This window comes from Pongo abelii, chromosome 2 (assembly GCF_028885655.2).
Source record: "Pongo abelii isolate AG06213 chromosome 2, NHGRI_mPonAbe1-v2.0_pri, whole genome shotgun sequence".
Taxonomy (NCBI): Eukaryota; Metazoa; Chordata; class Mammalia; order Primates; family Hominidae; genus Pongo; species Pongo abelii.
Window position 1 is genome coordinate 6,088,844 of NC_085928.1, and position 69,873 is coordinate 6,158,716.

The 69,873-nt window shown below is 51.2% G+C and overlaps 1 protein-coding gene, 1 long non-coding RNA gene and 1 pseudogene across 8 annotated transcripts; 1 reads left to right on the forward strand and 2 right to left on the reverse strand.

Moving 5' to 3' along the window:
• Window positions 1-8,564: 8,564 nt before the first annotated feature.
• LOC129058430 (uncharacterized) lies at window positions 8,565-31,285 on the reverse strand. Of its 3 annotated transcripts, none has more exons than XR_008523499.1 (4): window positions 28,172-31,272; window positions 22,295-22,745; window positions 21,444-22,150; window positions 8,565-9,513 (listed from the first exon to the last, which is right to left on the reverse strand). It is a non-coding gene; the product is annotated as an uncharacterized LOC129058430 (long non-coding RNA). The 3 variants fall into 3 exon arrangements; XR_008523498.1 differs by adding an exon at window positions 13,319-13,435 and having other exon boundaries at window positions 21,444-22,745; XR_008523497.1 differs by having other exon boundaries at window positions 21,444-22,745; window positions 28,172-31,285.
• On the reverse strand, window positions 9,520-13,086 carry LOC129058429 (proline-rich protein 3-like; annotated as a pseudogene).
• Window positions 31,286-31,364: 79 nt separating the features above from the next.
• Window positions 31,365-57,496, forward strand: HDAC11 (histone deacetylase 11). 5 transcript variants are annotated; one of them, XM_002813118.5, is made up of 10 exons: window positions 31,365-31,498; window positions 32,388-32,536; window positions 34,609-34,709; window positions 47,837-47,953; window positions 49,588-49,630; window positions 51,786-51,862; window positions 52,944-53,006; window positions 53,959-54,055; window positions 55,182-55,360; window positions 55,549-57,496. In XM_002813118.5, coding segments are annotated over exons 1-10 (1,044 nt in total). In that variant the 5' UTR covers window positions 31,365-31,496; the 3' UTR covers window positions 55,765-57,496. The 5 variants fall into 5 exon arrangements, with proteins under 5 accessions (XP_002813164.1, XP_024100849.1, XP_009236662.1 ...); XM_009238387.4 differs by having other exon boundaries at window positions 31,464-31,595; XM_009238388.4 differs by lacking the exon at window positions 31,365-31,498 and adding an exon at window positions 32,082-32,236.
• Window positions 57,497-69,873: the final 12,377 nt, after the last annotated feature.

Below are 69,873 nucleotides of genomic sequence, written 5' to 3' on the forward strand. Positions count from 1 at the left end.
TGCTTGAGCCCAGGACTAGGAGGCCAGTCTGGGCAACATGATGAGACTCTGTCTCTACCAAAAAAAAAAAAAAAATTTTAGCCAGGTGTAATGAATGGTGCATGTCTGTATTCCTAGCTACTTCTGAGGTTGAGGCGGGAGGATATCTTGAGCCCAGGAGGTCGAGGTTATAGTAAGCCAGGATCACACCATTGCACTCTAGACTGGGTGACAGAGGGAGACTCTGTCTCTAAAAAATAAAAATAAAAAAGTAAAAAATGAAAAATGCACAACAAATTTGAGCAGATATTCACTATGAAAATTACATGGGTGACATCCTGGCTAACACGGTGAAACCCTGTCTCTACTAAAAATAAAAAAATTATAAAATAAAAAAATTAGCCAGGTGTGGCGGGCACCTGTAGTTCCAGCCACTCAGGAGGCTGAGGCAGGAGAATGGTGTGAACCCGGGAGGCGGAGCTTGCAGTGAACCTAGATCACGCCACTGCACTCCAGACTGGGTGACAGAGCGAGATTCCATCTCAAAAAAAAAGAAAATCACATGGGTGACATGAAAAGATACTCAATATCATTAGTCATCATAGAAATGCAAATTAGGGCCAGATGTGGTGACTCACACCTGTAATCCCAGCACTTTGGGAGGCTGAGGCAGACAGATCACCTGAGGTCAGGAGTTTGAGACTGGCCTGACCAACATGGTGAAACCCCATCTCTACTAAAAATACAAAATTAGCTGGGCATGGTGACACATGCCTGTAATCCAGCTACTTGGGAGGCTGAGGCAGGAGAATCACTTGAACTCAGGAGGCAGAGGTTGCTGTGAGCCAAGATTGTGCCACTGCACTCCAGCCTGGGCAACAAGAATGGATCTCTGTCTCACAAAAAAAAAAAAAAAAAAGAAAAGAAAAGAAAATTAAACTCACTATGTGCTACTACTACATAGCAATTAAGATGGCTAAAATGGAAAAACGCAGGGCACAGTGGCTTATGCCTGAAATCCTAACACTTTGGGAGGTGGAAGCAGGAGGATTGCTTGAGCCCAGGAGTTTAAGACCAGCCTGGGCAACATGGGGAGACCCCGTCTCTACAAAAAATAAAAAAAATCGGTTGGGCGAGGTGGCTCACGCCTGTAATCCCAGCACTTTGTGAGGCTGAGGCGAGTGGATCACTTGAGGTCAGGAGTTCGAGACCAGCCTGGCTAACATGGTGAAACCCTGTCTCTACTAAAAAAATACAAAATTAGCCGGGCATGGTGGCACATGGTAATCCCAGCTTCTTGGGAGGCTGAGGCAGGGGAATTGCTTGAACCCGGGACGCAGAGGTTGCAGTGAGCTGAGATTGCGCCATTGCACTCCAGCTGAGCAATAAGAGCGAAATTCCGTCTCAAAAAAAAATTTTTAATTAAAAAAATTAAAATTAAAATAATTAGCTGGGCAGTGGAAGTGTGGGCCTGTGGTCCCAGCTACTTGGGAGGCTGAGGTGGGAGGACTGCTTCAGCCAGGGAGGTTGGGGCTGCAATGAGCCATGATCAGGCCACTGCTCTCCAGCCTGGGTGACAGAGCAGGACCCTGTCTCAAAAAAAAAAGGGTTAAAAATGAACAGACACTTCATAAAAGATCTACGAATGGCCATTAAGTACATGAAACTCACAATCATTAGTCATCAGAGAAATGCAAAGTAATACCACCATGAGACACCTTTGCTACCTATCAGCACCATCTCAAATGAAGAGTGGCATCAAATGCTGCCAAGGTTGTAGAACGACTGGAACTCCCATACACTGCAGGCGTGAGTTTGATCTCGAAGTCCTGACCTCAAGTGATCCTCCCACCTCGGCTTCCCAAAGTGCTGGGATTACAGGCGTGAGCCACTGAGCTTGGCCAGCAGGCGTGAGTTTGAAACTGTACAACTGCTTTGGAGAACTGTTCGGCAGTTTCTTAAAGTTAAACAAATTCTATGACTTAAGCAACTCTAGCTACTCACCCACGTAAAATGATACGTTACCAAAAAACACTGAGCACAAATATATGTTCATTGTGAGGTAGGAGGCAGCCAGGACCGGACTCCAGATCAGACTGAAGACTGGCGGAAACTGGGGAGAGGCGCTTAAAGCCCCTCTCCATAAGACATGCCCACCACCGCCATGACAGTTTACCATTGCCGTGGCAACACCCGGACGTTACTGCCCCTTGCCGGGGCAACACCGGAAGTTCCCGCCCACTTTCTAGCTAATTCTTAATGACCCGCCTCTTAATTAGCATGTCTTTTAAAGTGGACCTAAATACGCCTACAAAACTGCCCCTACGCTGCTACCCTCTGCACAGTTCCTGTGGGCGTAGTCTTGCTGTGCCAGAGCAGTCGTCATTGGAGCTGTAATACTGCCGCGCCGCCTCAGCAAAGCTATTTTCTTCTATCTCCGGCTGGCTCTTCAAGTCTTCCTGGGCAAGCCAAGAACCTGCCCTGCATCAGTAGGGCAGGTTCATTTAACTGGAAGTAACCCAAATCTCCGTCAACGGGAGAATGCGGCCGGGCATGGTGGCTCACGCCTGTAATCCCAGCTCTTTGGGAGCCCGAGGCGGACGGATCACGAGGTCAGGAGTTCAAGACCAGACTGGCCAACATGTTGAAACCCCGTCTCTACTAAAGATACAAAAATTAGCTGGGCGTGGTGGCGTATGCCTGTAGTCCCAGCTACTTGGGAGGCTGAGGCAGGAGAAGCGCTTGAACCCGGCCGGCGGAGGTTGCAGTGAGCCGAGACTGTACCACTGCACTCCAGCCTGGGCAACAGAGCAAGACTCCATCTCAAAAAAAAAATAACAACAACAACAAAACAAAACAAAAAAAAAGGAGAATGCATAAGTTGTGGTATATTCATAAAATGAATACTAGTCAGCAATAAAAAGGATTATGGAGTATCAGTAGTTACTAATAAACTTGAAGGCATGAACAAATCCCATAGGCATAATGGCTGTTTTGTTTTTTAGAGGCGGTCTTGCTCTGTCGCCCAGGCTGGAGTATGCAGTGGTGAGATTATAGCTCACTGCAGCCTCAGACTCCTGAGCTCAAGCGATGGTCCCAGGAGCCTCGGCCTCCCAAAGCACTGGGATTACAGGTTCACGCCACCAACCCCGGCCACTGTTGAATGAAAAATGCCAGACGCAAAGAGAATGTGGACTCTAAGATTCTATTATTTTAAGTTTAATAACAGGCAAAACTAGCCGATCACATTAGAAATAAGAGCAGTGCTGGCCTCTAGTGGGGAGGGAAATTCATTAAAAAGAATTTCTGCAGCGAAGGAAAGGTTCTATACCTTGATTTGGAGATTGAGCACATACATATATACTTAAGACCTGCGTATTATACCGTCACTAAAATATAATTCTTTTGGATTTGAAAATTTAATAATCAACTAAACACATTTGGACGTGGACACACCCATTATGTCCCAATTTATTGAGCTCATCCTGTGTGTGGCTATCTCTGAATCCTCCCAACACCTCCTTAAGTGGGTACTATTACTATTCCCATTGTTTAGATGAGAAAACACAAATGCAAAATACCTGAGCTACACTTGCCCAAGGTTTGCAGGATGGGAAGGTGAATGGGACTTATTCACCTTCGGGGGTTTGTGCTCCTGATCCCAGTGCTACCTGTTCTGGGCCCTGGGCTGAGTGCTAGGAGCCTTCATAGACCCCACAGGCCAGAGGAGGAGACAGTGTGTGGGGTGGTGATGACCACAGGGTATGCCTAGTCCTTGGGGGATGGATGGGGCAAGGTCCTAACTCCACGTGGGACGATAGGAGTGGGTATGGGAGAAACTCTGTTATGAGAGTGAGCTCAGGGCCACTGGGGGCAAGGGTAGGGGTCACCTTACAACATGGTCTCAGAACTGATCAGCTTAGCTTCAAAATGCACTTTAAAACCTTTTTTCTCCCTTTCTCCAGTCTTAGCCTTGAAACATTCAAACTTTGTTTCTTCCCTTTCCACTAGACACTCCCTGCACTGCACTGGGCTAGTTTATCTAATTATGGGCTTGCTTAGAAATTCCAGGGAATAGTCCGGGCGCAGTGGCTCACATCTGTAATCCCAGCACTTTGGGAGACCAAGGCAGGTGGATCACAAGGTCAGGAGTTTGAGACCAGCCTGGCCAATATGATGAAACCCTGTCTTTACTAAAAATACAAACGGCTGGGCGTGGTGGCGTGTGCCTGTAGTCCCAGCTACTCAGGAAGCTGAGGCTGGAGAATCGCTTGAACCCGGGAGGCGGAGGTTGTAGTGAGCCAAGATTGTGCCATTGACTCCAGCCTGGGCGACAGAGCAAGACTCCATCTAAAAAAAAAAAAAAAAAAAGAAAAGGCCAGGCGCGGTGGCTCACACCTGTAATCCCAACACTTTGGGAGGCCGAGGCGGGTGGATCACGAGGTCAGGAGATCGAGACCATCCTGGCTAACACGGTGAAACCCCGTCTCTACTAAAAATACAAAAAAAATTAGCCGGGCATGGTGGCAGGCACCTGTAGTCCCAGCTACTCAGGAGGCTGAGGCAGGAGAATGGCATAAACCCGGGAGACGGAGCTTGCAGTGAGCCGAGATCGCACCACTGCACTCCAGCCTGGGCGACAGAGCAAGACTCCATCTCAAAAAAAAAAAAGAAAAGAAAAGAAAAAAGAAATTCCAGGGGCTAATCTTGAAATGAACCAGGGGTGAAGACCCAGTTGCAGAATTCTTTCCATCTGGAGATGGCCTCAAGGCAGTTAATCTACAACCTGGCCAGTGTCAAGATGGCCCCAGCCTGTGCTCCAGGTGGACAATAACTCAAGATAGCCATCAGAACGAGACACACAGACCTTATATCCTGCACACTCCTGCATGCTTCTCATATCAAGTTTCCCTTCTTAAATACTGTACCAAGCCCAAAATATTAAATGGTCTTTTGCAGGCATGAGCCTGGCCATTTCCCAGATTCTAGCATTTGATTATTAAAACTGCTTTCCTTTCACCACATATTGCTTCCGTATCTGGCTTCCAATTGGCAAGCAGACAGACTTGTGTTTGGTGACAGTCTGACCAGGTGCCTCACCTGCTTGAACTTTTCACAACTCCCCCTGGCCTTCTGCCACAGTACCCAGACCTGACTGCACCTTGGACCCACCTGGGGAGCATATTGAAAGTAAAGATTCTGGCCGGGCGCGGTGGCTCACGCCTGTAATCCCAGCACTTTGGGAGGCTGAGGCAGGTGGATCTCTAAGTCAGGAGTTCAAGACCAGCCTGGCCAACATGGTGAAACCCCGTCTCTACTAAAACTACAAAAATTAGCTGGGCGCGGTTGCAGGCACCTGTAATCCCAGCTACTCGGGAGGCTGAGGCAGGAGAATCGCTTGAATCTTGGCGGCAGAGGTTGCAGTGAGCCGAGATCGTGCCACTGCACTCCAGCCTGGGTGACAGAGTGAGACTCTGTCTCAAAAAATAAAAATAAAAAAGAAAGAAAGTAAAGATTCCCAGATTTCCGTGTAGAAATTCTCAAAAATGGAAAGCAGAGGCCTCTGAGGGGAATGTGGCAGCCTTTTCTCCTTCTTCACTTTTATTCATCTTCTGGAAAGGGGCACACATAAGCTGCATGGACTTCAGTCACCTTGGTTAATTTCCATCTGCCTCCTAGGGAGGAAGGGGAGGTTGGAGTGTGATGGGGGTTGGAGGGTCTACAGGCCCACAGGAGGATTGGATTAAAGGTGTCCCATGAAAAGCAGTATTTAAGATTAGATTCAGGCTGGGCACAGTGGCTCACGCCTGTAATCCCAGCACTTTGGGAGGACGAGGAGGGCGGATCACGAGGTCAGGATATCGAGACCATCCTGGCTAACATGGTGAAACCCCGTCCCTACTAAAAATACAAAAAAATTAGCCGGGCATGGTGGCGGGTGTCTGTAGTCCCAGCTACTCGGGAGGCTGAGGCAGGAGAATGGCGTGAACCTGGGAGGCAGAGCTTGCAGTGAGCCGAGATCGCGCCACTGCACTCCAGCCTGGGTGATAGAGCAAGACTCTGTCTCAAAAAAAAAAAAAAAAAAAAGATTAGATTCTGAGAGAGTCATTCCACCTGTGTCCCACACACCAGGTAAGGGATTGCTCTAGTGGCTCTAGTGTCTTCCAGGAGTTAGGTGAGAGCTTTGCCTGCTTTGTCTCAGTTCAGAAGAGTCTGTCCATGGGATGTGGAAAAAAACCCTGGAGCAGGAGCTGGACACTGATGTATCATTTAGCAATTGTTGCATAACAAGCCACCACAAACTTTGTTGCTTTAAGAAAACAGTGACTTAGTATTGTTTAGGACTCTATGGATCCACTGAGCGGTTCTGCTCTGGGCCAGGTTTGGCTGACCCTGGCTGGGCTCCCCATTGCAGTCATCCAGAAGCTCAGCTGGACTGGCAGGTCTAGCACAGCCTCACACACCTCTGCCAGTTGGCTAGCTGATGTCTGGGGTGGTGCCGTGTCTCCCTCCCTCCAGCAGGCTAGCCCGGGCTTGATCCTGGGGCAGTGGATGACACTCTATTTCCCGTGAGAGTAGAGCATGCAGGGCCTCCCAAAGCCTAGGTTTGTAATGGGTACCATAAACCAAAAAGTATCTGTGACAGGTCTCAATCAATTTAGAAAGTTTATTTTGCCAAGGTTAAGGACATGCCTGCGACACAGCCTCAGGAGGTCCTGACGACATGTGCCTAAGATAGTCAGGGTGCAGCTTGGTTTCATATAGTTTAGGGAGACATGAGACATCAATCAATATATGTAACATGTACATTGGTTTGGCCCAGAAAGGCGGGACAACTCGAAACAGGGAAGAGGCCTTCAGGTCATAGATAGAAAAGAGACAAACAATTGCATTCTTTTGAGTTTCTGATTAGCCTTTCGCTGAATGCACAATTTACAGGAATAGTCACGTGCCTTAGTCTGTCTTAGTGAACCAACAGGGCAGAGGAAGCAATCAGATATGCATTTGTCTCACATGAGCAGAGGGATGACTTTGAGTATTGCCTGTTGTTTGTCCTCAAGGAATTTCCTTGTGGGTAAATTGTAAGGGCGGTATGTAGCTTTTTAAAATCTTGACAGGGTGCAGTAGCTCATGCCTGTAATCCCAGCACTTTGGGAGGCTGAGGCAAGTGGATCACTTGGGGTCAAGAGTTTGAGATCAGCCTCACCAACATGGTGAAAGCCTGTCTCTACTAAAAATACAAAGGCTGAGGTGGGTGGATCACTTGAGGTCAAGAGTTTGAGACCAGCCTCACCAACATGGTGAAACCCGGTCTCTACTAAAAATATAAAAATTAGCTGGGTGTGGTGGTGGGCGCCTGTAATCCCAGCTACTCAGGAGACTGAGGCAGGAGAATTGCTTGAACCCAGGAGGCGGAGGTTGCAGTGAGCTGAGATCACGCCACTGCACCCCAGCCTGGGTGACAGAGTGAGACTCTGTCTCAAAATAAATAAATAAAATAAAATAAATAAAATAAATAAAACATCTGTAGCTGTGTTATTTAGGAATAGAATGGGAGGCAGGTTTGCCCTATGCAGTTCCCAGCTTGACTTTTCCCTCTGGCTTAGTGATTTTTGGGAGACTTATTTTCCTTTCACAGTACAACCTCACTCCATCACATTCTAAAGACCAAAACAAGGCATGAAGCCACCACAGATGTCACTGCTTGATGGGAGGAGCTGCTATGTCACACTGGGAAAGGCATGGATATTAGGCAAAAGCAAATTAAAACCACAATGAGATACCATCTCACACTCACTAGCACGGATATTATCAAAAACACAGAACCCAACCAGTCTGTTGGCGAAGATGTGAAGAAACTGGAACACTTGCACACTATTGGTGTGAATGTAAATGGTGCAGTGCTGTGGAAACAGTATAGCGGTTCCTTAGAGAAACCTAGAATTACTGGCCGGGCATGGTGGCTCACACCTGTAATCCCAGCATTTTGGGAGGCTGAGGTGGGCGGATCATCTGAGGTCAGGAGTTCGAGGCCAGCCTTGCAAACATGGTGAAACCTCATCTATACTAAAAATACAAAATTAGCCAGGCGTGGTGGTGGGAGCCTGCAATCCCAGCTACTCAGGAGGCTGAGGCAGGAGAATCACTTGAACCTAGGAGGCGGAGGTTGCAGTGAGCCAAGATTGTGCCACTGGACTCCAGCCTGGGTGGCAAGAATGAAATTCGATCTCAAAAAAAAAAAAAAAAAAAATTACCATGCAATTAAGCACTTCAACTTCTGGGTATATACTCAAAAGAATGAAAAGCAAGGCCTCAGATATTCGAACCCCCATGTTTATAGCAGCATTATTCATGACAGCCAAGAGGTGTCTGCTACATCTATTAACAGATGAATGGATAAACTAAATGTGGTGTATACATACACTGGAATGTTATTCAGCCTTAGAAAGGAAATTCTGACCCATGTTACCACATGGATGAAACTTAAATACAAGCTCAGTGAAATAAACCAGTCATAAAAAGACAAATACTGTATGATTCCACTTTTTTTTTTTTTTTTTTTGAGATGGAATCTTGCTCCATTGCCCAGGCTGGAGTGCGGTGGTGTGATCTCGGCTCACTGCAACCTCTGCCTCCCAGGTTCAAGCAATTCTCCTGCCTCAGCCTCCCAAGTAGCTGGGATTACAGGCGTGTGCCACCATGCCTGGCTAATTTTTTGTATTTTCAGTAGAGGCGGGGTTTCACCATATTGGCCAGACTGGTCTTGAACTGCTGACCTCATGATCCACCCACCTTGGCCTCCCAAAGTGCTGGGATTACAGGCGTGAGCCACTGTGCCTGGCCGATTCCACTTTTACAAGGTCCCTAGAATAGTGAAACTCAAGAGACAGAAAGTGGAATGGTAGGTTCCAGGGGCTGGAGGAGTGAGGATGGGAGTTAGTGTTTTCGTGGGAACAGTTTCAGTTTGGGAAGATAAACACATTCTGAGATGGATGGTGGTGATGTTTGCACAACAATGTGAATGTACTTCACGCTGCTGAAGTGGACACAAAAATGCCTCAGGGAAAATGGGGACATGTTGGTTAAAGGGTACAAAGTTTCAGTTCAGTTAGATAGGATTACTTTTAAAATGTTTAAGATGGTAAACTAATGTTATACATATTTTACCAAAATGAAAAGAAAATTTAAAAACAGGCATGGATATAACTGGTGGAAGATTGGGACCATTTTTGCAAGTGATCCACCACAACTGGATCCTAAACTGTGGGACATTCCCCGTTTGCATTAGCCTCTTCGAGTATCAGTGACCTCAACTTTATTTTCATTTACTTGTTTATTAGAGACAGGGTCTCCTCTTGTCACCCAGGCTAAAGTGCAGTAGCGTGATCATGGCTCACTGTAGTCTTGACCTGCTGGGCTCAAGCGATCCTCTCACCTTGGCCTCCTGAGTAGCTGGGATTATGGCAAGCGCCACCACACCTGGCATCACCTTTAAATCGAGGATGAATTCATGCTCCTGTCTGCATGTTGAGGCTGGAAAAAAAATTGGAATTAATTATCTAAGATGTGTACCTGGCCAAGTCTATTCTTTTCATTTTAAATGGGAGACAATTAAACCTTATCCCGATAATCAGGCCCATGGCTTTGCAGTCACAGCCACAGGCTTGGGAGCAAACATGAAAAGGAAAAGAGAAGCCCCAGGTAGGCGCTGGGTCTAAAGGATGGGGCCTTCATTGAAAAGACAACAATGAAAAAATGAAGGGAAACTTGCTTGTGCTTTATTTAGCAGCTTGGGGGGATAGTCGAGCTCACCTCTAATTTTGCAAATTACAACAGGCCTGAGACTGCACATACTAGACAAGTGTTGTTTCTCTTCCCAAATTTTGGGACAGCTTTGGGGAATCACTCAGTCCAGCAATTCAAAGGAACTCTTTTTTATTTTTTAAAAGTTTTTACTAGAGACAGGGTCTCGCTCGGTCACCCAGGCTGGAGTGCAGTGTGGAACTCCTGGGCTCAAATGATCCTCCCACCTCAGCCTCCTGAGTAGCTGGGACTACAGGTGTGCACCATCATGCCCAGCTAACTTTTTTCTTATTTTATTTTATTGTAGAAAAGGGGTCTTGCTATGTTTGCCCAGGCTGGTCTTAAACTCCTGGCTTCAAGCAATCTTCCTGCCTCAGCCTCCCAAAGCACTGGGATTATAGGAGGGAGCCACTGTGCTCGGACCCGGAACTCCTTTTTTTGTTTGTTTTCACTGCATTTATTACTAATATATTAAAAAAGTTACACACACAAAAAAACTCATTCTCAGTTCTCCAACAGCTCTCATCCCTCCCTCTTGCCCATTCAACTCCTGCCCCATTTCCTGAGGGCCAGTTCGAAACTTAACCTGTTATCTGCCATTTTCACAGAAAACAATCAGTGCCAGGGATGTAGGGAAAGAGGATTGGAAGAGGGCAACAGTACTTTCCACATTCCACCCAAAGATAAGCAAGGTGGAGATTCACAGAATTCAAATGAAAGGACTGGTGGCCTCCCAATGACATAGTCTAACTAAAATGGGCTGGAAAGGATCTAGGTAGGGTAAAGCCATCTGAGGCTTTTTAAGACGTCTCATGGGCATGTGTCAGACCCAGAATGACCAACACCAAGAGAAGAATGGGAAGAATGGGGAGGACCAGGGAGGCAGTCGGATGGAGAGGTCACAATTCCCCCATGTTGGGAGGTGGAAAGTCTGGAGGGCACCAAGAGCCTTACTCATTTTGGCAGAAAAACTTACTCTATTGTTGGGAAGTCACAGACATGCTACAGACACTGAGAAAGGCTGTGAGGGGATGCAGAGTTTCACAAAGCACAGTGATCAAAGGCCGTAGCGGTGGGGATCGTGCTACCGACAGAGAAACTACGAAATCCAAAAGCAGGAAGAGCGGCCTTTTAGGAAGTAAGTCTGTATCAGTCACTCAAACTTGACCCCAGATTAAACAACCTGGCTGAGTTCCACGAGCAGCTGACAACACTGGGAGTAAGGGGTGTCACATGAAAAGGACTTAAAACAAGCAGCTAGAAGAAAGGAAGGGTAGGAAACTGCTCCAGGGCTCTCAGGAATGGAGGGCAATACTGGGAACAGGTGGACAGATGCACAAGAAACAGCCCCAAAGAGGTTTCCTGTTCAGCAGTCATTTGACAAGGGGAAGATCCAGGAGGCAGCTGAAGGGAGCAAGGATTGGTTCCAAAGGCAAGTCTCTAGAGGCTGTGTCAGAAGAAAGTGTGTGCACCTCGCCGCAGTGATGCAGCACAACTCTGGACCCCACACGGGAGAAGGGGTGGCTAGGGTGGGTGTGTCACTGGTTGGGAGTGCTGGAAGAGCCTCATAGTAGCCATCACAGGGCCACAGGGAAATACATGGCGGCTGGTCACAGACGGCTCCTTCCACCCTGGATGGGAGGACACAGTCTCACAGAGGAGGGCTATTGATGCCTGGGTGGTGGAAGGTACAGAGGTCATCATATCAACAGTGGCCCTTTTTGGCAAAATGTCCACAGACTGGGCGGTGGGATTTGTCTTCCATAACCTGGGGGTCATCCTAGTAGGCTGGTATTCTTGATAAGAGACCAGCTTTCGAGCCTTTGAGGGTTTCTCTGTTCTTTGTGAAGGCTTTGCCTGGCGGGACCCCCATGGCCTGGCCCCGGAAAAGGAGGTTCGGCATTGACTGCCCACCAACCACAATCATATGGGCTAGGCCTGGGGCCAAGGCCTCCTGGCATTGGGCCTCTACCCTGAGGAGGAGGTGGGAGGCTCAGGAGCGGTGGAATCAGCGGTCCCCTTGCTCTTGGAGGACCTCTGTGAGGAGCTGACTTAGGGTCATCAGGTTTTCCACTGGCCATGGGGGGTGGCTCAAGAAGGCTGGGTGATCCGATGGGACTCCCATCCTCGTCATCTCCAGTCTTTTCCCTCTCGGGCGGTAGGGGCTGCTGCTGTGGCGGGGGCTGGTGCTGATTCTGCTTCTTCCATTTCGGCATTGTGGTGGCAGCAAAGGCTGCAGTGGGATTTGGCCAGAGGAATTCTTAATGAAGGAACTGGACCAAGCCTCCAGCAGGGCACAGTTTCTGGCTGCAATGACTTATGTCCAGTCCCATGCAACCTGGGGCTGTGCTAATGCTCTCACTGGTTTGGACCCTTAGGTTGGCCACAGTGTTGCCCACACGGCTTCTGGCTTTGGTTTATAATCTCATGTTCAGCCATTGCCCCCAGATGGTGCACACCGTTTGAGGGTTACTAGTTTGAGCACAATGTATAGCTCACCTTTCCACATACATAGAGCTGGCATTGAGCATGAGTCTCTATGTCCCAAGGTGATTTCTCTCTTGGCGGCTTTAGAAGTCCATTCTCGCAAACACCCCAATCAGTCAGATAGGCTTACTATAGTGGAATCTCAAAGGAGAATGGGCTGAGATCTTGATTACTTTGTGTCCAAGAGGTAATTTGACCCCAGTGCAAAACTGCCAACTTTTCCCCAGCCACCAGCTCTGAGTAGCTAGCAGGTCCCATTACAATCTCCTTTTCCCAAGGCCATGGGTGCCCCTCCACACTTGCTTGTATTTACCTCGGAGGAGCCAGTTAATGACCCTTCGCAAAATCACAATTTGCTCTACAGTGACTTTTTTAGTTCACCTAGACAAAGAAGTAAAATACCACTTGTTTTACTTAAAACCAAACCATCAAGTCTCTCTAATTGTACACTTGCAACACCAAATAAATGATTACCCATCATCACAGCAGCCGTCACGGTAAACAATGAGGTTTGTTCCCCATGGGCCTTGACCACCACGTGCACACTTATCTTCCTAGAACTGTTCGGGCATCCCGCCAGGGGGAGTCACTTTAGCAGAGGAGGAAGGTCCCCCAGACTTCCCAGCGCCGGTGTTCTGCAGCGCCCTCTTGTGGCAGCAGCAAGGCCGTAGACTTTGAGCGTGGGCCTCTCCGCCTGGCTTTAGCAACCTGGACTGGCTGGCCCCTTTGCACTGAGTGAGCCCCCAGGGTCCTAAATCCAGTGTTTCGGAGGAGGAGGCTCAAGGAGATGTAAAGGGACTTCTGCCTTATGTGAAGTTTAGGTGCTAAAGCCTAAACCCAATTTACATTATAGTCAATTTGCCTGTGAAAATTCCTTAAACGGTCCTGAATTAATGGAATTTAGGGTCCTTGGGAGTTCAAAAGCTAAAAATAACTTTTTCTTCTTTTCAGCTTGGCTATGGTCTAGTTGCCCTGGGACAGTGAAGACCAAGGTCTAGTCTGAATGGAGGGAACAAGGGGAAGGCTAAGGGGTTCATAATAGTCGTACCTGCGCTGGGTGCGGTGGCTCACACCTGTAATCCCAGCAGTTTGGAAGGCCAAGGAGGGAGGATTGCTTGAGGCCAGGAGTTTGAGAACAGTCTCAAAAATGTAGCAAGACCCGTTTCTATGAAAAATAAAAAAATTTAGCTGGGCATGGTGGTGAGCACTTGTAGTCCTAACTACTTGGGAGGCTGGTGTGGGAGGATCACTTGAGCCCAGAGGTTGAGCCTGCAATGAGCCATGATTGCACCACTACTGCACTCCAGCATGTGCAACAGAGTGAGACTCTGTCTCAAAAGAAAAAAAAAAAAGCGCGGGCGCGGTGACTCACGGCTGTAATCCCAGAACTTTGGGAGGCTAAGGCAGGCGGATCACCTGAGTTTAGGAGTTCGAGACCAGCCTGACCAACACGGAGAAACCCCGTCTCTGCTAAAATTGCAAAATTAGTCGGGCATGGTGGCGCATGCCTGTAATCCCAGCTACACAGGAGGCTGAGGCAGGAGAATTGCTTGAATTCAGGAGGCAGAGGTTGCAGTGAGCCGAGATCGCACCATTGCATTCCTTCTGGGCAATGAGAGCAAAACTCTGTGTCACAAAAAAAAAAAAAAAAAAAAAGCCAATCCCCCTCCACCCTCAATGTCTGATTTGCTGCAAAGTTAATTGACCATATGATAATTCCAGCAAGTAACTGGTAATGTGGGACATAGTAGTCATGGATGTGTTATGCCAGTAGTATTCTTTCCTGCCTGCTATTTATAAATGTGGAAACTGAAGCTCAGAGAGAGCCTATATTTAGCTTTGAGTCGAGAATGGCCGCGTAGTGACCTCTTCCCAGCTCCGTTGGCTCATCAGATGCTCTGATCCCCAGGTGCAAACTCAGCTTAGACTCAGGCTGGGGCCCTCCCACCCAAGACATGGCAGAATGCCCTCCATTTGAGATTCAGACCAAGGGCTCTTGGAGGCTGTTGGAGTGGGATAAGCACCAATCAGGGGAGGGGAAACAGGGACATGGTTCTGAGGGACGACCAGGAGCTTTGTTCCTGTAGATCTTCAACAAATTCAAGATGGGGGTGAACAGCACAGAGAGGAGGTCAGGCAGATGTAACAGGAGGAGGCCAGGTGGGGAGGCTGGAAGCACCGCCTGTTTCTTGGGGATTAGAGAGTGTGGCTGATGTATATAGTGCTGGGGACGCTCTGGACTAGAGAGCTGGGTTGGGGGGTGCTAACTTAGGATGAGCCTGTAGTGCTATCGTGAGGGGTGAGCTTGGTGATGAGGGGAGGACACGGAAGATAGCACATCCACTAAAGCCCCACTCAGGTTGCCCAAAAAAGTGTGGCTTTTGGGTCCTAAACATAGGTGGAGACTGCCTGTCATCACCAAGAATAGGTGCTGATTGTGTGAAAATCACACGTGAATCCCTCGCAAACTTTGGGCTGAGCCCCTGGGTGGCTTTTCTCTCTGTTTGAAGCTTTCCCTGCATACTTTAACTCATGCGGTTTTCTCTCTTTGGGACTAGCCAAGCAGGGAGCATATTGAAGCAATGTGTCCATCAGTGGCAAGTGACAGAAAATCCAGCTCAAACTGATATAAAGAGAGTTTACTGACTCAGGGAACTGGCTTCAGGCCCAGCTCAAACAATACTGGGACCCTGTCTTCCTCACATGCCTGTCTCTGACTCACTGTGGTGGCCACATGTGGATTAAATGCCCACCCCTGGAGAACCTCCTGGACTGAGGGGAACAGCTGGTTCCCTGAGGACGGGTGCTGGGCTGGCAATTCCACTGACTCCCACCATTCTAGGGTTCTGAATGGTGGGAACCAAATGAAGTCTGCTCATCCCTGACCACAGAGGCATCTCCAAGGCCCAAGTCAAGATGAGAAAGATTCCACCTAAGCTGATGACTTTGATCACCCTAGATCAGCCAGGTCTCCTCCCAAATGTGATACTTGCCGGTGGGAACGTGAAAGTCCAGTTGGTCTAAGGGAATTGCTCCAGCTCTTTCTGGCGTCAAGCCCAGGCATGACTGTTTCCCAAGACTGCACAATTTTTTTTCCTGAAGCATCAAATTCCTTATCAGTTCGTAGCAGTCCAAATTCAGATTCTTGATGGGATTTCACTTTATGGAAGGATTCTGAGAAAAATAGATTGTCTTGGGCTTTTCTTACAAATGTCTTTCCAATTGCACTGTTATCTCTATTTCCCATATTTGGTAGAATGTGTTGTATAACCTGCTTATAGCAGGTTCTTAATAAATGTTCAAGTTTATTGCAAACTTTGCAGTCTATAAAGGGATTTTAATTATGTCCTTTCACTAATCTTTTTTTTGAGACAGGGTCTGGAGTGCAATGGCATGATCACGGCTCACTGCAGCCTTGACCTCCTGGGCTCAAGGGATCCTTCCACCTTGGCCTCCTGAGTATAGCTGGGACTACAGGCCTGTGCCACCATGCCTGGCTAATTTTTGTATTTTTAGGTAGAGACAGGTTATCCCCATGCTGTCCACGCTGGCCTCAAACTCCTAGGCTCAAGCAATCCTCCTGCCTCTGCCTCCCAAAGTGTTGGGATTACAGGTGTGAGCCACTGCCTCCGGTCTCTTTCGCTAGTCTTGAGAGAGAACTAATTAGTCTTGAGAGATGACCAGTCAGTGATTAATATATCCATTTTCTACTCTGGGCAACTGAGGTTCAGAGAGGTGAACTGACTTGCCCAAGATCACACAGGCTGGGTGGCAGTTCTGGGATTCACACTCAGGACTGCCTCACCCTCAAGCTGTGCTGTGTGTGCTTCATCAGGCTGCCTCCGCAGAGCATATGGAACAGAATTTTTCCATGGATTTTCCATGGATTTTCCATAGGATTGTCAGATAAAATACAGGATGCCTAGTTAAATTTGTATTTCAGATACCAAAGAAATTTTTTGGTATAAGTATATCTCAAATACACTTACTGCATGGGACACACTTATACTAAAAAATGGTGTTGCTTACTGAAATTCAAATGTAACTGAGTATCTTGCATTTTTATTTGCTAAGCCTAGTAACCCTAATTTAGAGGAGAAACTGTAATTTAATGGTCACTGAAGCCCCTGGAGTGACAGAGGTTTCCCAAGATCACATGGGGAGTTAGTGGCAAATCCAGGATTGGACCCAGTCTTCCTGTTCCCCAGTCCTGACCCTCTTGGGGTGGTTGTGAAGCCCTCTGAAGTCCCTGGAGCAGGGCGTGGTGGTAAGAACAGCTACTTTCTCTCTGCAGAGGCTGTCTGCATGGCCCATCCCCTCCCCAGCTGTCCCACTGGGCAAAACCAAGAAGTGAATCCCTGCATGGAAGAGATGAGAAGAGCGAGGTCACAGCAATTTAGAGAAGATGGTGTTGATTGAGATTTCCTGACAGGGAGCATGGGCTGCTCAGGAAGCAGCTAATTAAGCAGAAGACCCCAATTAAGAAGCAATTTGGGTCTTTGCAGCAAGCCCCAGCAGCCACCCAAGTGTAGCAGAGAAAACCACAGGCTCGGGTTCTTGCTCCCCACATTAGCTGACTGTGAGATCTCAGGACAGCTATTGAGCCTCCCTGGACATCTGTTTTTTTTGACTATGAAATGAGGGGTCATGCTGCTTAATATTGAAGGACCCTGCTGACTTCAAAGTGGACAATTCCAGGGAGTGGGAGGATTCTTTCCCTCCAATGCTGAAACATTTTCCACTGCATTCTAGTGTCTTTATAACCCTCTTTGCATTCCATTGAAGGCCAATTATTCTCTCAGTTGTAGTGGATTTGAATTCTAGTCTATAAACTCAGGTGTGCACAAATCGTACCTTTCTTTATTTTTTATATCCTATCTTAATTTCTCTTTCCAGATCCTATTCCTGTAGGGTGGCAACTCAATATTTCCCTTCTTCCTATTTCTAGGATGCATCTACACTCTCGAGGGATTAAATGTGGTGCTAAGTCATGGATGGGAGGGGTCAGTAGCCTCCACTGAGGTATCCTCGGTACCATCTGGGCCTCAGGAGTGGTCTTTGCTGGTTGTCAGGGAGATCACATTCCCATCTGCCGAGGATGCAGCCTGGCACAGTGGCTCATTCCAGCACTTTGGGAGGCTAAGGAGGGCAGATCACCTGAGGTCAGGAGTTCAAGTCCAGCCTGGCCAACATGGCGAAACTCCATCTCTACTAAAAATACAAAAATTAGCTGGGCATGGTGGCACGCACCTGTAGTCCCTGCTACTCAGGAGGCTGAGACAGGAGAATCGCTTAAACCCGGGAGGCAGAGGTTGCAGTGAGCCACTGCACTCCAGCCTGGGAAAGAGAGCAAGACTCTGTCTCAAAACAAACAAACAAACAAACTTCTTATTTTTATCCATTAGTGTAAGTATCAGCCTGGAGCCAGCCAGGAAAACACAAAGTTCTCTCATGGAATTTAATACAGGGAATTGGTTGCTCTGGTGGTGTAGGCAGTGGCAGTGAGGTTAGAGGGATTAGTTCAGCAGGAGGCCACTCCCATTCCTAGGAACAAAGAGAAGGTAATAGGTGTGACCCAAGAGTTGGGGTGCCCCATAGGAGCTAGAGCCATGGAAAGGGGCTTTCTGGTAGGCAATGGGACCACCGAAGTTCCCAGAGGAACCAGGCAGAGCTGAAGCCACAGAGGAGAAGGCCCTTCCTCTGCTGGAGATGTCAAGGGCACCCAGGGGAGAAATGCCCTGCTTTATCCTCTCTTCCCACCCTCCAGCGTTCCAGCACCAGTGGCCACTGACTGAGAAGCCAGAGGACAAGGGCAGGGCAGAAATGGACCCGAGTGCCCGTGGGCAGTTGACCAGCATGCTATGTATGGCTTTTATAAGTAACAAGAGTCAGTGTTTACTTTATAAGTAACAAGAGTCAGGCTCCGCTTAGTTTTGTTGGTTAAGATACACATTTCTCCATTTCCTTGGAGGCATCTGGGAACTTACTTCTCTTAACTGAAAAGTACTCTACTTGTTGGCTTAACTATTTCTCTATCCTTTGGCATTTGGGTCCATTCCAATTTTGTTGCTTCTACAAACAAAATAGATAGGAAGACCTTTTATATACAATGATTTAAGCTTTCTCTTACGTTCTTCCTTTCAGTTCAATTCTCCCTGGATGAGTCCTTATATGTCATCCATTAAAAAAATTTTTTTTCTGAGAGAAATAACTTCAATGTAGTGGAAACGGTTCTGCATTTAGAGCCATACTTGCTATGTGAGAATGCCTGTAAGCTTTATTTTTCTCAGCTTCAAAAAGAGCATCACACCTGGCCCATCTTCCTGGCAGCATTTGAGGAGATGGGCCTCATCACTGATACCAATATGATGCAAACCTGTGTGATGAGAGGCTGGTGACATCGAAGATGATAAGGACAATGAATATTGTAAGATGGGGACCAGTGGGCATGTCCTCGGGTGCTGGGAAGGAGCCCAGAGCCCACTAAACTTCATGAGCCCCATCATCTAACAACCTGAAGAGAACCATGTCTAGGCCTAACCTTGGCCGAGTCTGAGTCTCAGTGATTTCCCTGCAGCCTACAGACTGCTTGGCCAGGCAAAGTGTATTTAAATAATGAAAGCACACGCTAACACGGATGAAACACCTAAATGTAAGAGCTAAAACTATAAAACCCTTAGAAGAAAACACAGGGGAAAATCTTCATGACATTGGGTTTGGCAATAATTTCTTGGATAGGATACCAAAAGGATAGACAGCAAAAGCAATAATAGATAAATGGAATTACACCAAACTTAAACATTTCTTCACCTCAAAAGAACCAACAGAGTGAAAAGGCGACCTACAGAATAGGAGAAAATATTTACAAATCATATGTATGACAAGAGGCCAAAAACCAGAATATATAAAGAACTCCTACAACTTAACAACAACACAATAAAAAAATGAATAAGGGTCTTGAATAGACATTTCTCCAAAGAAGATATACAAATACCAACAAGCACACAAAAAGGTGCTCAGCAGCACTAACTAGTAGGGAAGTGCAAATCAAAACCACAATGAAGGCTGGGCGTGGTGGCTCATGCCTGTAATCTCAGTACATCGGGAGGCTGAGGCGGGCAGGTCACCTGAGGTCAGGAGTTAGAGATCAGCCGGGCCAACATGATGAAACCCCATCTCTACCAAAAAATACAAAAATTAGCTGGGAGTGGTGGCACACGCCTGTAATCCCAGCTACTGGGGAGGTGGGAGAATCACTTGAACCCGAGAGGTGGAGGTTGCGGTTAGCTGGGATACAGACACTGCGTTGCACTCCAGCCTGGGTGACAGAGTGAGACCCTGTCTCAAAAATATATTTATAATAATAAAAAATTTAAAAAAACCCACAGTGAAATGTCACTTCTATTAGGAAGTGAAATGTCACACCTATTAGGATGGCCACTATTGAAAAAAAAAAAAAGAAAATAACAGCTGTTGGCAAGAATGTGAAGAAATCAGAACCCTTGTTCTGATGTGGGAATGTAAAATGGTATAATCGCTGTGGAAAACAGTATGATGGTTCCTCAAAAAATTAAAGATAGACTTGCCATATGATCCAGCAATCCCACTTCTGGGTACATGTCCAAAAGAAGTGAAAGCAGAGACTCCAGTGGATATTTGCACATACATGTTCATAGCAGCATTATTCACAATAGCCAAGAGGTGGAAAGAACTTAAATGTCTATTGACAGATGAATGAATCCAGAAAATGTACTCTGTTCATATGATGGAATATTACTTATCCTTAAAAGGGAAAGGAATTCTGAGCCATGCTACGACATGGATGAACCTTGAGGACATTATGCTAAGTGAATAAGCCAGTCACAAAAGGAAAAATACTGTGTGATTCCACTTACATGAAGTACCTGGGGCAGTCAATTTCATAGACAGAAAACGGAATGGGGGGTGCCAGGGGCAAAGGGGAGGGGAAATAGCGAGTTAGTATATAAGAAGAGAGTTTCAGTTTTGCAAGATAAAAAAGTTCCAGAGGGCCAGGCGTGGTGGCTCAAGCCTGTAATCCTAGCACTTTGGGAGGCTGAGGTGGGCAGATCACCCAAGGTCAGAAGTTCAAGACCATCCTGACCAACATGGTGAAACCCTGTCTCTACTAAAAATATAAGAATTAGCCGGGGGTGGTGGCGGGTGCCTGTAATCCCAGCTATTCAGGAAGTTGAGGCAGAAGAATCACTTGAACTCAGGAGGTGGAGGTTGCAGTAAGCAGAGATTGTGCCATTGCACTCCAGCCTGGGCAAGAGAGTGAGACTCCATCTCAAAACAAAAAAAAAAAAACAAAAAAAAACAAAAAAAAGGGAAAAAAGAAAAGAAAAAGAAAAAGAAAAAATAGTTCTAGAGACTTGTTGCACAAGGATATTTAACACTACTGAACTGTATACTTACCCATGGTTAATATGGTAAAGTTAATGATTTTTGTTTTTTGTTTTTTTGGTTTTTTTTTTTTTTGAGATGGAGTTTCGCTCTTTTTTTGCCCAGGCTGGAGTGCACTGGCGTGATCTCGGCTCACTGCCCCCTGGGTTCAAGCAATTTTCCTGCCTCAGCCTCCCGAGCAGCTGGGATTGCAGGTGCCCGCCACCATGCCTGGCTAATTTTGTGTTTTTAGTAGAGATGAGGTTTCACCATGTTGGCCAGGCTGGTGTTGAACTCCTGACCTCGGGTGATGGGCCAACCTCAGCCTCCCAAAGTGCTGGGATTACAGGCATGAGCCACCGTGCTTGGCTGGTGGTTTGTGTGTGTGTGTGTGTGTGTGTGTGTGAGAGAGAGAGAGAAGTCTTGCTCTTGTGCCCCAGGCTTGAGGGCAATGGCTCAATCTCACCTCACTGCAACCTCCGCCTCCCAGGTTCAAATGATTCTCCTGCCTCTGCCTCCCAAGTAGCTGAGATTAAGGCTCCTGCCACCACGCCTGGCTAATTTTTGTATTTTTTAGCAGAGACGGAGTTTTACCATGTTGGCCAGGCTGGTCTCGAACTCCTGACCTCAGGTGATCTGCCTGCCTCGGCCTCCCAAAGTGCTGGGATTACAGACGTGAGCCACCGCGCCCAGCCTGGCTGGGTTTTACTACAGTTAAAACTCAGACACTGGTGGCCAAATCTTGTTAAATTTTCACATGCTTCCCTTACCTTCCCATGTTGCCAAATTCATTCCTACTTGTCACTGAAGCTGCAATGTCCAGTCCATAGATGGCTTATTTCACACAGCTTCTGGTGTAGGTTCCATCAGCTGGGAAAACTTTTCAGGTGGGAGTAACATGAAGCACATTTCTTTCTTTTTTGTGTGTGTGTTTTGTTTTTTTGTTTTTGTTTTTGTTTGAGATGGAGTCTTGCTCTGTCGCCCAGGCTGGAGTGCATGGCACAATCTCAGTTCACTGCAACCTCCACCTCCTGGGTTTAAATGATTCTCCTTCCTCAGCCTCCCCCGTAGCTGGAATTACAGGTACCTGCCACCACGCCTGGCTATTTTTTGTATTTTTAGTAGAGATGGGGTTTCACCATGTTGCCCAGGCTGGTCACTAACTCCTGACCTCAAGTGATCCACCCTCCTTGGGCTCCCAAAGTGTTGGGATTACAGGCATGAGCCACCGCACCCGGCCAGTCTTTAAGGTCTTGAGCTAGGTCTGGACCCATAGGCAGGTTGGATCTGGATCCTGGGCTCTGAAAGGTCACACTTAGTGGTGGAGACAGACATAAGAACAAATAATGAAGATGAAGCTATGCAGGCTGTGTTTATCCAGGCACGAGTGTTTAGTGGATGCAGATTGGTGCCAGGCACTGTGCTGGGTACATGCAGTGAACAGTGATGTCACCTCTGCCCTCTTTGAGCTTTCAACCTAGTGGAGGAAGTGAGTTAACAGGTGAGTAAACACGTATGTCTGTATACGCGTGGGTAATGGTACAAAGTTTGGTGAATGCTCTGAAGGGCATGAACAGGATGCAGCCATGGAGAACACCAGGTGTGGAGGGGTCCTGCTTACATTTGGTGGCCAGGGAAGACCTCTCCAGTCACGTAGCACAGTTATTGGCACGCAGTCCCCACCCTTCAGCATTCACTGTTGGTGGCTTCCGACTGCATGTCCCTGTGATTCAGCCTGTGGGCTTCCTCTGGCTTCAGGGGCGTGCCTGGCCAGTGTGAGGCAAATGAGAATTGTGGGGGTTTAACATCCCTGGCAGTAGCTCTCAGCAAATGATGGACAGGAGTTAGAGGATGAATATTCCAGCCACTGGAGCCCTGCACACCCACAGCTGTCTTCTGCTTGTTGATATACCTTGTACTGGCTCCCTTCTGTCCTTTTCTTACCCCCTCTCACTCGCTCACCAGTACTTCTGGAATCACCTTCCAAATGAACCGTTTGCATCACATCTGTGTCTCAGGACCTCATTGTTGGGGAGCTCACACTAAGACAGAGGTGACATTTACCCCAAGGCCTGAAGGATAAAAAGGAGCCGGTTAGCTAGGGTGTTGCAGGGACAGCTGTGGTGGCTGGAAGAGCATATGTGAAGACCCCATTTGAATCTACCATTTCCCAGAAACTGAGAAAGCTATTAAAACCTCCCCCCAAAAGTTCCAGGCCCACATAGTTTTGTGGGAGAATTCTTTCTAACTTCAAAGAGCAAAAAATGCAGATGTTATTTAAGCTTTTCCAGAACATTAAATGATTTAATTTATTTTTATAAATCCAATATTAACACTGATACCAAAATTCTACCAACATAGGATACAAATTAAAGGTAGAGACCTATCTCATATATATTGCCAAAATCCAAAATAAAATATTGGCAAATGGAATTCAGTAGTTCTTTAAAGGGCCTCATGGAGTTCACCCTAAGAATGTGAGGAGAGCTCACTAGATGACATCTATTACTATAATATGTCATATTAAATAATCAAAGGAAGAAAACTGTTATCTCAACAGATTAAAAAAAAGTTATTTGACAAAATCCAACATCCTTTCCTTGATTAAATAAAGTCCTTAGTAGAATCAGAATAGATGCATATTTCCTTAACATGAAGAAATATATGTGTATCAATATACACATATAAACATATTCATATATCTTTTTTGTCTGTTTTTGTTTTTTTTTTTCCTTTGTGTGGAGTACAGGATCTTGCTGTGTTGCCTGGGCAGATCTTGAACTTCTGGGCTTAAGCGATCTTCATACCTCTGCCTCCCTAAGTGCTGGGATTACAAGCGTGAACCACTGCGGCTGGCAAACATATTCATATTTATCTCAACTTGTGGGACTGGAAAGGTCTGTATGTGAATGAATTCCTGCTTTGAGGAGTGTGTGTCCACAGGTCATAAACTGCAGGCTCCAGGGTGCTCATTATCTTAAATGGCTACATGTCATCTTTTCACAAATGTCCTCTGGTATGGAAAGAGTAGTGATTAAAGATGAATTTCGGGATAGGTTATCTGAGATATGCTTCAGAATAGGGGCCAGAGGTGGGAGGGGAAGAAGATACAGATCAAACAGGTTTGCTGTGAGTTCGTTATTATTATTATTATTATTTTTTAGTTTGTTTTACTGACACGGAGTCTCGTTCTGTTGCCAGGCTGGAGTGCAGTGGCGCAATCTCAGCTCACTGCAACCTCCCCCTCCCAGGTTCAAGTGATTCTCCTGCCTCAGCCTCCCAAGTAGCTGGGATTACAGGTAGGCACCATCACGCCCAGCTAATTTTTTGTGTTTCTAATAGAGACGGGGCCTCACCATGTTGGCCAAGCTGGTTGTGAACTGCTGACCTCAAATGATCCACCTGCCTTGGCCTCCCAAAGTGCTGGGATTACAGGTGTGAGCCACCGTGCCCAGCCAAGCTGATCATTATTGAGCTGATCAATACTGAGCCCAGATGATGGGTACACAAGGCTCATTTATACTATTCTCTCTACATTTGCATATGTTTGGCATTTTCCATAATAAAAAGAAGGGGGAAAAAACCCTTAAAGTCATGCTAACCCTGCAGGACCAAGAAGCAGTGCCCAGTCACCCTGCTGGGACCCAGCTGAGGTTAGGGAAGATGACGTGGGACATAAAGTTAGCCCCATGCCCTCCCTCACAGCAGGCAAGCTTGGGCAGGCATTTGACCAGGAAGGTTGAATGGGGGTGGTGAGCTAGACATCAAGTTCTGCTCTGTGGGCCTTCTGTGCCCAATCGCATAGCAGTGTGTGAACCAGCAAGGCTCCAGGCACCGGGCGCTCCAACCACAGCAGCTCCTGTGCCCCTTTGCTCCCAGAAAAGGCCACATATTATACAATTGCATTTATGCGAAACGTCCAAAATAGGCACATCTATAGATGCAAAATGTGGATTAATGGCTTCCAGTGGATGCCGGGAGGGAGGAAATGGGGAGTGACTGCTAAAAGGTATAGGGTTTCTTTTGGGGGCAATCGAAATGCTCTAAAATTGATGGTGATAGTTGCACAACTCTATACTAAAAGCCATTGAATGGTGAATTGTATAGTATGTGAATCATATCACAATAAACCTGCTAAAAACCACTGAGCTGGGACTTTTCATGCCTTAGATTGGCAAAATTGATTAAAAGTCTAGGGACACAAATTCATATATTGTTGCTAAAAGTGTGAATGAATGCCATCTTTTTGAAGAGCATTTTGGCAATCTCTACTAGAATTTTTATTTATTTATTTTTTTTTAGACAGAGTTTTGCTCTTGTCGCCCAGGCTGGAGTGCAATGGCGTGATCTTAGCTCACTGCAACCTCCGCCTCATGGGTTCAAGCAATTCTACTGCCTCAGCCTCCCAAGTAGCTGGGACTACAGGCGCAGGCCATCATGCTTGGCTAACTTTTGCATTTTTAGTAGAGGTGGGGTTTCACCGTGTTGGCTAGACTGGTTTCGAACTCCTGATCTCATGTGATCTACCTGCCTCTGCCTCCTAAAGTGCTGGGGTTACAGACGTGAGCCAAGAGCCCCTCCAAGAATTAAAAATGCACAGACCCTTTTGACCCGGCGCCTCTGCTCGTGCCTAGCCCTGTGGAAATATTTGCAGTATATTCAGGTACCTCGGGGATCTGCTGGCACATTGTAAGAGCAAAGAAACTGGAAATACGGTAAATACACACCCACAGAAAACACAAGCATACAACAGAGTACAGCACAGCCGTTAGAAAGGAGGCGGATTAGCAGCGTGGATGTGAAAAGATCTGCCGAGATGTGTTTTAGGTGAAAAAAATGGCAAGGTCCAAAACAGTGGGCAGAGTGATTTTCTTTTTATAGGTAAAAAATGCTGGCATGCCAATGTCTTCAGGAAGGAAACAAAGAGGCATCGTTTCTGGGGAGAGTGACTGTGATGGAAAAAGTTTTAGTTTTCATTTTATAATCCTTTGGTATGGTTTGAATTTTGCAAACGTGGGCATTCATTAACTTTATTTTAAAAATACCACTGAGATTATCTGTGTGGCAGCATTACAGGCCATTTTCGTCTTCCTGCTTTTCCGTATTAAAAAAGAAAACCTTTTAAAATATCCTGTGGTCCAGAAAAATGTGTGTTGGTTCTGTATGTGCATGTGATGAGGTACTGCTGTCATCCCAGAGGACTCAAATTAGAGCTCATGCCCTCCCTCTCTGGGCCTGTTTCCCCTCCTCAGGAGAAGGCAGCATGAGGTGGGGGTGTGAGTGCAGGGGGGTGTTGCTGGCTCCAAGGTCCAGAGGCTGACTCCTCAGTGAGTGTTGGGCAGCTCCCCCTCCTCCTGCTCATCTTGTCCTGGGGCCAGAGGTGAAGGGTGAGAAAGCTGGAGTGGGGAGCAGGGTTGGCTCCTCTGAAACAGCAAAATGCAGGGTCTCAGAGGATGCCTGTGGCTGTAGAAGCAGCTGGGGGAAGCCTACGATCTAAGCCAGGGCTGCAGGGGCCTCTCTGAATGAAGGTTGGTGCACAGAGGCCTCCCAGACTGCCCTGAGAACGCCTGAGGCATGGAGCACGTGTGCGCGTGCATGCCTGTGTCTGTGCGTGTTAGTGTGTGTGGCTTGAAGAGCCTGGGGTGCCTGTGTTTGTGCTCCCACATGTATTTGTGGGGTTATCTCTCTGTTTCCTGCATGTGACAGAAGCTGATTTCTTGTTAAGCTCCGGGGCTCCTCTCTAGTTGGGCTCCTTCCCAGGTCTCTAGTTTTGTATTCGTAGTTTTAATATTTTTTTTTGAGACAGAGTTTTGCTCTTATCGCCCAGGCTGGAGTGCAATGGCACGATCTCGGCTTACTGCAACCTCCGCCTCCCAGGTTCAAGCGATTCTCCTGCCTCAGCCTCCTGAGTAGCTGGGATTACAGGCAGCCGCCACCATGCACAGCTAAATTTTTTTTTGTATTTTTAGTAGAGACGGGGTTTCACCATGTTGGCCAGGCTGGTCTTGAACTCCTGACCTCGGGTGATCCACCCACCTTGGCCTCCCAAAGTGCTGGGATTACAGGCATGTGCCACCACACCTGGCCTTTGTTTAAAAAGAACTGTCCCTCCCTCATTGTATGAACATCAGGCCTGACAAACCCTGACTCTGTCCTTGGCATATGTATATCTAGATTCACATCTATATCTGTGTCTTCCTTTCATATCTGTGCTCCAAGAACTTCCCTTTCTGGGGAGGGGACACAGCAGTGAAGACAGTGTTTTGGGGTGTCCCAGCTTTATCGTGGGACAATCAGGAAGACAGAGACTAGGAGATTGGCAGGGGTGGCCAGGCATGGGGCTGGGTGTGGCAGCACTCACTGCAGGGGTACATCTCTGTCTGTGCCTGTGTGTGTGCATCTGAATCTGGCACTGTGGGTGTGTGCCTGTAGCTGTGGGCTGTGTCTCCCTTCATCTGTGCAGCTGAGGTAACACCCCAGAATGTGTGTGCTGGGTTTGTCATTGGCAATGGTGTGGACTAATGAGTTCCCTTGGGGCCAGTCCCGGTAGTTGGAGCAAATCACTTGTTGCCAGGAGCCTAGAGCGGGGAGTGATGATTTCACCCACCCAGGGTGTCCAGATATCCCAGCTGGTCCCCAGAGGCCCTGCTCAACTCATCTGGTTGAGACCAAGACTGGGGCCTCTCACAGGGGCTCTAGCAGTGCAGTGATTTCTCATCCCCTTGGCCATCACCTGGTCACCAGTTTGGTACAGATGGTAGGCAGAGATAGCCAAGAGTGAGTATCAGGTTTCCATGGTGACAGGATATGTGAGTGTCCCAGGTCAGCAAGATCTTTGCAGGCAGTACTGGGGACAGGAGGCAGGGTTATTTTTCAAGCCGGCTCACTCCTGTTACAGAGCTGGCTCACAAGACTGGAGGAATCTCCAAGGTTGCTCAGAACATCAGTGGTCATTCTCTGCTTACCTGCAACCTGCAGACCCACCCACCAGGGTTTTCCACCCTGCTCCGTGCTCCCCGACGAAGCGGACCCCCATGGATGCCATCACAGAGGATTCCTTGATCTTGGGGTTCCAGTTGGATCCAGCCAATGGGAAGTGCCAGCAGGGCATCAGAGGCTGGGAGAAGAGCTAATTTGGGGTATTTTCCCCATGTACCCCTAGTTTTGGCAGTGACTGTGTGGCCTCAAACCTCCTCTCAGGCTTCCCCGTGGCCCATAGCTAGCTATTCTCACTGGTTCCAGGAAACCACTCCCTCTCCTGGACCCTTCAGGTTTAGGGGTGAGAGCTCCCTCCCCTCTGTTGCCAACCTCAGGTGCTGCACCATCTCCTGTTGTTCCCCTCAACCTTGCCCACATCTCAGGTAAATGGCCTGTTCATTAAACTTTTTTTCAGAAATCCCTGTGGAGTGAGACCTCTCTTTCTTGCTGGGGCTCTCCTGGTGCATAAAGTTACATAGAAATACAACTTATATTTCCTTGAGAAAATATATTTTCTTACACTTCGTTTTCTGTTTCTTGAATACAAGCTCCTTCTGGCCTCCAGGACTTTGAACCTGCTGTATCTTCTGGTTAAGAAATCATCTCTTCACCAATAAAACAAACAAAACATGTTTTACATATTTAGCTGAGCTTGGCACTCATTAAGGGCATAACAAATACTAGCTAGCATTACTGTTATTGTTACTGTTGTGTTAAATGTGTATAAAATCACAGGGTCTTAGAATGGAAATAGAGGTGCTCACTTGAATTGAAAGGGGCATGGTTTTAATGTAATAGGATATCTCAATCTAGTATTAGCTAATGTTTTGAAATATTGTATCTGTGCCAATAATTCATGTTTGGTGCATTTCTGTAATATCCTTTGTGTGCCTGTATTTTTCTTTTTTTTTTTGTGACAATCTTGCTCTTGTTGCCCAGGCTGGAGCGCAGTGGCGCGATCTCAGCTCACCGCAACTTCCGCCCCTGGATTCAAGCTCCTCCTGCCTTGGCCTCCTGAGTAGCTGGGATTACAGGTACCTGCCACCACCCCCGGCTAATTTTTGTACTTTTTAGTAGAGACGGGATTTCGCCTTGTTGGCCAGGCTAGTCTTGACCTCCTGACCTCAGGTGATCCGCCCATCTTGGCCTCCCAAAGTGCTGGGATTACAGGCGTGAGCCACCGCGCCTAGCCGTGCCTGTATTTTTCAAAAGAAGTGTTATATTTGGGACTTTCTTATTTGTTTTAAGTTGAAATATATTTCAATATTGCATGAAAGGCGAAAAACAGTAAGTATACAATGTTCATTCAATAAGTCAGTGTCTTGTTTCATTAAATGTCATTTAAAAATAAAATACATATGGTTAAAAAGTGAAAAAATATATTTCTTCAAAGGGGCCTTCCCTGACCACTGTCCAAATCAGGGACCCCATTATTCTCTCTCTGTCTCAGCCTATGCCTTTCACAGCAATTACCACATTTTGTAATCACAATTTTCCTTCCTAGGTTAAGGCTTGTCTCTCCCACTAAACTATTAGCTTGACAAAGGCTTTCTGAACTCATCTGCTGGTGTGCAGCTGTGTCCCCAGTGCTGTGTCTTAGTGAGCAGACACACTACGATACTGCAACAGAGGCCCCCAAACACAGCAGCGTGCATAACACTTATTTCTTCCCCACGTGATAATGCGGGCCTGTTGGCCAGGCTTTCATGGTGGTTTGAAGGTGTTCACAAGCTCCAGGGCCTCCGCAGACCACTTAACTCTTTAGCTACCAGGACACAACTTGGCCAGGCATTCTGACTCATGCCTGTAATCCCAACACTTTGGAAGGCCTAGGTGGGAGGATCGCTTGAGCCCAGGAGTTAGACACCAGCCTTAGCAATATAGTGAGGCTGTCTCTTAAAAAATAATTTAAAAATTAAAAAAATTTAAAAACCCTCTTATCCAGACCAATCCCACTCTCTTTGGCCTCAGCTTCAGGTCCAGGCTGCCCAGATCCTCATTCTCCCAACCAGAGGATCATCTGTGTGGCTTCCCAAACTACAGAGCAAGTTCCCTGAGAGGAAGTCGGTCTCTCACAAATGCCACAGGGCTACTGCATGCACTCTGTCACTTTATAAAATAGTACTTATTCCTTCTGTGGTTTACATCTGCCCACATCCCTGACCTTTGAGTGAGTTACTTCACCATTGTGCCTCAATTTCTTTATCTATAAAATGGGGATGACAATAGTTTGCCTCCTAGGACTGTTATAAGAGTTCAATGAGCAAAAAGAATTTGGACTTCAACTTAGCACATGACAGATGGTCTCTGAATAATAATCAACATTATTGTCTCTTGATTCTCTGGACTTGCCCATGAAATCCAGAGAGTGAAGTGCAACCAGAACTTCATTTTCTTCCTTTTTTTTTTTTTTGAGATGGAGTCTCACTCTTGTCGCCCAGGCTGGATTGCAATGGCACGGCCTCACTGCAACCTCCCCTCCCTGGTTCAAGCGATTCTCCTGCCCCAGCCTCCCGAGTAGCTGGGATTACAGGCGCCCTTCATCACGCCCAGCTAATTTTTTATATTTTTAGTAGAGTCGGGGTTTCACCATGTTGGTCAGGATGGTCTCGAACTCCTGACCTCAGGTGATTCACCCACCTCGGCCTCCCAAAGTGCTGGGATTACAGGCGTGAGCCACCGCACCCGGCCCAGTACTTCATTTTCAGATGCAGACATGAAGGACCAGAAGGCTGAAGCAACCTGCCCAAAGCCACCACTGTGCTGGCGGGTGGCCGAGTTTGGGTTTAATCCAGGCCCGAACCTCAGTTCCCTAAAGATAAAGTCGGGCTGATTATGGCACCTTTCTCAGGATTAGGTTGTGAGGCTCAGATGCCATCATGCAATCACGGCAGGCACACGGGGGCCCCTCTTCAAACGTCTGTGCGCTTCCCTTGTGCCCCGCCCTGGCACACAGCCGCCCCCGCGGAGCCCAGGGATCCCAGCCCGGCAGTCCTCCGTCAGCTGCTTCTGTTTGGATGGCGGGGACAGCTGGGCCGACAGAGAGGCCCATTGTCTCCGTCCTCTGGGGCTCTATTGTTGGGGCCTCCTCCTGGGTTGCAGCCCCACGGACACCCCCAGCTGTCGCTTGGGCCTGGCTCAGCTTACCCTGGCGGTGAGGGTGCGGGTCGGGAACGGAGACGCGTGCACCCTGAAGACAGTAACTAGGCCCGCTCTACAGAGGGAAACGCAGGCTCTGAGAGCCTACATGTCTTCGCCGGGAGTGCTTGTCTTGGAGCTGCTCGCAGACTGGGCCGGGGGTGGGCTCGGGTCGGAGAGGTCACGGGGCTCCTTAGGTCACAGGCGGCAGGGCCAGAGAAACTCCCCCGCCCCTACGTTTAACTCGCGGAAACAAGGGCCCAGAGACGCCAGCCCAAGGTCACACAGCGAAGCCCCGGTACAGCCCGCCGGGAACCTGGCGTTTCTGACCCCCAGCCTCTCGCCGTTTCTGCCCAGTTTGGGAAGCGCAGGAACAGGACCTACGGTGGTCGCGCCCCTTCCGCGACGCCGCGGTGAAACCCGCGCGGCCCTCCCGCCAGGGGGCGGAGCTTCGGAGCCAGGCGGGATTCCACCGGGTATTTGCCTGCGGAGGCGGGACTTCAGGCTTGATGGGCGTTGGGGGTGGCCTTCCTGCGGGCAGGCCCTCTGTGACGCAACACTGGTGGGGCGGGCCAAGTCGGCCAGAGCTCCGCCCCCAGAGGACGCGGCTAAGCCCGGGGGCGTGTCCTGGGCTGGCCCCACCCACGCCCCGCCCCGCCCCGCCCGGTCGCGGAGCTGCGGCCAGCGTTGGGAGGGCCGGCCCCGGGATGTGAGTGCCGAGGGACGAGGGCGGGGATGGGCTCCCAGGGGTCCCGGTGGGCGGGCGCGCTAGGGCGAGGGCGGGGACGGCCGGGCGGGCGCGCCAGGTAAGGGCCCAGGTTTGCGGGTGAGGGGTGAGGGACGCTTGGGACGGGTGTTTCCAGGCCCTCCCGGCGCGCCAGGCCAGCTCGGTGGCCCGAGGGACGCGCACCGGCCGCGGGCCCGGGCCCGGGCCTGGACCCGGAGCGGTCGGGCGATGTGCGCGGGTCTGACGTCTGCGCTGCCCAGCCTCCTGGCTGCGCGGACGCCCCCACGGAGGCAGCCACTGGGGCGGATTTCTGTCTCTGGGTGACGACTGCCAGGGTGTGATGGGAAGGGTTAGCCGCGCAGCGGGGCCAGAGGATCCCCGCCCCCCGCCCTGGCTCCGGTTGGGTCCCGACTTGCGTTTCTGAGTGCTTGCTGTGCTCAGCTCCTCAGTTGCATTCTCTGAGTCCTCACAACAGCCACACATTTTGCAGCCGAAGCCTTGTGCCACACAGCTGTGGGGGCATTTATTACAGTGCAGAGGTGATGCGCGGAGGCCTTGCAGCCAGACACTCCTGAGTGCACGCCTGCTTCTCCACAGACCTGCACTGTGACCTTGGGCACACCTGGTCTGCTCTCTGAGCCTCTGGTGCGATTGTGGTGCCTACCCCCAGAGCTGCTGTGAGGACCGGATTGGAATTGGGTTCGGGGAAAGACAGCCAGTGTAAGCAGCTGTTGTTGAGAGGCTCTTGTCTGTGGCTGAGGGGCTAGTGGTGCTGGGCAATGGCTGGTGGGTCAGTCCAGGCGGGCTCGGGAGGGAGCTGCTTTCTGCCGAGGCTGCCCCAGCTGTGCGTCTGTCCTTTTCCACACGGTAGGCTACACACAACCCAGCTGTACCAGCATGTGCCAGAGACACGCTGGCCAATCGTGTACTCGCCGCGCTACAACATCACCTTCATGGGCCTGGAGAAGCTGCATCCCTTTGATGCCGGAAAATGGGGCAAAGTGATCAATTTCCTAAAAGGTATGGAAGGCCCCCCTTGGACTCTCATCTGCTTCCTCCAACCCACCTGTCCTCTCCGTCCTCATCCCCAACATAAGCCTCAGGCTCTCTCCCATCTTCAGTTTCAGCCCTCCGACGGCCTTCTACCCAGGCTTCCGCCCAAAATGATTTTTCCAACACAGACTCCTAAGCACGATATGATGTCCCTGACTCAGACTCTCCCTGGCTCCCCATCCTGTGGACCTAAGTCCTGCCTCTGCCCAAGAGGCCTAGTGGAAAGATAGCTGATTACTAATGGGCACAGGGAAGGTGAAGCTTGGAGGAGTCCATTCCCTAAGGTTCAGAGAGTCAGGAGGTAGAGCACCTCCACCGCACCTCCTTTGATTACAGATGGGGGAAATCGTGTCCTAGAAAGATTAGGAAACATGCGCACCCAATTCCAATCCAGTCCTCACAGCAGCCCTGGGGGTAGGCACCACAATCGCACCAGAGGCTCAGGAGCTCACTGAAACCTCTGCCTCCCAGGTTCAAACAATTTTTCTGCCTCAGCCTCCCAAGTAGCTGGAATTACAGGCGTGAGTCACCACACCCGGCCCTGATTTCTTAATGTGGCACTCATTATAAGATTGTAAAAGCCCACCTGTAGACCGAACTGGGCACACTGGCTGCCTGCTTGTGACCTCTTCCCAGGGAAAGACACAGCTCCCGTTAGTGGCTGAAGTAACACAGTTACACAGTTACTAAGAGGCGGAGTTGGGTTTGGAACTCAGAGCTCCAGGTGCCCTACCTTTAGGGCTCATCCCCCTGAGCAAAATGATGCTTCGAAGAGCACATCGTTTTAACTGTGGTTTGTAATCAAGGGGCCTGATTTAGGTGGGAAATTCACTTAAACTTGTTTTAAAAGGAAGCATTATGTCATCAAAATGGGAAAGGGCAGTTTCACTTGCCATAAATAGGTCATGGTAAAAAAAAAAAAATGCAATGAAAACAACAGTATAATTCAATCCAGGCTGGTTACTATTGCCTGCAGGCTGTGAGACTGACTGGTGGTTTGAACGGAAGATGAGCAAAACACAGGCAGGTGTTGCGAGGCCATGCCACACTGAGCCTCCTGTGATATCATCAGAAGGTGGAGGGAGGCTGGGCGCAATGGCTCATGCCTGTAATCCCAGCACTCTGGGAGGCCAAGGCTAGGGGATCACTTGAGGCCAGGAGTTTGAGACCAGCTTGGGCAACATAGCAAGACCCTGTCTCTACAAAATAAAAATAAAAAACTTAGCTGGGGGTGGTGGTATGCACCTATAGTCCTAGCTACTTGAAATGCTGAGGCAGGAGGATCACTTGAGCCCAGAAGTTCGAGGGTGCAGTGAGCTATGGTTGTGCCACTGCACTCCAGCCTGGGCTACAGAGCAAGACCTTGTCTTACATTTATTTATTTGTTTATTTATTTATTGAGACAGGGTCTCACTCCCATCACCCAGGCTAGAGTGCAGTGGTGGAATCAAGGCTTATTGCCGCCTCAACCTCGCTGGCTTAAGTGATCCTCCCACCTCATTTTTTTGATATTCTGTAGAGATGCGGTCTCACTATATTGTCTAGGCTGGTCTTGAACTCCTGGGCTCAAGCAATCTACCTGCCTCAACCTCCCAAAGTGCTGGGATTACAGGCATGAGCCACCACACCTAGCCAAGACCCTGTCTCTTTAAAGGAATTTAAAAAAAGGGAAAAAAGGTGGAGGGAGAATTCCTAAGAAGAGTTTTTCTCACTCTGAGGGTCAACATCCCTGACCCTTGTGCCACCTGCTCCTGAAGGTTGTCTGGCACACCTGAGCTCTCCTTGTGACTATCAGTGGCTTGGGAAACATGGGGATCGCTGTGTGTACAATGTTCAGTGCTCCCTGGCCAGAGGGACTGGCCACTGTCCACAATGGCTGGGGAGGCTGCCCCTTCTCAGAAGGCCCACAGGCCAGCAGTGCCTACCTACCCCTGGGGCAGGGGCTGCCACAGGCCAAGTCTGCAGCCTGTGGGAGGGTCTGGGGCTGGCCCTGGCCTTGAGGTCAGTGGGGAAGCAGGGTACTCCCTCTGTGGTTTCAGAAGAGAAGCTTCTGTCTGACAGCATGCTGGTGGAGGCGCGGGAGGCCTCGGAGGAGGACCTGCTGGTGGTGCACACGAGGCGCTATCTTAATGAGCTCAAGGTACAGGATGTCGGGCCTGGGGGGCTGCGGGCCTGGGGCAGGTGGCTGCTGGCCAGGAGTGGCCAGAGGCAGGAGGTGGCTCAGCCTGGGGAAGCACAGTCTCACAGGGCACCCATTCATGTCCCTAGTGTTGGAGGAACATGGGAGTCTGTGGTCCCCAAGAGAAGGAAAGAGGTCATAAAAAGGCAGACCTCAGTTTGGGCCAGGCGACTCTGAGGGTGGTGTCTTCCCCTTCTCCAGGGCGTATGAAAGCCTTCATAGAATTTTAGGCTTCTACATTATGACTTTCAAGCTGTGCTCTTTCGACAGGCCTCAGAGACCCCAGCCCCTGTCCTCCTCCAACCATACATAGCTCTTCCACTTTGGTCTATTTTGTTTGTTTGTTTGTTTGTTTTTGTTTTTGAAATGGAGTCTCACTCTGTCGCCCAGGCTGGAGTGCAGTGATGTGATCTCGGCTCATTGCAACCTCTGCCTTCCGGGTTCAAGCAGTTATCCTGCCTCACCCTACTGAGTGAGTAGCCGGGTTTACAGGCGCGTGCCACCATGCCTGGCTAATTTTTTTTGTATTTTAGTAGAGACGTGGTTTCGCCGTGTTGGCCAAGCTGGTCTCGAACTCCTGACCTCAGGTGATCTGCCCACCTCGGCCTCCCAAAATGCTGGGATTACAGGTGTGAGCCACCACGCCTACCCTATTTTTTATATTGGGCTGAAGTTTAAGACTCTGGTCTAAGTATTTCTGCTGAAGTTTTGTTGAAAATTGTTGGTCTAAAAACTAATTTGAAACCCTCAGGGCTCAGCAGAGAAGAGAAACAAGTTGGAGGGCCGGTGGTAGGGTCTGGGGTGAACTCCTGCCCTTTCCCAAGGGGTTGCTACTCAGCTCCACTGTGGGCCCGGCATGGCCAGAGCACCTGGTCTTCAAAGAGAAGCCAGGAATCCAGATTATTAAGTGACATTTCCTGATTTTTTTTTTGAGACTGAGTCTCGCTCTTGCTGAGCAGGCTGGAGTGCAGTGGCACGATCTCAGCTCACTGTAACCTCTGCCTCCCGGGTTCAAACAATTTTTCTGCTTCAGCCTCCCAAGTAGCTGGAATTACAGGTGTGAGCCACCACACCCGGCCCTGATTTCTTAATGTGGCACTCGTTATAAGATTGTAAAAGCCCACCTGTAGGCTGAACTGGGCACACTGGCTGCCTGCTTGTGACCTCTTTCCAGGGAAGGACACAGCTCCTATTAGTGGCTGAAGTTCTGAGGGCTGAGGCATTCAGTTCAGTGCTCTTTGTGGGAACAGAGGGGAGGTTGGGGCAGGGGCTTGCATTGGAATCTGGTACTGCCAGCCTGCCTTGGTGGGGGTGGGGTCAGGGATGCCTCAGGTTATCTGCCCCAAGAGTGTGGGAGCCCCGACCCCCAGGCTTCTTGGCTGAGCTCACCTTAGACTCAGAGCCACAGTGGATGCCTGAGGTCAGCAGGCCCCTCTGCTCCACAGGTGGAAAAGCCTAGGTCCAGAAAGAGGCTGTGCTCAAGGTCACCTGGGAAGTTGGCCGGGCCTTGGGGAGACCCCTGGCAGGTCATCCAGTCCAGTCTTCTAGGTTCCCAGTCAGGACTGCTGCCTCCCTGCTCCCCAACCCCAGCCTGAGGTGTGAGAATTCTAGATAGGGCCAGGACAGTGTGAGCACATGAAAGATTACCAGGAAGAGGTTGAAACCTGGCTCCTGGGAGAGAGAGGGGTGTGAGGCCTTGGCAGGAAGCCCAGTGCTTGGCTGCCCTGGTTTCCTGGGGACCAGGCATGCGTGGTCACAGTCCACAGCCTAGGGCTGGGCCAGGAGGACATGCCTGCCAGACTCCTGAGGGTGAGGGGAAGGAAGGGACAGGAGGCGCTCAGCTGGGGCAGGGAGAAAGCAAAACAGAATGGTGTGAGTGAACCAGGCTGGGGGTGGGGGGCCTAGGTTCCAGGGCCCCACCCATTTGAGGGGCCTTCAGGGGAACTGTGTTGGGCAGGCTGCATGCCTGGCCTTGGTTCCCCAAAAGCCTGAAAGCAGCTTACTATGTGATACATAATAATACAAAATAGCTGGGTGTAGTGGCATGCACTTGTAGTCCTAGCTACTTGGGAGCCTGAGGCAGGAGACCTTGAGCCCAGGAGTTTGAAGCTGTAGTGAGCTATGATTGCACCACTGCACTCCAGCTGGTATGACAGAGTGAGACTGTCTCTTAAAAAAAAAATAATAAAAGTATTAACAGGTAGAGTCCCAAGTAGAAAACTGAGGTCGAGGGTAGGAGGAGAATTCAGATATGTCCACTGAAAAAGTTAACCAAGATGGTGATCCAGCTGCATATTTGACTTGGAGCTCCCTGGCAGTCAGAGCAAAAGGAGAAACATGATGGTTTCTACAGCACCTATTAAGATGAAGAAGTAGGCCCGGTGCGGTGACTCACGCCTGTAATCCCAGCACTTTGGGAGAACGAGGCGGGCGGATCACTTGAGGTTGGGAGTTTGAGATCAGCCTGGCCAACATGGAGAAACCTTGTCTCTACTAAAAATACAAAATTAGCCAGGCATGGTAGTGCATGCCTGTAATCCCAGCTACCCGGGAGGCTGAGGCAGGAAAATCACTTGAACCTGGGAGGTAGAGGTTGCAGTGAGCCGAGATTGCACCATTGCACTCCAGCTTGGGCAACAAGAGCGAAACTCCATCTCAAAAAAAAAAAAAAAAAAAAAAGATGAAGAAGTAGTCAGTCATTCAACACATCTGTATTGAATACCAACTATGTGCCGAGTACAGAGAGAATAAGACAGCAGGGCTCTCTGCCACCATGGATTTGCATTTGAGTTGTGGCAGATTAAAATTAAGGAAGCAACCACCCAAGAGCATTTTAGAGAGCACCAAGGGCTATGAAGAAAGTGAAAAATAGAGGGTAATTGGATGGTCAGGGAGGGCCTCACAGAGGAGGTGCTGTTTGAGCTGAGACTAAACAAAGGAGCAGGTGATACTCATGTAGAGTTTTTTTTTTTTTTTTTTTTTTTTTGAGAAGGAATCTTGCTTTGTTGCCCAGGCTCAAGTACAGTGGTGCAATCTCAGCTCACAGCAACCTCTGCCTCTTGGTTCAAGCGATTCTCCTGCCTCAGCCTCCCAAGTAGCTAGGATTACAGGCACCCACCACCACACCCGGCTAATTTTTGTATTTTTAGTAGAGACGGAGTTTTCACCATGTTGGCCAGGCTGGTCTTGAACTCCTGACCTCAAGCAATCCATCTGCCTCGGCCTCCCAAAGTGCTGGGATTACAGGCGTGAGCCACTGCTCCTGGCCCTCATGTATAGCTTTGAAGGAAGAATGTTTCAGAATCCCAGGCCTGGAGGGTGGAGGGGACTTGATCTTCCAAAGGGGAGAAGAATGCTTGGGAGGCCGGATGGAAGGGAATGAAACATTGTGGCTCGTACATGGTGCAGTCTGGGAGGCCAGAGCCCCAGGCCACACCAGGTCTTGCAGGCCGTGGGAGGAGTGTATATTTTGTTCCAGGGACCTTGGACAGTCACGAGAGGGTTTTCAGCAGGAGGGTGATATGGTGTGACATGCCCTTGCTGCTCAGGTGGGACCCAAGCCCGTTTCAAACATCATCTAGCACCTAGGGCTGCAGCTCAGGAACGTCTCCCACCTCCTTGCAGATGTCTGCAATGTTTCTTTTCTCCTTCCTCTGCTATGGGCACCCAGAGAGTGTCCTAGAGAGTCCTTCAGGTTTCTCAGGCTGCTTTTCCCTGGTCATTCTGTGTGTGCTGTGTAACATCCACCGTCTCCCCTGCCTCATCCCATTCTACCCGCAACCCCTGCCTGGGGCTCATGCCTGACTCTGCACTGGTGTGGCCTTTGATACTTAATAAACAGGGCACTGAAGGAGAAGCAGGAGCTTGACGTTTGCAAGATGTCAATTCAGGGAAACCCATGTTTATCAAGCTCCTGCTGTGTGCAAGGTCCAGGGTTGGCCCCTCTGAGGGTAGCTGTTGAGCTCCCCACCGCCCCAGCACTGGGCTCTTGCCTTTGGTTGATTCTCGGGTGCCATGGAGTGTGGGTTAGTCCTGGGCAGCATCTGACATCCTGCCCCTGTGCACTCTGCACTGGACAGTGCTCAGGACACGTGGATCCAGCAAGTGCTCAGAGGGCACCACTCTGTGATCTAGGTGCTGCGGGGATGGGATGGAGCAAGAGACCACATCCCTTTCCTGCTGGAGCTGGCATTTAGGTGGGAGAGTCAGACAATAAACGTAATAATTAAGTAATGAGATAATATGTTAGATGGTGCTGAGTGTCGTGAAGAAAGGAAGGGACAGCAGGAAAGGGGGTGGGGAGAGCTGGTGAGAGGACGGCAGTTTTAAATCAGGAGTCAGGAAAGGGCTTACTACCTGTGATCACAGGTGACATGTGGGAAGGGAGTGAGGGAGTGGGTGATGTGGTCATCTGGGGAAGGGCATTCCAAGCAGAAGAAACAGCAAGTGCAAAGATCCCAGGGCAGAACTATCTCTCTTGAGTTCCAGTACAGTGTGGAGAGAAGGAGACACAGACCATAGCTCCATGGAGCACCTGGAGGGACCCTGGAGGGTCTCTAGGGGAATGAGCTCCTCTTGGTCTCCAACTCTCTCTTCTCTTCCCTGAGGGGCTCCTCTCTCCTTTAAAAATATGTTTTTTTTTTAATTGTGGTAAAATTTACATAACAAAATTAGCCATTAACCACTTTAAACTGTACAGTTCAGTGGTCTTTAGTCCATTCACAAAGTGGGGCAACCATCATCTCTAGTTCCAAACATTTTCATCACTCCAAAAGGAAACCCCGTGTCTTTTAAACACTTGCTCCCCATTTATCCCCCCAAGTCCCCTTGGTAATCACTCACCTGCATTCTGTCTATGGATTTACCTATCCTGGATATTTCATATAAATGGAATCATACAATATGTGACCTTTTGTGTCTGGCTTATCTCACTAAGCACAGCTTAGTTCATCTGTGTTGTGTTGTAGCATGTATCAGTACTTCATTCCTTTTCACAGCAGAATGATATTCCATTGTAAAACACTACATTTTTTTAATCCATTCATTAGTTTATAGGCCTTTTGGCTATTGTGGGTAGTGTTGCTGTGGACATGTGCATACAAGTATTTATTAGAATACCTGTTTTCAGTTATTTGGGGTATACACCTAGGAGTAGAATTACTGGGTCACATGGTAATTCTGTTTAATTTTCTGAAGAACCATCAAGGTGATCTCCACAGGGGCTGCACCATTTCCACCAGTAATCTACCAGGGTCCCAATTTCTCTACATCCTTTTCAATGCTTGTTATTTTTTGGTGGGTTTTTTTTTCCCCCCAGTGTGGCCATCTTACTGGATGTGAAGTGGTATCTCATGGTTTTAATTTGCATTTCCCTAATGGCTAATTAACACTGAGGATCTTTTCATGTGCTGGTTGGCTATTTGTATATCTCATTTGGAGAAATGTTTATTCAAGTCCTCTGCCCATTTTTAAAATTGGCTTGTCTTTTTGTTGAGTTGTAGGGTTCTTTATATATTCTGGATATTATATAATTTGTAAATAACTCCTCCCATTTTGTGGGTTGTCTTTTTTTTTGATAGTGTCCTTTGATGCACAGAAATTTTAGTTTTGCTGAAGTCCAATTTATCTTTTTTTCATTTTCTTTAGGTGTCATATCTAAGAATCCATTGCCAAACCCAAGGTCATGAAGGTTTACTGCATGTGTTTTCTTCTAAGAGTTTTATAGTTTTCACTTATATTTAGGCCTTGACAAATTTTGAGTTAATTTTTGTATATGTGTGAGGCAAGTCCAACTTCATTGTTTTGTACTCAGATATCCAGTTCTCCCAGCACCATTTGTTAGGCTGTTTTTCCCCTGTTGAATGGTCTTGGTACCTTTGTAGAAAATCAACTGGCCATAGATGTGTGGATTTATTTCTAGACTCTCAATTCTATTCATTTTTTTGGTTTGTTTGTTTAAGAAAGGGTTGCATTCTTTCGACAGCCCAGGCTGGAGTACAGTGGCTCCATCTTGGCTCACTGCAACCTCCGCCTCCTGGGTTCAAGTGATTCTCCCATCTCAGCCTCCCGGGTAGCTGGGACTACAGGTGTGTACCACCATGCCTGGCTAATTTTTATGTTTCTTGGTAGAGATGGGGTTTCACCGTGTTGGCTAGGCTAGTCCCGAATTTGTGACCTCAAGTGATTTGCTCACCTCAGCCTCTCAAAGTACTGGGATTACAGGCATGTGTGAGCCACTGCGCCCAGCCAATTCTATTCATTTGATCTGTATGTCTGTTCTTATGTCAATACCACACTATTTTGGTATTGTTACTGTGGCTTACTGTGGTTATTGTGGCTTTGGAGCAAATTTTGAAATTCCGAATTGTGAGGCCTCCAACTTTGTTCTTTTTTTTTTTTGAGACACAGTCTCGCTTTGTTGCCTATGCTGGAGTGCAGTGGCGCAATCTCGGCTCACTGCAACCTCCACCTTCTGGTTTCAAGTGATTCTCCTGCCTCAGCCTCTCGAGTAGCTGGGATTACAGGTGCCCGGCACCATGCCCAGCTAATTTTTCTATTTTTAGTAGAGATGAGGTCTCACCATGTTGGTCAGGTTGGTCTCAAACTCCTGACCTCGTGATCTGCCCACCTCTGCCTCCCAAAGTGCTGGGATTACAGGTGTGAGCCACCATGCCCAGACAACTTTGTTCTTTTTCAAGATCGTTTTGGCTGTTTGAGGTCCCTTGAGATTCCATGTGAATTATAGCATCAACTTCCATTTTTTGCAAAAAAGGCCATTGGGATTTTGACAGGAATTGCATTGAGTAAATTGCTTTGAGGAGTTTTGCCATCTTAACAATATTCGGTCTTTCAATCCATGAACATGGGATGTCTTTCCATTTATTTATGTCTTTAATTTCTTTCAGCAATGTTTTGTAGCTTTCAATGGACAAATCTTGTACCTCTTGGTTAAATCTATTCCCATGCATTTTATTCTTTTTGATGTTATTATAAACGAAATTGTTTGAATTTCCTTTTAAGATTGTTCATTGCTGGTATATACAATAATCAGTTGTATAGAAATACAACTGATTTTTTTGTGTTGATCTTGTATCCTACAACTTTGCTGAATTTGTTTCTTAGCATTTTTTTTTTTTTTTTTAGACGGAGTCTCTCTCTGTCACCAGGCTGGAGTGCAGTGGCATGATCTTGGCTCACTGCAACCTCCACCTCCCCGGTTCAAGTGATTCTTCTGCCTCAGCCTCCCAAGTAGCTGGGACTGCAGGTGCATGCCACCATGCCCAGCAATTTTTGTATTTTTAGTAGAGATGGGGTTTCGCCATGTTGGCCAGGGTGGTCTCAATCTCTTGACCTCATGATCCGCCCACCTTGGCCTCCCAAAGTGCTGGTATTACAGGCATGAGACACTGCGCCTGGCCTGTTTCTTAGCTTTAATAGTTCTGTGTGTGTGTGTGTGTGTGTGTGTGTATTCTTTAGGATCCTCTATGTATAACATCATACCATCTGTGAAGAGAGGTAGCTTCCTTTCCAGTTTGGATGGCTTTTATTTATTTTTCTTGCCTAATTCCTCTGATTGGAACTTCCAGTACTATGTTAAATAGCAGTAGTGGAGCAGGCATCTTTGTCTTGTTCCTGATCTTAGACAGAGGGTTTTCAATCTTTTACGGTTGAGTATAATGTCAGCTTTGGGGTTAAATTTTTTAACGCCTTTTATCATGTTGAGGGAGTTCCCTTCTGTTCCTAGTTTGTTGAGTGATTTTATCACAAAAGGCTATTGAATTTTGTCAAAGGCTTTTTGTGCATCAACTGAGAGATCGTGTTTTCCCCTTCTCTGCTTTTGCTCCCCTTCTACTGGTAGAAAGGACCCACCTAAAGCAAGCAGTGGGGGCCCTAGAGGGGTTACAGCCTAGCTCTTCCCTGAGAGCAGTTCTTGGTTTGAACCTGAGGGCAGCGGGTCCACCTGAGGAAACCAGGTGTCTGGAAGGTGAAGGCTTGTGGAGCTGAGTGGATGGCGCAGTAGGTCCCAGAGATATGGCTAGCCCCAGTCATGTCCTGCTCTCTGTGGAGTCCCACAGAGGCTGACGAGGTATGGGGGCCCTGATAACTGGCTACATGCAGGCTATGCCCTTTGGCGGGTGGTGGCGTCAGTCTGGGGCAGACCTCCCATGCTCACATAGTGTGCTCATTCACCCAGCACTGCCTTAGGTTGGGTTCCCTAGAATGGTGGCTCTCAAACCTGAGCAAGTATCTGAAACACCTGGAGGGCTTGTTCCAGCAGATGGCTGGGCCCCTCCCAGAGTTTCTGATCCATGTTGTCTTGGGTAGAGACTGGGAATCTGCATTTCTAATACATTCTCAAGTGCTGTGGGTGCTGCTGGTCTGAGAACCACATCCCTAGAAGCAGAGTCTGAGATGGTGCAGGCGATTTCAGATGAAACCTGCAAGAGGCACAGGCAGTGGGGAGCGGGCAGTGAGCAGCTGGGCACAGATGTGGGTTTGGAAGTGTGGCCTCAGCCTGATTCCATGGAGATCTCTGGGGCGTGAATGTCACCACAGGGTTGCCCTGCCCAGAAGCATGTGGCCTGGCTGTTACAGGCCCTTGTCAGTCATGGCTTTCCCGGGATGGTGCAGGTGAAGTGGCTTCCGTCAGGAGAAGGGCTCTGGTGCACCAGCCAGAAAAGGGGATCAACGGCATGCATGGCCAGCACCTACTGGGTGCCAGGCATGGCCTCAGCACTGTCTGCACAGCAGTGAGCAGAAGCGTGCTGTCCTGGAGCTGGCATCCTTTTGAGGGAGATAGATGCTAATCGGGACAGTCTGTAGCCTCAGGGAGAGAAGTGCTATCTGGGAAGATGAAGCCAAGGTGTGGGCTCCAGGGGGCCCCTGGTGGGAGTATTTTATTTTATTTTTTTGAGACAGAGTTTCACGCTGTCACCCAGGCTAGAGTGCAGTGGTGCGATCTTGGCTCACTGCAACCTCCGCCCCTTGGGTTCAAGAGATTCTCCTGCCTTGCCTCCTGAGTAGCTGGGATTACAGGCACCTGCCACCATGCCCGGCTAATTTTTGTGTTTTTAATGGACACCAGATTTCACCCTGTTGGCCAGGCCGGTCGCAAACTCTGGACCTCAAGTAATCTGCCCACCTCAGCCTCCCAAACTTCTGGGATTACAGGCGTAAGCCACCAAGCCTGGCCGGGTGGGAGGATTTTAGATTAGATGGCGAGGACAAGCCTCTCTGACTGGTTTCCACCTCTAAGTCCTCATCCAAAGTCTTGTTTTATAGATGAGACAGAGGCACAGAGAAGTGAATTCTAAATTCACATAGCCAGTGGCAGAACTCAGACTTGGACCAGTTTGACTCTGGGGAACTTCTGAGCCTGTCCACCCCAGTCCTAGCCTCGCCCACAGTGCCCTTGCCCAGGGCGAGACTATCAGGGAGCCTGACCTGCTGGCAGATCTGGGCAGTCCCACCACGGCGTGCTGCGTGTCCCAGATAAGATATCTGTCAGCAGTGCAGCACCCCCCACCTGCCCCACCCACAGCTCCCTCGGGGGCTACCCCTGGAAGTGTTGGTCAGAAAGTGAATCTCCAGATGTCACCTGGTGGTGCCCTGAGCTCCTCCTACCTGCCACCTCCTCTGACCACATAGAGCCTGCTCTAGCCCAGGCCCTCTTCCCTCTCCTCCCCTCACCCAGGGCCCCGCCACTAGTCCGCCCCACCCGCTCTGTTTATTTCTCACCTTGGCCACTGATGGGTGGTTTTTCCTAGAGCGGTGCTGCCCTGTGGAACCTTCTGCAATGATGGAAATGCTCAGACCTGCTCCGTGCAGTCCAGTCGCCACTGGCCGCACATAGCTCTTGAAATATGGAGAGTGTAACTGAGGAACCAAACTTGAATTTTTAAGATTTTGATGAATTTACAATCATATGTAAGTAGCCACCTGTGGCTGGCAGCCACTGGATTGGATGGTGCTGGTCTAGGGTGTTGGCAACCGCGTCACTGCCTTGTGCAGAAACCACTGCTGCACCAGGAGAAGGCCCAAGTGCCAGCCTCCTCTTCACTGCCCGAAGCCTGCTGCTCCGCTGAGGGGCTCGTCTCGCCAACGTTGGCACAGCAAACACACATACTTTCTCCTATGGGGGCTGGTCCTGCTGGCCAAGTCCCGTGCATGCTCCTGGGTGGCCGCATCTGGCCCCTGGACCAGGTCAGGCCCAATCTGTGGAGGATACCAAGGAACCTCTTTGAGGTTCCCAAGTGTGTCCCATGCCACTGCAGTTTTGCAGGTTAGTGTGTGTGACTTAAAAAGCAAAGAGGGCAGGCAGATCTTCTGACATCTTGGGGGAGAAAAGTTAGAATGGATTATTTGCTGCAGAACTTCTCAGAGCCTTTAGCATGCTAGGGTGTGCTGCGAATCTCCAGGAGGCAGGGGGCATAAGCCGTGCTTCCCAAATGACTTGCCGGTGGAAGCCTCCTCGAGGAGCGCTGTGCGAGACCCGTACCTGTGGAGCACATGAGAGAATGCCTTTCTCGTGGTTTGTGTCCATGCTGGGCTCTCGGCTGCATTGTCTTCCAGTCTGTGTCCCCTGCTGGCTTCCCAGGGAGGGAGGGAGGCTGTGACTCCATGTGCTCCTTCAGCGGCTCATTTGTTTGCTCATTCGTTCATGGAAAACCATGGTTCCATTCCGGCCACACGCGGGGCCTGTGCTGGGCAGTGGGATGAGTGTGGTGAACAAGAGGAGCTGATGACCTCAGGCAGGGACCTTCCTTTCTCTGGGTCTGTCCTGCAACATACACACATGCACACACACACACACGGACATACCTGTGCACACATGTATACACAACACACATGCACACACATACAGTCATGGGTGTGTCCTGCAGCCGTCTGGCTGTGCCGGTCCCAGCTCTTACACTCCCACCCCTTCCCAGGCCCTGTGATGCCTTCATGTTACCACCAGAGGGCCTGGGCTCGTGGAAGTGGTGCCCCATGGGCACCTCTCCTTCCCAACCACGAGTGGGACCCTGCTCACTGGCTTCTCTACCAGAGTGAGGGAGTGACGCCAGCTTCCCCCGCCTTCAGCCGCCCTTGCTGGCCTGGGCCGGTGGCCACGGGCATTCCCCAGCAGTGTGGGCAGGCTGGGTGCCTGGCACCCCCAGGACTATGACAGAAGCCTCCCCTGGTGGCCAGGGCCTAAGCCATGAGGCCCCTCCTGGGGCCTGACTTAGGGTGTGTCCTGCCTTTTGTCCGGCCCCGAGTGGCCTGGCTACAGCACCTCCTGGCCCTCTGAGGTTCATCCCCCCTCTGCCATCACACCCATCCCTGGCCACCCTCTCCCTGCCTGCTGCCTGCTGTCTGTCATTGAACATGCTCATGTTTCTCCCATCCTAAAACTCCTCTTCCTGGTTGGTGAATGCAATGGCCACACTTCCCACTTTCCTCTCATGGAATGTCTCTGCAGCTTGGTGCCTCCCTCCACCTGCTCCTTCCAGCCAACCTCTCTCCACCTGGCCTCCTGAGCACTGCACCTTAGGTCTTTCCACACCTCACCGTGTCCCAGGGAAGCCCTTGATTGTCCCCAGGGGTTCTCTGTCTGGGCCTTGCCCTTCAGCATGGGAAGCCTGCAGTCCCAACCCAGCCCTTCACCTCCCACTCTCCCACCCCTGTTCTGAGCTCCAGCCTCACTTAAACCTCAGCTGTCTCACCTGGCTGCCCCAGGGGCTGACTTGGCCCATGGAGAGCAGAACCTAGTGCCGCCTCTGTACCCTGCTTCAGGTTCACCTCCAAGTGCCATTACCCTCACAGGCCTCAGACCTGACACCTGGGCCCTCTACCCCTTGTCCCTGCATGCTGCCTGCTAATACCTGCTCCTCTTACCACCCCAGACCCTTCTTAGCTCACGCTTCCTCCCTAGGGCTGCTGCTTCTCTATTCTTGTTCCCCTAATTGGTTCTCCTTGCTGCAGCTAGAGCAGCTTGGGACAGCACCATCTATGGCTCCCTACTGCTCTGACGACAATGTGTGAGCCTGTGCTAGCAGACCAGGCCCTGTGTGATGAGCTCAGCCTGCCCTGTTCCAGCTGCACCCACCTTCTGTGGATCATGGACTCACTTCTCTGCCCACAGATACCTTTTTCCCTTGACCTCTGCATCTGGATAACTCCTATTCACTCTTCACCTCCCGCAAATGCCACCACCTCCAGAAAGCCTCTCTAATAACCCCCACCCAGTTCTCCTCTTCATCACCACTCATCACACTGCAAATAAGTGTCTGCAAGTGTCCTGGCATGAGAATGGGCCCTCCAGTGCCCACCTGGGGCACCTAGCAGGCACTTAGTAAATATTTACAAAGTGAGTGGCTCTGCCTCACGTGGGTGGGGAGCAGGGATGCGTTTTCAGCCAGGAGATGGGTTGGGGTTTGGGTGCAGCTGGGCAGCCAGTGCCATGGATGTTTACCTGGTGGACTTGGAGGTCACAGGGCACACTCTGTCCTGATCTTAGTGCAGATACCTTTCAGGTACCCTAGACCCCCCAGCCTCAGCAGCTGGAGATGAGGGCAGTGCATCCCTTTTGCCAGGAAGGTCCGATTCCCAATGGACGAAGAGGCAGTGCAGTTCGAGGGAGCAAGAGGCCAGGGCTCCCGTCCCAGCTCTGTCAGTGACTCATTGTGTGGCCTTGGGAAGATCCTCACTGCCTAGGCCTCAGTGTCCCCTTCTATACAGTGGGTGGTCTAGACCAATTTGTTATCGCAAAGCAGTCCTAGACCTGCACTGCTGACTTGGAGCCCTCTGCACCTCCTGTTCTGGGCACAAGAGGGCAGCCAAGGGCCTCAGAATGCTGAGGAACCCTGGCCAACTAGCTTTAAGAAATGCATTGTGTAAACTGCTCTTTACTGAGCCCAGAGCTTGTCAGGAGCCTGGTAGGGTTGTGGCTCTGGCTGTCATTTCTACCAAAGGAAGTGTGCTTGACCAGGGAGTTCATCCAAGGGCACCTGGAAACTGTCCTCAAGGCATTTCCCGGGGAACCGATTTCTCACGGGTTGCCTCGGGGTAGGGCAGCGGAGGCCAACAGCCCGTGTCTTTTTCCGCAGTGGTCCTTTGCTGTTGCTACCATCACAGAAATCCCCCCCGTTATCTTCCTCCCCAACTTCCTTGTGCAGAGGAAGGTGCTGAGGCCCCTTCGGACCCAGACAGGAGGAACCATAATGGTAGGTGGGGTAGGGGGGCATGGCTGGGCTGGGGGCCCCCACACCCCAGGGTCCTTCTCACCTCCTTTGCCCTGGAATGCCCTCCTCCCACTTAGTAGTTGAACAGAATCCTAAATATTCCTCAAGGCTCAGCAACAATGACCCTTTCTCCAAAAGCCTTTTTTCCCCATCTTGGGACATTAGAATTCTCATTGTTCCTTCTCCTATGACCTCCTATTTGTTACCGTAATTGCTAGTATATAATATATCTCTCCACCCACCAAAGCGGATATCCTAGCACTATGGCTCTAATGCATACCCACTCACCAGTTTTTTTTTTTTTTGTTTTTGTTTTTTGAGTAGAGTCTCGCTCTGTCGCCCAGGCTGGAGTGCAGTGGTGTGATCTTGGCTCACTGCAACCTCTGCCTCCTAGGTTCAAGCGATTCTCTTGCCTCAGGCTCTTGAGTAGCTGGGACTACAGGTGTTCGCCACCATGCCTGGCTAATTTTTGTATTTTTAGTAGAGACGGGGTTTCACCATGTTGGCCAGGCTGGTCTCGAACTCCTGACCTCAAATGATCCACTCGCCTTGGCCTCCCAAAGTACTGGGATTACAGGCTTTGAGCCACCACGCCCAGCCCTAATGTACCCAAAATTAAGATGGAGAACTGATCCTCCGTGACTTCAGTGATGAATAAGCCTCCACCTCTCCCCCACTGTGGGTGTGGCAACAAAGAATCCCCACAGCAAAATTAGGTTTCACATTGTGTGTGTGGTTTTTTAAAAAAAATGTGCCACAGACTGCCTAGTTATTTGGAGATAGAGGAATGTTTCACATTCAAATGTGTGAGGATCTAACCCAGCCCTGGATCACTACCTACTGATCCCCTACAGTTCTGTTATGTTTGTAAATTTGTACTTTTTTTTTTTAGCTTAGTAGAATATTACTGCCCATCCCCAAAACTATGATTTCCTGGAAGATTTCAGTATTTAGTCTACTATATTTCTTTTTTTGCTTGTTTGTTTTTTTCGAGACAGAGTCTCGTTCTGTCCTCCAGGCTAGAGTGCAGTGGTGTGACCTTGGCTCACTGCAACCTTTGCCTCCTAGGTTCAAGTGATTCTCCTGCCTCAGCCTCCGGAGTAGCTGGGATTACAGGCACACGCCACCCTGCCTGGCTAATTTTTGTATTTTTAGTAGAGACGGGGTTTCACCATGTTGGCCAGGCTGGTCTTGAACTCCTGACCTCAAGTGATCTGCCTGCCTCAGCCTCCCAAAGTGCTGGGATTACAGGCATGAGCCACTGCGCCAGGCCCAGTCTACTGTATTTCTATGAGCAAAACTTTGCCTATTTTCCTTTGAAAGCCATATCAAAATTATTGTCAGCTCATATGTGATGGATGATAAGTACTTTTATTTTTTCCAATTTCCTTGCACAATTACAAAGGTGCTTATGCACTGTACATCTTATATGCCAGCCAAGCTGACACTTACTTCCTGGACTGTTGCTTGGAGTAGGGACCCCTACCTTGTAGCTCAGCTCATCCTTCCCCCAGAGCTGGCTAGAAGCAGTGTTTATGGAATGAGTGCATGAATCAGTGAATGAATGACTGGTGGATCGGCTGCCTGCGCCCCTCACCCTCTGCTTGTCTCCAAAGGCGGGGAAGCTGGCCGTGGAGCGAGGCTGGGCCATCAACGTGGGTGAGTGCTGAGAATGTCCTCGGGAATGTCCAGCCTGGCTTGGTGGAACTGTCCTGAAAGGGGGCTGGGGGAGGGCGGGAGGATCCTGGAGGTGGCAGCTGTGAATTCAGAAGCTCTGGTTTTCTCAAGTCACCCTAGCCTCCTTGTGGAGTGGCCTGGAGGTTGATGTGTAGCCTCCTAGTACCTGGGAGAGACTGACCAGTGCCTCCATCTAACGTGAGATCCTTGTCTAAGGAGGTCCCCGGGTGGTTCCCCAGCCCCTCCTTTGCACACTTCCAGTGGCAGGGAGCTTCCTCCCTTCCAGAGAGCCTGTGCCATCCCTGGGCAGCTCAGCATGGTCTGAAGCCTGCCTTGTGTCTTCCCTGAAGGACTCCCCTGTGTCCTGGGGCCCAGGACAGCCCACAGAGGCTTGGTCACATTGGGTTGGGTGGGGACATCCAAGGTCAATACCACCACCTTATCAAGGGTCCAGAGAGCCTGTGCTCCCCAGCCCCCTTGAATCTCCCTCAAGATTGGCTCATGGGAGGGCTGCACGCGAGTCTCCCTTGTCCCTCTCATTGTCCCTCCTGGAGGCACAGCACTTGACAGTTTACAAAGCTCTTTTTCACCAGGCTCTTTTTTTTTTTTTTTTTTGAGACGTAGTTTCCCTCTTGTTGCCCAGGCTGGAGGGCAATGGCGCGATCTCGGCTCACTGCAACCTCTGCCTCCGAGGTTCAAACAATTCTCCTGCCTCAGCCTCCTGAGTAGCTGAGATTACAGGCATGCACCACCATGCCTGGCTAATTTTGTATTTTTAGTAGAGACAGGGTTTCTCCATGTTGGTCAGGCTGGGTCTTGAACTCCCGACCTCAGGTGATACGCCCGCCTCGGCCTCCCAAAGTGCTAAGATTACAGGCATGAGCCACCATGCCCGGCCTTCACCCAGACTCTTATTTGAGCTGGGCATAATTGTCAGGCTTGTCTCACTGATGAGGAAATGGTCATGGAAAGATGCGTACTGGCTTGTGTAGAGCCCTAAAGCAGGGTCCCCCAGCCTTTGGCTCTGAACTCTGCAAGGGAGAGTCCACCTTGGGCCACTGCACAGTTGAGGGAAGCCCCACTCTGCAGGGGCTGGGTCTCTTCCATCTTGGTGTTACCAGGTGCCTAGCATTCGGTCTGGCATAGTAATGATGTTATGGTACTCTGCTGCACAAACCTGGGAGTGATCTGTGCCCTGCGTGTCTACAGCAGGGTTCCGAGGAGGGCCTGGATGGCCCTCCCCATGGCAGGTGTTACTGCCTGGTAGAGGTTAAGAGCCTGGATCCTGATCCACCCTGGGTTTGATCCTGGTTCTGCCATTACCTGGCTGTGTGACCCTGGGCCAGTTGCTGACCTCCTCTGTGGCTCGGTCTCCTCATCTGTAAAATGGGGATGGTGGTATTAATGCCCCTCCTTGGGCTGGAGGGGGTCTTCAGCAAGCTCAGTTGCTCAGTCAGGTGTTCACTGTGGCTGTCGTCTCATCGTTAGGAGCCAACAGCAGCCTCCTGGGGGGTGGGAGAGGCAAGTTCCTGGTATCCATGGGGCCAGCTGCACACTGTCTGACGGAGCAATTGTTGGGCTCAATTTCAGAGGGCCCCTGCAATTCAGGCCATCCCACGGGCTGCAGGGGAAGGGGTCTCTATGGGACCCAGGGCTCTGAGGCTGTGTCTCAGGGTTGAGGGGTGATGGATCCCAGGCTCTAGGGCCCTCCTCGTGGCTGTAGGCAGTCATGACCAGCAGAGGGTGCCATTCCTGACCAGCCCCTTTGGCCTCTGGCAGAATCCACGTGGCCGCCATACCACCACTTCTTCCTGGTGTGGGGAGCCACATGGAGGCAGGCCCAGCTTGGTGGGGGCAAGGAGCAGCTTTCTGCCTCTGGAATGATGAGCTCTCTGTTGCTTAGGGGTGTGAGTGGCACTGAGGACTTGCTGGGGACACCCTGAAGATGCGGCTGCCTTCTGGCCTGGGGATGGTGACATGCCCCAGCACTCAGCTTAGTTTGCCAACCCAGAGTCCGAGGCACAGGTCCCTGAGAGCTGAGCAGGGAGGATGCTGGGGGAGGTGAAGGGATGGAGTAGCTCCTGGACTGAGCCTGGGAGCCTGGCTCTGAGCAGCACCGCTCTCTGCCCTTCCGCAGGGGGTGGCTTCCACCACTGCTCCAGCGACCGTGGCGGGGGCTTCTGTGCCTATGCGGACATCACGCTCGCCATCCAGGTGTGTCTATGAGCAAGTGGGGTCTCCCCTCCAAGAGCCCTCCTGGAATCCTCCCCATAGCTCCAAATTAACTGTTCTCACCCTGAATTATAGACAAGGGGCCTATGCTGGAGCAGGGAGGGGGCTTGTCTGGGTTGCTCAGCCAGGCTGGAACTGAATCCAGATCTGACACTTGCTCCTCTTCCATGTTGCTTAGAAGGGTTGCCTGTGGTGGAAGGGAGTTATTCCAGCCTCCCACAGAGCCAGGGGACTAGAGAGGGTCAGGATCTGCTGTATAGCCACATATTAAGCTGTAGGAAGAAGGGCATGGCTGGCAAAGGGAGTAGGGAGTGGAAAGAATGATGGTGCTGATAGTACCTGGCACTTCTGCATGCTCCAACCCACGCTGTGCTCCAGGACTTACTCCCTGAATCCTCGCAGACAGACAGGGGCCCACAGAGGTGAGAGCATGCAAATAGCAGGGGCAGAATTGGTGCTGGCCTCTGGTCTGTGGGGCCCTGCAACTCCCCTGCCACTCTGTGCCTGGCCTCATGCTGGGCATCAGGAACAGACTGACGTGTTCCTATGTGTCCCTGCTCTCATGGGGCACATACACTGATGGGGGGAGGCAGGCCATTAGGAGAAGGGGGAAGCACAGGAGTCCTTCCTTGGGAGGAGGGAATGAAGGCTTCCTAGAAGAGGGGGCATTTAGGACTTGGCCTTGTAGGATGAGGCAGAGGTTGGGGACTGAAGTCCCAGGGCTGTGGGGATTCTCTCCTTAACCCCTACACATTTCCTAGGGAATCTGGGAAAATCCAGGGCCTGAGTGACCCACTTACCTCCTGACCTATGACCCTTCAGGGCACAGGACATGCCCCCTCCTCCAGGGAGCCTTCCCTGACCACCTCCTGCATGCACACGTGGAGCCCCACAGCTGGAGCTGCACAGCTCTCCCTGGCAAGTGACATCTTTGCTGGGTGGCCTGATTACCCACAAGCATTAGGCACCCCTCCCTGCCCCTCGCCAGCCAGCTGGGAGTTGCTGTAGGGCTGGGTCCTCTGGCCGCCCCAGGTCCTCATGTCTACCCTCTCCTCCCTGGCAGTTTCTGTTTGAGCGTGTGGAGGGCATCTCCAGGGCTACCATCATTGATCTTGATGCCCATCAGGTGAGTGCCCTGCAGGGGCTGAACTCTTGGGGGACCTGCCAACCCCAGTTCCAGAATCTCCCTGGGGCAGGAGAGTCTCCCTCCTCATGTCCCCACGGCTCTCACGGCTTCTGTCTTCTGTCTCTCGGGCTACAAATGCAGGGTCTGTCTTTGTCGCTCTGTCCAGGACAGCGGGTTGTCCTCATTGCTCCCGAGGGTCCTCCCTCCCTCCTCCTGACTGCCCCCACATGAGGCTCTTCCTGAAGCCCACTCTGATGGGACTGCTCTCGTGTGCAGAGCTCTGCTGTGGGCGCCATTGCTTACGAATAATTTGGGGCACTGCACCCTGCCCAGAGCTGCTGAGCACTGGCCACCTGCCTCTCAGGTGGATGCCCACACACATGGCTTGGCTCAGGCACCTGGGGTCACCATTTAAGAACTCGGCGCCTAGGGAGTAAAGTGTCAAAGCAGAGGGTTACCTCCTCCTCAAGACCCCTAATGAGGCCAGTGCCTCTGGTCAGACAGGGAGGGGACCCGGTGGGCTCCGGAAGGCACCCCCCACACCATTACTGCTGTGGCTTTGTGCTAGTTGGGGCCCTGCCTTGGGTTCTTGTGACCCCGAAATCCTGAGCCAGGTCACATGTGGACAGTCCTTTACAGTTTGCTTTTCACATCCCTGATCCCAACCAGTCCCACCACAGACTTGAGAGGGCGGCAGAGCGGGATTTTTTCCTCTGATAGGGAACCCAAGAGGGCTGGGCTTGCTCAAACCCATGCTAGAAGGTGCCGGGGCCTGGTTTTAAGGTTGAATCCCAGCTCTGCCCCTTAACAGCCATGAGACCTGCTGCCCCCGAGAGCAGGCCATGCTGCCCTGGCAAATGGGGAGTTTCCTGAGGCGGGGGTGGGTGGGTGGCGGAGCCCCAGCCTTGCCTAGGGCACCTACCCAAGAGCAGCTACTGTGACCTCCCCACAGGGCAATGGGCATGAGCGAGACTTCATGGACGACAAGCGTGTGTACATCATGGATGTCTACAACCGCCACATCTACCCCGGGGACCGCTTTGCCAAGCGTAAGCTGCTGCCCCTACCCTCGTCTTGGGTGTGTCCTTGTGGATGAGGCTCTCACCTGAGTGTCTCCTGCCTGCTAGGCCCTGCAGAAGCCACTGCAGTGGTTCATAGCATCCCTGCGAGGTGATCCTTCCCACTTTACAGATGAGGAAGCCGAGACCTGGAGAAGTCACTCGACCCACCCAAGATCACATAACCTTTCCAATAAACATGCATCTGTCTGGCAAAATACAGGAAAGGATGAAAGAAGAAAAAGAAAAACAGGATAAATTTGAAAATACGAAATAAGAAATAAATTCACGTAGGCTGGGCGTGGTGGCTCATGCCTGTAATCCCAGCACTTTGGGAGGCTGAAGTGGGCGGATCACCTGAGGTCAGGAGTTTGAGACCAGCCTGACCAACATGGAGAAACCCCATCTCTACTAAAAATACAAAATTAGCCGGGTGTGGTGGCGCATGCCTGTAATCCCAGCTACTCGGGAGGCTGAGACAGGAGAATTGCTTGAACCTGGGAGGCGGAGGTTGTGGTGAGCCAAGATCGCACCATTGCACTCCAGCCTGGGCAACAAGAGCGAAACTCCATCTCAAAAAAAAAAAAAAAAAAAAAAAAAGAAATTCATTTATAATTGTTAAAATGAAAATGCATTAAACTCATCAATCAAAAGGCAGAGACTCTCAGATGAGATTTAAAAACAGGGCTGCCACCTTTGCAGGTAGGGGACATTTTTGCACCAGTTGCGATGAGTCTGGTGTGGATAAGTCAGCAGCTAGTATGGCCCAAGGAACCAGTTTCTGAACAGAACCTCACATGTGCTGAGCCTGGGCTTAAGGGCAGGACAGGGTGTCCATGTGTGTAGGCAAGACCCGGAGGAGGCAGTGAAATCTGACATTGCCAACACAGATCTCCACACCCCCAGGGCAGTGTCTCAGCTTCAGTGCCACTTCTCTCCTTTGAGTCCCCCTTTTTGGAGCTCTTGGTGCTCTTTTCACCTTAGTTTTGGGTGGAATGAGGCCGAGCAGTGCTGAATCTGACAGACCAGTTTCCAGTCTTGCCTGGTGTCCACAGTCTTGTCCTGAGCCTCAGTTTCCCTTCTCTATAAATTGAGGCCATCCATGTCTCTCTCCCAGAGGCCATCAGGCGGAAGGTGGAGCTGGAGTGGGGCACAGAGGATGATGAGTACCTGGATAAAGTAGAGAGGAACATCAAGAAATCCCTCCAGGAGCACTTGCCCGACGTGGTGGTATACAATGCAGGCACCGACATCCTCGAGGGGGACCGCCTTGGGGGGCTGTCCATCAGCCCAGCGGTACGTCCTGACCCTTGGGGCCGCGGGAGGGTCTGCTCTATGGACCAGCAGGAAAGGTGGGCGGCCTCATGTCAGGGAGGAGATGGGCTGAAGCAACAGCAGTTTGGAGCAGGGCTAGCCCTGCAGCAGGACTTCCTGACACCATGGGGGTCTGGCCTGCCTGAGTCACCCTCCTCTTCCCCTAACAGGGCATCGTGAAGCGGGATGAGCTGGTGTTCCGGATGGTCCGTGGCCGCCGGGTGCCCATCCTTATGGTGACCTCAGGCGGGTACCAGAAGCGCACAGCCCGCATCATTGCTGACTCCATCCTTAATCTGTTTGGCCTGGGGCTCATTGGGCCTGAGTCACCCAGCGTCTCCGCACAGAACTCAGACACACCGCTGCTTCCCCCTGCAGTGCCCTGACCCTCGCTGCCCTGCCTGTCACTTGGCCCCGCCTATCCGCCCCTTAGTGCTTTTTGTTTTCTAACTCATGGGGTGGTGGAGGCAGCCTTCAGTGAGCATGGAGGGGCAGGGCCATCCCTGGCTGGGGCCTGGAGCTGGCCCTTCCTCTACTTTTCCCTGCTGGAAGCCAGAAGGGCTTGAGGCCTCTATGGGTGGGGGCAGAAGGCAGAGCCTGTGTCCCAGGGGGACCCACACGAAGTCACTGGCCCATGGGTCCAGGGAGGCAGGCAGTTAACTGAGAATCGGAGAGGACAGCCTAGGTCCCAGGCACAGCGAGGGCCCTGGGCTTGGGGTGTTCTGGTTTTGAGAACGTCAGACCCAGGTCAGAGTGAGGAAGCTTCCACCTCCATCCTGACTAGGCCTGCATCCTGACTGGGTCTCCCTCCCTCCCCTTGGTCATGGGATTTGCTGCCCTCTTTGCCCCAGAGCTGAAGAGCTATAGGCACTGGTGTGGATGGCCCGGGAGGTGCTGGAGCTAGGCCTCCAGGTGGGCCTGGTTCCCAGGCAGCAGGTGGGAACTCTGGACCCGGATGTGAGGGACGGTCAGGAAGGGGTACAGGTGGGTTCCCTCATCTGGAGTTCCCCCTCAATAAAGCAAGGTCTGGAGCTGCCTTCCCAGGCCCTTCTGTGGGGGTGAAGGTGGGGAAGGCCTGCGGCCCCCAGATCACTGCCTTAGCGGTAGTGTTGCCTGTTCAGTGCACTTGGGCAGGTTTTGGGGGAGGAATTCTTAGCTCAAGGACAGGCCTCAGCCCTGTGGCCTCCAGGGGACCGCTGACCCAGGCGGGGAGGGGACAGAAAAAGGGTGGGGGACATGGGCATGCCAGGCTCACCGGTGGAAATCAGGGATGCAGGGTGGTGCCCAAGCCAGGTCCTGCAGGAATCCAGGCTCAGGAAGGGACCCAGACACTGGTGAGGCGGGGCAGGGCTTCCTGGAGAGAGGGCAGCAAGGATCTCTATCTTGGCCTGGGGATTGTGAACATAGGTAGCCGGGGCAGGGCCCTGGGTGGGACTGTGGCCTCCACTGGCCTCACCAAAGTGCCTGGGCCCCAATCCTTCTCCGTGCCCAGGGACCCCAGGTGGGCCAGATCTCTGGCCTGTTCATCAGCCCTACTCATGGGGACATTCAGGGACCTCCAGGAAGTGGGCGGGGGACCATCCACCCCTGCTAGCCAGCAGCTGTGGCCCTGATCAAATCAGGGGCTGGGGAGGGAAAGTGGGTCCATTGAGGTGGCCCTGCTCCATCAGCCCCCTACGGGACTTGTGTTCATTACAGTGGGGGGGTGCTCCCACTGTCTCCCGGCCTCCCTCATGCTCCCTCTGCTGCAGGGAGAAGGGTTCCAAGATCACAAAATGTCAACAATGCTGGCCTCCTGGACCAGACCCCGAGGCTCTAACAATGCACTCTGAGATCCCTACCTTTGCCGTTGGTGTCTGTTGCTGACTCGAGGCACCTAACATCCGTTCACACCCAACACAGGCCAGCGACTTCTGGGGCTCAGCCACAGACACGGTTTGTCACTGTTGAGCTTCTGTTCCTGGAGAATCCTAGAGGCTTGATTGGCCCAGCCTGCTGTGTGTGCTGGAGGTGAAGAATCCCTACCTCTTAGGGGTGAAAGGAAATGAAAATGGAAAGTTCTTGTAGCGCAAGGCCTGACATGGGTAGCTGCTCAATAAATGCTAGTATGTTATTCCATCTTCTGAGTCCTGTGGAGTTGGTAATGATTCCCATTTCACAGATGGGGAAACTGAGGCTTGGCAGGGGTGAGAAATTTGCCCCAGGCCACACCTCTCAGCAGATCTCAACAGTGGTAGAGCCAGGCTTGAATCCAGCTCTGCCAGATCCCAAAGTAAAAGTTTTCAGCTGCCTCACACTTGGCAAGGGGGTGGGGGTGGAGGGAGTTACTCTGGACAGAGAAGGGTCTAGGATCCCGGGGTGATAAGGTCACTGGGCTGGGGTCTGGGACAGCCTGGGAATGGGTGGGCAGGCACAGCTGGGCTGTGATGGTGGTCCTGCTGCACAGTGGGAGGGGGCCCTGGTAGGGCAGTTGGTGAATGGGGTGTCTTCCAGGCCTGGGGTGCTTTTGGAGCGCTTATGGGGATGGGCTGCCCCGAGATGAGGCTGGGCTGGGGTCGGGGGTGGGGTATCCAGGCAGGGGGAAAGGCAGAGCCTTCGCCGGGCAGAGTGACCAGAGCATCCCCAGTATCAGTGGCACAGCCTGGGTGGGGGGCAGGGTGGCCCCTTGAGGGTCAGACAGGGTGCCAGGGACAAGGACATGGGGTAGCAGGCAGGGGTCCCGCTAGGCCTTGTGCTGGGTGGGAGGAGACTGATAAAGGCTGATGCTGACTAGGTGGTACTAAGGGCCAGGCCCTATCCAGACTCTAGCTGGGAACTGCATATGGAACTTCATGGCGCTCTGAAGTAAGAACTGTTTCCATGCCTACTTCACAGGTGTAGAAGCAGAGGCAGGAAAGGGGTTAGTTACTTGCTGAGCACCCGCAGCCCCTAAGTGGAGGAGTAAGGACTGGAGCCCAGGCCCCAGCTCCAGAACCTGTGAGCTGTTTCTTCCTTAAAGATGCTCGTGGAAGAGGTTGTCCTGGGAATAAGAGCCTCAGTACCTGGAAGGCACTCAGGACACTGGGTGGCTTTCTGCTGCTCCCAGTAACTGTCAGGGTGAGGGGGAGGAATGTCCTGTAGGTCAGGCGGGAGAATTGAGGCCAGGTGAAGTGTTTGGACCTGTTTGCAGGATCTGTGCATTTTGCTGTGTGTAAATTACACCACAAGTTACATCAATCCCAGTGGAGCAGGTCAGCTTCATGAAGTGGCTGAGAGATGGCACAGCAGCCCTGACGCCCCAGTGGCTGCTGGCAGCCCTGGATAAGAGCAGGGACAGGCTGAGGACAACTGGCCATCAGACTCGTGATCTGGGGAGACCTTGGGAGGCATGACCTTGCACCATGCCTGGCCAGTGAGCTGGCTGAGGCTTGGGGAGAGGGATTTCATCTTGGGAGACACAGCTCCGTTCTCTACGGGACAGACGCAGGGAGGTTCCAGCAGGAAGCAGCAGTGCCCGGCTGTAACCTGGCCCCTGCCCAGAACCCACCCCTCCAGGCTAGGCTAATAGAGCCCCAGCGGGGGCAGAGGCAGGCATGACTATCCCTACTCTGCTGCCTCAGGCATAAACAAAGGCGGTTGCTGGCACGGGGCCCCTCCCTGTCTAGCGGGACTCCTGGGCAGACCTAAAGGAAGACTTTTATGATGTCTCCCTGGCTGCACAGCCAAACATTTGGGGTTTAGGGCCAGGAACTCCTCCAGGGCAGCCTGCCCTTGAGTTGGTTTCATTCAGCTCAGCCAGCACTGGCTGGGGACACCCTGCTCAGGCCCAGGGCCAACGCGCGAGGCTCTGCACCACTCTGGAAGTGACGCCATCACGTGATTGCTAGGGAGGCCCAGGGAGCGGATGCATGGGCTCCAGTCCCTTCAGCCTGGCTCTGAGTCCTGCCTCCTCCCCTTGATAGCTGTGTGCCTTAGTTTACTCATCTGCAAAATGGGGATGATAGCACCTATCTCCTAGGTGTTGGAGAATTAAATGAGTGAATGTTTGTGAAGGGCTTAAAGCAAGAGTAAGCACTCAATCAAGCATGCTTGATTGTGGCTGTCGGCACTCATCATCACCACCACCATGTTACTGATGGGAAACAGAAACTCAGAGAGGTGAAATGGCTTGCTGAAGACTGCAGAGTCGGTCTATGGCAAAGCTAGGGAATGCACCCACATCCATCCGACTCCAACACTAGTGCCCTTTCCCCATGGCCAGGCCCTCTGGCAAACAGTGTCTTGGTGAGCATGGCATCTTGCATGCTGCCTGGACTTCCACGCCCTTCCCCAGCTCATACCCTTACCAGCAACCCCGGGAGAGGCAGGCCTCAGCACCCCTGTTGTCCAGATGAGACAGGGACCCGGATGGGAAAGGCAGTCCCACGGCCCCTCAGCAGTGGTGGCAGGGAAGTGTGGCACCTGTGGGTACATGGCTGTCTACTCAGGCTGGGGCCTGCAGAGACGGGCGCTCTCACGTCCTGCCCTGGAAATGCTGTTCAGCTGGAAAACATACGCTGGGCTTTCTAAAGGGCCATTGGCTTTCAGCTTGAACTTTCAAAGTACAAAGTGAATTAAAAAATAGTCATAAAACAGAGCAGGCAGCTGAGAAATGCATCGTGGATTGGCTCGTGCAGCTGGGGCTGGGGCCCTGGAGAGTACCTGTTCCACCTGCCTGTTCCATCTGCCTGTTCCACCTGCAGAGGCCCAGCCTCGGTGCTGCAGCTGGACAGGGCGTGCGGGGGTGGACGAGAAGGGAGGTGTCCTTTGAGGAGGCCTGCTCACCCTGGCTCAGTGATGGCTGTCAGCATTGTCAATTTGTGGATGGGGAAGGTGAGGCCCAGGGAGGGCTTGAAGGAGCCTGGCACCCCCTGGCAAGCAAACCAGAACCCCAGCCTCCTCCCCGCCTCACCTGGCAGCCTTGCGGGGGGTGGCTGTGGTGAACATGTGCCATGTGCCAGGCCACGTGTGTGAGAGGATTGCAGAGGCCCGTGCACGGCGAGGCCCATGCCATTCTCTGCGTGCCTGGTCCTTGTTTATCCTCACAGCAGCCTCCCTGTGCAGGGTCCTGGAGCTCCATTGTCCAGGCTGGAACACCAAGGCTCAGAGGGGCCTGCAGGCCCTCGCCCATGGCCACACATGGTGGAGTGGCAGAGTGGTCAGTCTTCACCACCACCCCGGGTGTTGACCTCTGAACTCCCTGATTTTATTAGGGCTGAGGCACAGTGTACAGGGCGGGTAAAAGCCAGGACCTCAGCTCAGGGAGACCTCAGCTCAGGGTGGAGAGTGGCCTCCGGAGAAAGAACGCAGCTCTGTCGTTGTCCAGCCAGGGTTTCAGTCTTGCCTTTGCTGTATACCTGCGCTGTGGCCCCGGGCTGAGCCTCATTGCCTTCTCTATAGAGGACTCTGGTAAATAGTGGGAATGGGGCTGGCATACAGCAGGTGCATAATATATGTGACACTGGCCAGGGGCTTCTTTACCCTCTTCTGTTCTCATCACCTCTTTGACTCAGAAACAGGGCAAAGTCCTGTTTCCATCTCTGGTTTAGGGCCTCCCAGTGAGCTGCGGGGCAGCCCTTTTAGGCAGGGCCCCAGGCCAAGGCTTGCCCAGCCCTCGCATGCACCCGCCTAGGGCTGGGCCTGAACCACCCCCAACCCTCCCAGGGCTCCAGGCTCCTGGCTGGAGAGTTCACAGGGTCTGTTCAGCTGAAAGGACCTGGGGACACATATCATCAGGCCTGGCCACTGGGATGCTGGGGAGCCTCCCTGAAGCCTGCTGCACCTCTCCGCCCTTGGCCCTGGGGAATGGGGCTGGGCAGGTCACCATCTCTAAACTGTGGGAAGATAGCCATCTTCCCTTGGGGAAGGTGGTCCCATACAGGGAAAATTCAGGCCTGGACTTGGATCTGTGTTTGAATCTAGGCTCTCGGTGGCTGTGGGCAAATCACTTCATGCTTTGTGCCTCAGTTTCCTCCTCTGTAAATGGGGATGATAATCCCTTCCTTCCCTAGGGTGGCTTGAGGGTCAAGGAGGCTAGGCAGGTAAAGCACCAGTCTGGGTCCCCCTCACATCCAGAATTCGCAGGTCACCCCTGCTGGTCCTGAGACAGTGACGTTCTTTTCTTTTCTTTTTTTGAGACGGAGTCTCACTGTGTCACCGAGGATGGAGTGCAGTGCAGTGGCGTGATCGCGGCTCACTGCAGCCTCCACCTCCCAGGTTCAGGTGATTCTCCTGCCTCAGCCTGCCCAAGTAGCTGGGATTACAGACACCTGCCATCACGCCAGGCTATTTTTGTATTTTTAGTAAAGACGGGATTTCACCATGTTGGCCAGGCTGGTCTCGAACTCCTGACTTCAGGTGATCCGCCCGCCTCGGCCTCCCAAAGTGCTGGGATTACAAGCGTGAGCCACCGCGCCCAGCCGACGGTGACCTTCTGAAAGAAGCAGGTAGTGTGACCAGTGCATGCACACTCTGGGAGCCAGGACAGCAGATTCAAGTCCCACTGCTGCCTCTACCCTCCATGTGACCTTGGACAGGTGAGAGCTTCTCGTGCCTCAGTTTTCCCATCTGTCAAATGGGGTTCACACTAGCACCGGCCTCACAGAGTGGTTGTGAGAAGGAACGAACCCATGCTTAAATGGGTTTAAGACTGGACCTTAAGAACTTAAAAGAACTGCACCTAATCAGCCTCAGCTCTTGTATCACTGAGGGGCAGGAGTTGCCAACATTACTGTAATCAACACCTCCACCTTTATTTACCCTGCAAAGCAGTACAGTAAGTCCACATTTAAGTCCTTGATAGGTTCTTGGAAACTGACTTTAAGTGAAACCACATGAAATCATTTGAATCAGGCCAGGCCAGTGGTTCACACCTGTAATCCCAGCACTTTGGGAGGCTGTGGACGGGTCACCTGAGGTCAGGAGTTGAAGACCAGCCTGGCCAACATGGTGAAATCTCGTCTCTACTAAAAATACAAAAATTAGCCAGGCATGGTGGTGTGTGCCTGTAATCCCAGCTACTAGGGAGGCTGAGGCAGGAGAATCGCCTGAACTGGGGAGGTGGAGGTTTTAGTGAGCTGAGATTGTGCCACTACACTCTAGCCTAGGCGACAGATTGATTGGGATTCCATCTCAAAAAACAAAAAAACAGTTTGGATCTGTGTCCCCTTCCAAATCTCATGTTGAAATGTAATTTCACATAATCCCCAATGTTGGAGGTGAGGCCTGGTGGGAGGTGATTGGATCACGGGGGTGGTTTTCTTATGAATGGTTTAGTATCATCCTCTTGGTACTGTCCTCATGACAGTGAGTGAGTTGTCATGAGATCTGGTCATTTAAAAGTGTGTGGTACCTCCCTCCTCTCTCCCTTGCTCCTGCTCTGGCCATGTGACCTGCGGGCTCCCTCTTTGCCTTCCGCCATGATTGTAGGTTTCCTGAGGCCTCCTCAGAAGCTGAGCAGATGCAGGCACTATGCTTCCTGTAGAGCCTGCCAAACCCTGAGCCAATTAACTTTCTCTCCTTTATAAATTATCCAGTCTCAGGTATTTCTTTATAGCAGTTGGAGAATGGACTAACACACCAGCTGTAACAAAACCAATTTTACCATAGGCTAATTGATATAAATAAGAGTTAAGTTCCTACAACACATTTTTGGCCACAAAAACAACATCAAACTTTTCTAATATGAAGCACCTCTAATATTAAACATTGAAATAAATGTGAGGTATACATACATTTAAAAAAGACTAGTAAAAACAAGATATGTACCCACTTATTCCAGTCTCGGCTCTGGGGTGGCTGGAGCCTGTCCCAAGAGCACAAGATGGGAACCAGCCCTGAGCTAGATATCACCCCATTATCACTGTAGGGCACACTCACACTGGGGCCACGTAGACACACTGGTTCACCTAACACCCACATCTGCAGGATGTGGGAAGAAGCCAGAGTACATGGAGGGAACCCATGCAGACGTTGAGGGAACGTTGCAAACTCCACACAGACAGCGGGCATGGCCAGAAATCGACACTTTTTTCTTATCAACGAGACGATGTTGAACAAAACGATATTATTTGAGGACCTGCTGTATTCAGTGACTTCTCTGCTATTTTCTGGGTGCCAGGCCCTGTGTTGGGTGCCAGCACACAGACCATGTCTTCCCTCCTACTGGTCTCCAAGTTTCTCCAGACCTGTTGCATCTCTGGGTCATTTGAGGACAGGATGAGGGTCTTAGAGGGCCAGTGTGGGAAGGACTCTCATGGCCCATGCAGTCCAACTTCTCCTTGCACAGACAGGGAAACTGAAACCCAGAGAGAGCAGGAGCCTTAGGCCGAGCAGGAGCTGGGACCCACGGGGAGGCAGGTTCAGCAGGGCAGTGTCCACAGTGAGTAGAGCTTGGGTCTAGTTGTGCTGCCTTGGGTAAGGCAACCACCATTTTGAGCCTCAGCCGTTTCCCCCATCAGATGCCCTGGCACGTGGCAAATGCTCAGTTAATTTTAGCTAATAATATTACCTAAGTCAGAGTAAGAAAGGACTTTCTCATAGCCAGAACTGTGCACAGAGCACCATGATAGTGGCCAGTGCAGAAGGAGCGCTTGCTAGTTTTGGCACACTCTAGGCACCACGCTTGTATCAAATGGCTTTGTCCTCATGTAACTATGTTTGGCAGATGAAGAAAGGGGACTGGGGGAGGTTTGATGGCCCGCCAAGGCTCTCCCAGCCAGGGTGGTAGAGCCCGGGGCTGACACCTAGCTGGCCGCAGTCACCCCCACACTGGGTGCCCTGTGGGGTGTGACCTCTCATACCCCTCAAAGGGGTGCAAGTGGAGGCTTGGGGCTGTGGGAGCCATCTGGGACTTCCCAGTTTCTGGGACTTTCCTAGCCCCTGCCAACCCTGAGAGGCTGAGTTTCTCAGGGTGTGCCCTGGTCTTGGAACCAGAGGGAAGGGATGAAGTGTGAGGGGGGCTCCTGCTGCGGCAGTAGGGAGTGTGCAGGGGCCTTGCCAGAGGCCCGCTCCCTTCTGGGACCCTCCAGCCAGTGTGTGCAGCCCGCCGGTTGTCTCGGTAACTGATACCAGGTGGCCAGACAAAGTTACGGTGTGTGTCTGGGAGGCTATTTTGTCTAATATGCTAAAAGGCCTTTGGAAATTCCTGGAGCCCATCTGGTCCTAGTTACCCCACAATATTGCTGCCTCTTCAGCTCACAGACAAGGGAACAGTTTTATTTCTCCTTTTGGAGCTCAGGAATGTGCCTTAAACACGAGCCGGCAGACGCCCACTTGGTGCACGAGTTCCTTGGTCACGTGTCACACTCATCGTCCTTTAAAAAAGGACTGCTGCTCTTTCCCCTTGGCTCCCCAACCCCAAAGGGTCCCTCCCAACCCCATTACCTAGAGAGTGATGTGGGGAGGGCAGATGCTTCGGGGGTGGGCCTGCCTGACTGCGATGTGCCTGGCCTCTGCGCTTTCTCGCCTGTGTCCTGGGGGTGGTAACTCCTGAGAATGGAATGCAGCCTGGTGCGTGGTAGGTGTTTGGTATATGCAGGTTTCCCAGCTGGCTCTGTGAACTTAAGTAGGTCCCTTGACCCATCCAAACCCCAGTAGCCTGCTCTGTAAAACCGGGTTGGAAAGTGTGGTACAGGAGTTTAGGAAGGTCTCAGCCACACCAGGGGATGTGGATCATTATTTCTTACTCACCTGGCGCTTCTGCCCACCCATGGCCGCCCCCAGACCCAGAGGGTGAGAACACATCCAGGGCTGCACATCTGAAGCCTCTCTTGCGGGGAGGAGATGTCTTCAGGCCCAGCCACTCCCATGCTTTTTGCGGGGCTGGAGTGTGTTTCTTCCCTGGAGTTCTTGTCCCTTTGGGTTCTTCGGGTTCCTCTGGCTGCAGTGCCCAGAGGCTGGGTGTGGCTGCTCCAGGCTGGCTGAGTCTTGGCAGCTGCCCTACATGGTTGCCTGGAGCCAGGTGACATCCTTCTTGCTTCCTTGAAGAGCTCCCTCTCCCCAGTCCCAGGCTGGAACAGTCACAGTGCCCTGCCCACCTGGCCCAACCCCCGCTAGGCTGTGATTCCAGGAGCTGTGTAAGTGTGTGATTCAAGCTCAGATAACCCTAGACCAGGCTTCTTCTAGGCTGGGCAGGCCTGCACCTCCATCCCCTGCATGGCTAGACGTGGCATGTACTTGTTTTATGAACCGTGAGCTCAGTGGCTTGTATGCCCTCCAAGGGGAAGCTTTAAGAGCCAGTGTGCGATTCTCCACTCCCCTTTGCCACAGCGATGGAGGGAGCACATTTCAAGCTGTAGACCCCGACAGTCTGGGTCCCTGAAATCCTAGATGACTCAGGTCTCCCAGTTAAACCAGGGCTGACACCCAGTGTGAGCGATAAATAAACCTTCAGTGTTTAAGCTCCTGATGCTTAGGGTGGTTTGTTTCTGCAGCATAACCTTACTGATATCAGCCTGGCTGATACACTTTCCATTTCCCTGATCATAGGGATGGTTTAGAGATATCATGTGACTCAAGAGTCCTTACATTACTTTTACATTTTGAGTGGAAGAGGAAGGACTTTATCTTCTGAGTTATCAAGTTTTAGAGAAGCCATATTTCCCACCACAAAGAGAAAGCCTGTCTGAGGTATGAAATAGTAAAATGAAGGGAGAAAAAGAAAAAAACATGATGGAAAAGAGGGAATTCTGGTGATGTCAAGATAGGGCTGCCATGAGCATCTGCACAGGTTGTGCACTGCACAACTCTCGAGGCTGCTGTTACACAGTAATCACAGTAGATTTGTGTATTGATTAAAATAATTTTCTAGCAGGCACTAGTAAAGTATTTTGAGGAAGTGGAGCCTTTTTCTAATTTGCAAACAATTGCTGTAAAAGCTAGTGACCATGCCATATCAAGACCCTGATTTTAATTCTCGAGTCCCGAGAGCTTCCCTAGCTTGATAAGTACTTGGAATAATTTATTATTTTGGTGAATTCCCTTTGTTGTTAAGTTCTGCTCACAGCAGAACCATTGATAGTTCAGTCACCCACAAGATGCATCAAGCTTATTTTCTACTTTCCAGAGCAAACCCTTAGCGCTTTTAGAAATAACAGCTCAATAAGAGAGAGACAGAACAACCATTAAATGCAGACATAAGAACAAGAATAACAACAAAATATCAGTTTGGGGCCATTTGTGTAGGTGCAAGTAACCTTTCCTGTCTCACTGAGCACCAAGACCTTTACTGTACTGGTCTGTGGCCTGAAAATGGTTCACCATGGTAATTAACACAGAGAAGACATTGTGTAGACTTCATTTCCTCTTAAAATAGTTAAATTATAACTGTGTTGTTGTCTAAAAGGAAAGACCAAAATTATCTAAAGAGTTCTCATCTGTGTGGCTTAAGCTAGATGAATAACGTATCATTGTAAAAGGATGGTGTCAGCCAAGGTCCAGCCCCCAGCTGTCCCCAGTGTAGGAGGTGGCCCCACTGGCAGCATCCCTGACACCACTCTGACCTGCTCAGGACAGCTCTTTCTCACTCCCCTAAATGCCAGGAGTTTCCAGAAAAAGTCTGGGGGAGGCTGTGGGCTCTGGGGTCAGACACTCTGGGATGGGGTCCCTTTCCAGCAAGGTGACTCTCAGCAAGTGGTTCCCCGACTCGGAGCCTCGGCTACCGCTTCTCTAAAATAGCAATGGCCACACCCACCTGGGAGGCCGTTGGGAGGGTCGAGTGGGCCTGGGAATGACCCAGCACACAGTAGGTGCTCAATGAGAAGCAGCTGGCACCAGGGTGGGACCTGGGTGAGTTCAGAGCCCAGGCACGAGGGCTCAGAATCTCAGCTCGGCCTTGCTGAGTGCTTGGGCGATTCACTTCGTCTCCCAGAGCCCCAGTTTCCTCAGCTCAAACTGAGATCCCCAGAGAGTTGAAACAAGCAAGCATTCTTGAGACTGTGCATTTCCTTGCCTATTCTTCCTGCCGGACAGTAAAGGGGCAGGATTGGGTCTGTCCCTGACTCGACCCCCGGAACAGGGCCTGCGGCGCTTAGTAGGCGCTGGGTAAAGACTCAGTCATTTGCTCCAGTTGGGAGGGAAGTTGGCTGGTGCCTGCTGGGGGGCTGTCCCTGCCCTCCTGGCTGTGGGGAGCAGGCCCAGAGCTGACTTGGGCCAGGCCAGGGTAGAGGCCTGCTTCTGCCATCCCTGGTGGGTCCCAGCGTCTCCTCTGAATCCTCACCCTGCTCCTGAGCAAGTGCTCCCATCCCCCACCCTGCTCTGGCGGCTTGGCATCGGTGGGACACCAAGCCCGGAGCTCCTGACTGCTCCAGCCACCCGAGCCAGCCCCACAATTGTTTTTCCACCTGGAGCGTCCAAGGAGTTGCTGGCAGCCAGGCCAGCGGGGGAGGCGGGGGGCGGTGTTGGAGGAGACATCAGTGGGTGTGGGAGGAACAGGCTTCACCCTTTCCATCCACAGGGGTGCCGGTACTGGGATAAACTGGACGGCACTGGTCAGGGCCCACTTTCCTTTGACCTTAGGTGAATGACTTAACCGCCCCAGTCTCATTTACTTCATCCATAAAATGGGGACAATATTAGTCGCTGCCTCTTGGGGTTGCTGTGAGGAATAAATGCGTCAGCTCATGTAAAGCACTCAAAACCATGCCCAGAAGCAAGTGGTCTTAATGGCAACCCTTGCTATAGGCACTCTAGGCTGGATGCGAGGGTTCTGCCGCACACAGCTGCCCGGTGCAGGCCAGCCATGTCCACTGTCTCTGCGTACCATGTGCACCCACAGCAAGCCTCCAGAGGTGACAGCCCCTCACAGAGGCTGCAGGAAGGAGAAGCGGAGTGGGTGGCAGCTCCCTCCCTTGCTTCCTCAGCTTTCCCTCCCCTTCTTTCTTCCACCAGCCTGGCAGGTGCCCCCAGAGGCAGGGGATGGGTCCCCTGACTTCGGGGAGGACCCCCAGCCCCATCAGCCGCGGAAATGGTGGACCTGCGGGCCCTGGGCTACTGCCATGCTGCAGCCCTTGGAGGAACTGAGCAGGGACAGGGCCAGCCTGGGTCACCCGATGCAGCTGCACAGATGTCAGGCCCGGCATAGCCGAGGTGTGGTCAGGCCAGGTTCCCCTGGGCCCCGCTATGGGAACAGGCTGTCCCGACAGCCTGGCTGCCATCCCTTGCTGCTGTTGTTTGGAAGATAGAGCAGTCATCAGCCCCAGCCCCCGGCAGCCCCACCCTCCCCTCGGCTCCTGCAGCTCCCAGGCCTGGGACAGTCCCTGGCTGACCCAGGTTGTACACTGGGTGGTCTGGGGCAGGCCCTGACCCTCTGTCGGCCTCCATCTTTTACCTCTACTGAGAAACCAGGGGCGGAGCCCTCTGTCCCCGCTGCCCTTCCAACTCAAGGCCCAGGAAAAAGGACAGGAGGCACGTGGTGGGGTCCGGGGCCAGGGTGCTCATATGTGCTTAGTGAGCACCAGGAGCCACCTTAGAAGGAAGGCGAGGGATCTGTAACCTTGGCCAGGACAGCCACGCAGGAACTGTCTCCTGGACCCAGGAGGAGCAGCAGGACCCAGCCTTCTAGGCAGCAAGGGAAACTGAGGCAGGAGCCCAGTTATAGGGCCTAATAAACTTGATCCAGGAGGAGGCAGCTGCTGCGTGGAGACTTGGGCTCCAAGGTCCTTGTGAATCCAGGGCCCAAGACCATCGACCTCCAGCCCTACCCACTGATGGGAAGGAGGCTGCCATCTTTCCCATGCCCGCTGAAGTGAGGCTCAGGCCCCAAGCATGGGAGGCTGGTTTCAGGGTCATTGAAAATGGGTCCTGGGTTCAATCCTGCCTGTGCCACTTCCTGGCTGTGTGACCTTGGGCAGGTCCTTTCTCTCTTTTTCTCCATTTGTTCTATAAAGCGGGACAGTGATGCCACCAGCACAATGCAGTGGAGGTAAAGCTTGGCTGTCATATACACCAAAGGCCTGGTCTGTAGTCTGAGCTCTGTGCCTCTGTCTTCCTCCGCCTCTCCTTATCCATCCAGAGGGCCCGAGGAAGCAGGCACGGGTGGGGTTTGCTCTGGCACTTGCTTCGGAGTCCTTGGATACCTCCAGGCGAGTCCTTGATGCTTTTCCCAAACGATGCCAGCCCAGGGATGGATTCTCTGCCTATGGGAACTTGGGTCCATCCCAGGAATGTAGGCCAGACGGTGGGGAGGAGAAAGTGCAGGGTGGAGGCTTGGCCAGTGTTCTACCAAGGTCTCTCGGGCACGAGGTGAAGAGCAGGCACCCGCCTGCAGAGGCAGTGCCAGGGACTGTCGGCCTGGGCTCAGCACAAATGTCGGGGCTGCCCCCCGAGTTGGTGGCAGGAGGCCCGGGGAAGCCTGCAGGTGGGAGCAGATATGTTCTGCTTGGAAGGATGCTTGGGACAAAGCCAGCTCTGGGAGCTCCTCGTGTGGCTGGACACATGGGGCAATTCCTGGGCTAGGGGAGGAAGGCGGCACCTGCTGA

What these genes read in the sequence shown, in the direction of transcription:
- HDAC11 (XM_009238387.4), top strand. Translation starts at nt 31,525, where the DNA reads ATGGGCTCCCAGGGGTCCCGGTGGGCGGGCGCGCTAGGGCGAGGGCGG. An exon ending in AGGCTGGGCCATCAACGTGG is followed by an intron (nt 49,631 to 51,785) that starts GTGAGTGCTGAG and finishes GCCCTTCCGCAG; the next exon opens with GGGGTGGCTTCCACCACTGC. An exon ending in TTGATCTTGATGCCCATCAG is followed by an intron (nt 53,007 to 53,958) that starts GTGAGTGCCCTG and finishes ACCTCCCCACAG; the next exon opens with GGCAATGGGCATGAGCGAGA.